Genomic DNA, 72089 nt, shown 5'->3' with positions numbered 1-72089 from the left:
TATAAGAAAGCATTTTCGGCACAGGGGAGAGGATGATGTCAACGGATAGGGGCCTCTCATGCTTCCTCTTCGAACAATTGGAGGAGCTTGACTACGAACCAAGGCACTTAAAATAACGAAAGGAAGGTGATGACCAAACGCTTGCTTGTGTGTGGCCAGAAGATGACCAAATAGCTTCTCTGCTAGCTCCTGCAACAATTTGCTCCTGTAAATGGAGGGGTTGTTGTGGTAAAAGTCAAAGCATAGCAGAATGTTAGTTAGGGCTTTACTGATAGAACTAAAACTACAGGGCTGGGGCCTCCCGAGTGGCACACCGGTCTAAGGCACTGCATCGCAGTGCTAGAGGCGTCACTACAGATCCGGGTTTGATCCCAGGCTGCGGCCATGACCGTTAGACCCATGAGACGGAGAACAATTGGCCCAGCATCGTTTGGGTTAGGGGAGGGTTTGGCCGGCTGGGATGTCCTTGTCCCATCGCGCTCTAGCGACTCTTTGTGGCGGACCGGGTGCATGCATGCCGACTTCGGTCACCAGTTGTACAGTGTTTCCTCTGACACATTGGAGCGGGTGGTTCCCGGGTTACTACAAACCCGGGCTCGATCCCAGGCTGCGGCCGTGACCGTTAGACCCATGAGGCGGAGCACAATTGGCCCAGCGTCGTCCGGGTTAGGGGAGGGTTTGGCCGGCCGGGATGTCCTTGTCCCATCGCGCTCTAGCAACTCCTTGTGGCGGACCGGGCGCACGCATGCTGACTTCAGTCACCAGTTGTACGTGTTTCCACTGACACATTGAAGCGGCTGGCTTCCGGGTTAAGCGGGCAGTGTTTTAAGAAGCAGTGCGGCTTGGCGGGGTCGTGTTTCAGAGGATGCATGGCTCTCAACCTTTGACTCTCCCGAGTCCGTAAGGGATGGGACAAGACTGTAACTACCAAATTGGATATCACAAAATTGGGGAGAGAAATGGATAAAAAGTACAAAAAAATACAAAATAAAACTACAGGGCTGCTGTCGGGACTGCTAAAAAACATCTGTTCAAAACATACCATGAGGAAGAAGGAATAGAGGAGTAAGAAACAAAAACAGCATCCTCCCTAGAGTGCCGGACTTAAAGAGGCAGTATAAGGGTTTTGATTGAGGTGGGACTCCCTTGACATCCTCCTTGTTGAAAACCATTTGTGCCATGCATTTAAGAGAGGAGCTCTAGCAGTACCGCAGGCTGGGGGAATGACATGGAGTGTGACATTAAAGAGCACTTTTGAATTAACAGTGACCTTGTGGTCTCAAAACTTTGAATGCATTGCCAATAGTTGACACCATGGTAATCACATACACATCAACCATAAAGAACAAAAGGTCTCATCAGCACTGAGTCTGAGCAATGTCTGGGCTAATGGGGAGGTCTGGGGAACCACACAATGAAAGCTTTGTTATTGGTTTTCTGTTGTAGCCGTGTAGTTACAATGCTGTTACTGTTGTATATTACTATTGTGTATTACACATGTATAAGTCTTACTAGATTAAGGAATGTGCTACAATTATTAAACCTATATGATTGCTCAACCCAGACGTAAAACAACCTCACATTTCCTACCTTGTGACAATAAATGTGCAACCCATTCCAACGTGAAGGGAGCAAGAACACAGAGGTGATGACAGCCACATTACATTACATGGAATCAGGTGAAAAGAACTGAGAGGAAGAGGGTAAAAAAAGAGAGCATAAGGTTCTAAAATCAGAATTAGGGAGATAATTATTCACACCTCTGATTGATGGTAATTGGACTTTAATGAAGGGGTTGATACAGAGATGACAGAATCAGGAGAAGTTGCCCAAGCTTATTGTGTTGTAATGCTTGTAATGGTGGTATCTGATGTGCACATGGCCTATTTGATGATTTGATGAGATTGACTCCTTTGAAATATTTTTGCATGTTTCTAATGATGTCACATCTGTGGCTAAGGTATTTCTTCAATAAGTAATCAAAAAGCTTGATATGCATTTTGAAATCGAAAAAAAAATGGTTTTGAGTTCAAAGAGGAAATGTGGTCTTTTTAAAATCAGGATAATGGAGGCTATATCTGCAATTGGCATAAAATCACATTGCATATCCAATCAGTGTAGAGCATCAGATTGTCAATCAGATTGAAGACAATTTTGCCTGATCTGATTTGAATAAAAGCATGCGTCTACAGTATCTCAATTCAGAGTGGAAAACAATGCACCCCCGGCAGCAACCATGTTTGCTGGAATTGAACTCTCCTAAAGATCCATCCACTAGAAGACCCATGCACCTACCACAACAACCTATGACTTTAGATTCCATGGTGACACCACTGAGTGACTTGCCTGCATGACTTCCTCACTCCTGTCACCCTGTCACTGTTCTCCTATTAGCCTCACATCTCCATACTCCCCACTGGGACCGACCTTGAAACAATTTCCTTTTGATAAACGTTTCAGCTAAATGTAAGCGTGGGCCATCTCAACAAGGACAAAGTTTACATAGATCCTTTGGAGGGTTAAGGTCAGGAGAGGAAAGGAGGCATATTCTGCATGCCGCTGCTCTTTTTTATCACATCCAAGAGTGACAGCAGCTCCTGACAAAAATAACTGTGTTGCCTTTGTCCTGACATCTGGGTATATGTACTGGGGGTTTAGAGGTTGACCTGGTGTGTCCTGGGGTCTACATGTTCCATGCAGAAATCGCTCCGCCATTTCCTGTTTGCTAAAATTCTAATTTCAGTTTGTGATAAAATAAGCAATTATAGTGTAGAGAATCATTGTCCAATCAAAATAATTTCCAACATCCAAAATATTGTATTTTCAGCTGTTTGAGGCCTGTGTACAAAAATGGAATGTAAAACGACCCACAAACAAAACTTAAGAATGGGAAGCATAGAAACAATGCACATAGAATGGATCTACCTCTTCTTAGACTTGTTTTCATTGAGAATGACAGATCTATAACCCACATTTCTATGTGAATTATGTCAGGTCGCCCAAAAAGTAACATATTGCGCCTTTAAACATCACCCACATCTTTATTCATTTGTGTTTTAGAACACATATTGATGCCCACAATCAGCTATATCATAGAATTTACCACACATAAATCATAGAATTTCCACACATACACTTAATAAATACCAGTCTTAAATACAACTCTACTCTTGTAGCTGAACATTGCTTTTGTTCAACCATCTATTTGATTGGTAAAACAGAAGCGACAAAAACCTATTGCAGTGGAACACTGACTGTCAGGAGTAATTGAGATGCTTGCTAGTCTGACCAAATCTATCATGTTCAATTGCATTTTTGTTCCCAAAGAGAATAGAAAATGTTTTGAAACACCATAATATGACTTTAAAAGGACAGGAAAGGCCTGTTAATAGCATTATAAAACAAGCAAAGAGGGAGCGGGGCTGGTTTAACCCAAAATGAGATGAACACACAGACACAATTTGAAGATATGTCCCTTAAAACCAAATAAGCTTATCAGTTACGCCATGGAACCAAGAGGGGGATCCATCAATAACAGGTTACAAATATGAGAAAGCTCTATTTCCGCCTAGCCACTTGATGATATCTAGGGACACCTGGCTTTTTAGATCAGAAATGACTTTCGGTGGATGATGCAACAACATTTTCATCATCTGCTTTCAGATGAGACATACCACTTTGGTTTAGGTGGGAAAAATCCTGCCGAATTTAATAAATGAATCAGAAACTGCAAACCAAGATGGCATTCTCAAGTACACTGAACAAAAATATAAATGCAACATGTAAAGTGTTGGTCCCATGTTTCATGAGCTGGAATAAAAGATCCCAGACATTTTCCATACACACAAAAATATTATTTCTCTAATGAGCATTTCTCCTTTGCCAAGATAATCCAGTGGAGTGGGATCTTCATGGATGAATCCCGGTTTCAACTGTACCGGGCAGATGGCAGACAGAGTGTGTGGTGTCATGTGGGCAAGCGGTTTGCTGATGTCAATGTTGCGAACTGTCACACCCTGATCTGTTTCACCTGTCCTTGTGCTTGTCTCCACCCCCTCCAAGTGTTGCCCATCTTCCCTATTATCACCTGCTTACTTATACCTGTGTTCTCCGTTTGTCCGGGGCCAGTTCGTCTTGTTTGTCAAGTCAACCAGCGTTTTGTTTCTCAGCTCCTGCTTTTCCCCAGTCTCTCTTTTCTCGCCCTACTTGGTTTTGACCATTGCCTGTCCTGACTCTGAGCCCGCCTGCCTGAGCACTCTGCCTGCCCCTGACCCTGAGCCTGCCTGCCATCCTGTGCCTTTGCCACTACTCTGAATTACCAACCCCTGCCTGCCTTGACCTGTCGTTTGTCTGCCCCTGTTGTTGTAATAAACATTGTTACTTCAACACAGCCTGTACTTGGGTCTTACCTGAAACGTGTTATGAACAGAGTGCCCCATAGTGGCAGTGAGGTTATGTTATGGGCAGCCATAAGCTACTGACAACGAATACAATTGCATTTTATTGATGCCAATTTGATTGCACAGAGATAACGTGACGAGATCCTGAAGCCATTGTTGTGCCATTCACCCGCCACCATCACCTCATGTTTCAGCATGATAATGTATGGCCCCATGTCGCAAGGATCTGAAAACAATTCCTGGAAGCTAAACATTTCCCTGTTCTTCGATGGCCAGACATGGCACCCATTGAGCAGGTTTGGGATGCTCTGTATCGACGTGTACGACAGCGTGTTCCATTTCCCGCCAATATCCAGCAACTTCGAGCAACCAATGAAGAGGAGTGGGACAACATCCCACAGGCCACAATCAACATCCTGATCAAGTTTATGTGAAGGAGATGTGTCGCGCTGCATGAGGCAAATGGTGGTCACACCAGATACGGACTGATTTTCTGATCCACGGTCCTACTTTTTTTTAAGGTATCTGCAATCAACACAATCACTGTATTCCCAGTCATGTGAAATCCATAGATTAGGTCCTAATTTATTTATTTAAATTGACTGATTTCCTTACTATAACTCAGTTAAATCTTTGAAAATGTTGCATGCTGCATTTACATTTTTGTTCAGTGTGTTTGTGAAAAGTTTTAAAAGCTTTGAAAAATCTAAGTTGATTATAAACAAATGAGTGAATATAAGATGACAAAGGCATGGGACAACACTGCCTATGTCTGTCCTTACCATCCTTATCACACACTCTGTAGGAAGAGATCATGGGGAAGAGATTATATTAATAGTCAGGTCACAATTCTGATATATCGTTTGAGCTCAATCGGAGTGTTCCTATCTGGTGGACACCAACTAGATAAATTATAACATAATATAGTGACTCCTGCTGAGTTCCAGTTTCTGAATGATTCCACCTGCAATATATATTTTTTCACAGTTCCAGTCCTTGAGTAGTAAAAACATGCTGTGCAATGATTTGTCCTTTTGCACATTACATTCCAGCTTTCTGAAGGATTCCACCTGCAACATACATTTAATTAGAACACTATGACCTGGTTTGATCACCCTTGGATCATCTGTGTAGGTCTGAAAATAACTTGTCGCCTTCTGATCTGAATGTTGTGTTGATGGGCACCACTGTGTGAGTGCTGCTGTGTGGACTTCATCAGAGGGAGTTGCCAGCATAAGCATGTCACATCTTTTCCCTTCGCCCTCTGATGGCTAGACCCACACTGTAGCCAGTGTTAAACATAGCCACCAGATAATACACATCCTTAATCTCAGCCTCTCCCCAATGTCAACATAAAGAACGAGCGTCTGATAAGTCACTGTCGAGGACTGACCCTCAATTCACTTCCCGACAGACGCTCGACGTATTCTCCCGGCCTATCTGACCATAGCAGACGTGCTCAGGAGCCGGGATAGAAGGCAGCAGTCGATTATCTCCAGTGAAAACCTATTTTTTTTGTCCCTGACTCTTTTATACACTACATTATACACATGCAGCATACTGTTGTCTGACACGGCCGGTGACAAAGGGAAATTGGATGGGTTTGCAGTCAATTGGATGGGTTTGCAGTCAACGACAAGGCTCTAAAGAAATGCACCTTTCGCTTTCATGAATAAATTCCTCCAACCAAATGAACAGTAATGTAGGGTTGACTTTGATTGCCTCATGTTGGATTCTGGTTCTGTCAAAATACTGGGGGTTTTCTCCTTGTTTTGTCAAGCAGTTAAGCTGCTTGATGTATACATTAAAACAGATTAAGGGATAGACCAGAAATGCTACATATTTACAGTACACGGCGGTACAGCCACCTACTCTCTCTCTCATGACATAGATTATTTTCTAAGAATAGATAAACAATCTTTCTTCAATCTGGTCTTTCTGGTCGTGACCCTGATTCATTGACTGACTGACTGGCAGCCAAGTCACTAATCTCGTAGTGTTGGCTGGAGTTTTAGAGCATGTCATTGCTTCTCTTCTTATGAGCCATATGGCACAGGTTTGAATCCCAAAGCCCCAGTATCTTCAGTCTGCCACTGAGGCCAAGGAGGCTGCTTAGACTGCTCTGAGTTAGGCAAAGGGCTACGGGCCTGAATGATTCTCTGTGTTTCACCCACTTTGGGTAACTGAATTTGTTCCCTTTGACCCCACAAGGGGACTAACTACACAGAGTGTATTCTGGCAATCTCACTCATACTGATTTGATTGTGAAGCAACATCACACATGAGTAAATAATGAGTCTGTAACGGCTGTCGTAGAGAGGGGACCAAAGCGCAGCGTGGTGAGTGTTCATGATTTTATTTCACTATGAAACACTCAAACAAAATAACAAAATGAAAACAAGCCAACAGTTCTGTCAGGTACAGAAAACAACTACCCACAAACACAGGTGGGAAAAGGCTGCCTAAGTATAATTCCTAATCAGAGACAAGGATAGACAGCTGCTTAGTCAGCTGATTAGGAACCATACTCGGCCCAAAACAAAGAAAAACAAAACATAGAATGCCCACCCCACACCCTGACCTAACAAAATAGAGAAATAAACTGTCTCTCTCAGGTCAGGGTGTGACAGTACCCCCCAAAGGTGCGGACTCCCGGCCGCAAACCTGAACCTATAGGGGAGGGTCCGGGTGGGCATCTATTCTTGGCGGCGGCTCTGGTTCGGGGCATAGCCCCCACTCCGCCCGCTGATTCCCCCGCTTCTGTGTCGCCGGAGGAACCAGACCGCGGATCATCGCCGGAGGCTCCGAACTGCCGACCGCCGCCGGAGGCTCCGAACTGCCGACCGCCGCCGGAGGCTCCGGGCTGCCGGACGTCTCAGGAGGCTCCGGGCTGCCGGACGTCTCAGGAGGCTCCGGGCTGCGGAGCGTCTCAGGAGGTTCCGGGCTGCGGTGCGTCGCTGGAGGCTCCGGACTGGGGAGCGTCGCTGGAGGCTCCGGACTGGGGAGCGTCGCTGGAGGCTCCGGACTGGAGGGCGTCGCTGATCGCTCCGGACTGGAGGGCGTCGCTGATCGCTCCGGACTGGAGGGCGTCGCTGATCGCTCCGGACTGGAGGGCGTCGCTGATCGCTCCGGACTGGAGGGCGTCGCTGATCGCTCCGGACTGGAGGGCATCCCTACAGGTTCCGCGCCATGGATCATCACTGGAGGCTCCGCGCCATGCATCATCACTGGAGGATTCGCGCCATGCATCATCACTGGAGGATTCGCGCCATGGATCATCACTGGAGGCTTCGTGCCATGGATCTTCACTGGAGGCTTCAGACCATAGATCATCACTGGAGGCTTCTTTCGTGGAGCTGGAACAGGTCTCACCTGACTGGGGAGACGCACTGGAGACCAGGTGCGCAGAGCTGGCACAGGGTATACTGGGCCGTGGAGGCGCACTGGAGGGAGAGTGCGAGGAGCAGGCACAGGACATACTGGGCTGTGGAGGCGCACTGGAGGGAGAGTGCGAGGAGCAGGCACATGCTCACCACGATAAGCACGGGGAGTTGGCTCAGGTCTCAACCCTGACTCCGCCAATCTACCAGTGTGCCCCCACCAACATTTTTGTTGGGGGGGCTGCCTCTCGTGCTTCCCCGGCAGGCTTCTGTATCTCTCCAATATTTTCCTCCCAAGTCCAGTCCATCCTCTCTCACAACTCTTCCAGAGACCAGGAATCCATCTCCTCCCGGGCACGCTGCTTGATCCAGTTGTGGTGGGTAGTTCTGTAATGGCTGTCGTAGAGAGGAGACCAAAGCGCAGCGTGGAGAGTGTTCATGATTTTATTTCACTATGAATCACTCGAACAAAATAACAAAACAAAAACAAGACAACAGTTCTGTCAGGTACAGAAAACTAAACAGAAAACAACTACCCACAAACACAGGTGGGAAAAGGCTGCCTAAGTATGATTCCCTATCAGAGACAACGATAGACAGCTGCCTCTGATTAGGAACCATACTCGGCCCAAAACAAAGAAATACAAAACATAGAATGCCCACCCCATACCCAACAAAATAGAGAAATTAACCGTCTTTCTCAGGTCAGGGCATGACAGAGTCCCAGTTATAGACCATGTTTTACAGAAAAAACATCCTTATGGGTCATTTTGTCCATGCCTAAAAGCATTGTACAAATGTAGCAAATTATATATTTTGCATGCTGAAGTTGTACAGTAATACCCAGCTTTCAATGATTGAAACAGGCTAAACATAACCCTTAACGACATGCCATTTGGAAACCCCCTGAATGTATCAAATTAACCAGATTCCCTCAACAATTGTTTCCCTTAAAAGAGATTCCAACGAATTGAAGAACCTATTCCGAAGGCAGATTAAACACCTGTTAGTTAGGGTGGAAAATCTGTTTTTACAAATCTGTTGTAAATCGTGTGTGCGTGATTTTCATTTTCCATTGGATTGCCATGTAGGCCTACTTACGGTCATGGCCTGTGCCAGAATGAATCAGTTGGACCTGCCTTTGATTTCCATAGGCGGGCATGTTTTTTCACTGGACCTCCTATGTGTGCGTGCGCTTGCGCATTCAATATATTTTTTGTTATGGGTGTTAAAGTAAAGACCATAGGCAGCTCTTGAGTTTCAAGTTTGGGGAAGCTTACAATTTATCTTACCATTTCTACCGATATGCGTAAAAAAAAACTGATATGCGCATTTTCGTGGAATATTTTAATTTCAATTATAGCGTTTTAGTTTCTCAAAATCATTGTCACGTGATTAATCATAAAAATCTGTCGTAAAACGATGAAAATCTAAAAGTTAAAACGCAAAGAACTCAGAGATAGCCTTTAGGTCAATGGAAAAGTAATCGTCAACTAAGTAAAACACGTAGACATTTTTTATATTTCACATTCATCACTCTACTCCGCCTGTCTGCCTCCCTTTCTCTGTCTTGACTTGAGCTGTTGCTATTGAAGTGGAACATTTGTATCAAATCATCAACTGGGTCGTCCCAAATCTGTCACTAGCGAACTTGCAGCATTGTATCAACTAGCCTATTCCGGGCCCTCAGAGTTTCCTGCGCCAGTGAGCTCAGGACAGACAGCTGTTTTTTTATGACGTTTCCACTGGAAATATGAAATCATCAGACCATGATATTTTGCTCTTGGAGTATTGGAAATATTTTTCAAATACTGAGGAACTATCATTCGCAATGGATGTTTAAAAAAACAGACTTCATTGACTTACTGTGTGAGGTGAAGAAAAAAATGACTGAGAAGCTCAGGTTATTAGTGGTGGGTTATGACGATCAGAAATCAGACATTGCCAAATGGGCAATCTCCTACTTTTTCTTGCAGCAGGCCAGGTAGGCATACCTCTGTGTGTGCTCAAGTGCACATGCTCCCTCAACGTATCAAGAAAGAGAAACCAGACACATCCTCATTGCTCACATGGAGCACTCCAAACAAAAGACATGGAAACAATTGACAAAACTGTAATGGTTATAAAATAAACCAAAACTTGTTTCGCACAAGTTGAGCAGGTTGTAAACTCTGTAAACAACCTTTAAAGTCTGAGAATGAGAACGGTAACTGACTGCAATTAATACATGCATGAACAGAAATGAATGTACCCAAATGTCGGGGGATTAACAGTACATTTACCAGGCCTACTGGTGACATGTAATGGTGAACGATAAAAAATAAACAATCAAAGGGCAAACAATTCACACAATGAAACAATTAATGCGCTTGAATTGGCGGGAGACAGCTGAGCACATTCTGGAGAGCTGAGTGCATGCATTTTGGAGAGAGACATGCCATATCTTTGCCACACACCCCTCCCTTAATTCTTGTTGCAACATTTTATGTTATTCTCAAGACATAGTATCTTCATACATATTTTAGATGCTCATCGTTGAAAGCCGCATCTCAATCAGCTATCCCTTTGCCACGCGCACTACCCAAATTGCAGTCTTCCCAAATAGGCATAGGCCTACACACTTGTGATTTGAAACAATCCACAGCTATTCTTTTTTTGAAGAAGCTAATGATCCTCTGTGGCTAAGTCACCTCACTGGTGGAGTATTTAGAATGTTTTTATGTAGACAGGAGTAATTACAGTCTACAATTTTGGCGAAACATACATTTCATTTAGGGGAAATCAGCATCCTAACAGTGCACCGCCAACTTTCCTTTCCAATTTCCTTTCCAAGAGGCTGAAATCAGACATCTGTATACAGTGCATTCGGAAAGTATTCAGACCCCTTGACTTTTTCCACCTTATTCTAAAGTTGATTAAATAGTTTTTTCCCCCTCATCAATCTACACACAATACCCCATTATGACAAAGCAAAACCATTTCTTTTTTTATGTTTGTAAATTATTATTATTTTTTGAAATATCACATTTACATAAGTATTCTGAGCCATTACTTAGTACTTTGTTGAAGAACCCTTGGCAGCGATTACAGCCTTAAATCTTTTTGGGTATGACGCTATAAGCTTGGCACACCTGAATTTGGGGAGTTTCTCCGATTCTTCTCTGCAGATCCTTTCAAGCTCTGTCAGGTTGAGGAGGGTCAATGCACAGCTATTTTCAGGTTTCTCCAGAGATGTTCAATCAATTCTGGCTTGGCCACTCAAGGACAATCAGAGACTTGTCCCAAAGCCACTCTTGCATTGTCTTGGCTGTGTGCATAGGGTCATTGTCTTGTTGAAAGGTGAACCTTCACCCACAGTCTGAGGTCCTGAGCGCTCTGGACCATCAAGGATCTTTCTGTACTTTGCTCTGTTCATCTTTCCCTCGATCCTGACTAGTCACTCAGTCCCTGCCGCTGAAAAACATCCCCACAGCATGATGCTGCCACCACCATGCTTCACCGTAGGGATGGTGCCAGGTTTCCTCCAGATGGACAAAGAGTTCAATCTTGGTTTCATCAGAGCAGAGAATCTTGTTTCTCATGGTCTGAGTCCTTTAGGTGCCTTTTTGTCATAGTCAAACTGGGCTGTCAAGAGCTTTTTACTGAGGAGTGGCTTCTGTCTGGCCACTCTACCATAAAGGCCTGATTGGTACAGTGCTGCAGAGATGGTTGTCCTTCTGGAAAGTTCTCCCATCTCTACCAGAGGAACTCTGGAGCTCTGTCAGAGTGACCATCGGGTTCTTGGTCACCTCCTTGACCGAGGCCCTTCTACCCTGATTGCTCAGTTTGGCCGTGTGGCCAGCTCTAGGAAGAGTCTTGGTGGTTCCAAACTTCTTCCATGTAATATTGATGGAGGCCACTGTTCTTGGGGACCTTCAATGCTGCAGACATTTTTTGGTGCCCTTCCCCAGATCTGTACCTCGACACAATCCTTTCTCGGAGCTCTACGCACAATTCCTCTGACCTTATGGCTTGGTTTTTGCTCTGACATGCACTGTCAACTGTGGGACCTTATATCATGTCCAATCAATTGAATTTACCACAGGTGGACTCCAATCAAGTTGTAGAAACATCTCAAGGATGATCAATGGAAATTGATCACGTAAATTTGCCTACATTTCTACAAATCTGTTTTCGCTTCGTCATTATTGGGTATTATGTGTAGATTGAGGAGGAAAACATTTTAATTTAATCCATGTTAGAATAAGGTTGTAACATAACAAAATGTGAAAAAAGTCAAGGGTTCTGAATACTTTCTGAATGCACTGTATAATGACGAGATGCTCTTGTCTCCACCCTAACAATGGGAGTCTTTGTCCCAAAGGTGGGAAGGCAGGAGACAAGCTTAGCTCTACATATTATGGCTATAGAAACTAATTTGGTTTATTCAGGATAGATTTTGGTGAGAGTGAGCCCTCTTGCTTCGCCTCTTCCTCTCTGCTGAAACTATCTCACTGGAGAAAGAATCTGAGGCAAGCCAACCAGCTCCCCTCTATATGTAGCCCATGTATCTGATTCTGTCTGGACAGAAATAGACCCTTTTCCAGTACAATACACACTGATGTCACGTACAGCATCTCAATCAGCTAGACCTATTGCCATGTGTGCTTCCCAAATAGGCATAGGCCTACACACTTGTGATTTGAAACAATCCACAGCTATTCTTTTTTTGAAGAAGTCATGCTCACTGGTTGAGCATTTAGAATAATTGTATTTAGTCGTTAGTAATTATAGTCTAACATTTTGGCAAAACAATCCAGCACCTTAACGTTCCTTTCCCATCTGTACACAGTGCATTCGGAAAGTATTCAGACACCTTGACTTTTTACATATTGTGTTACGTTATCGCCTTATTCTAAAATGGATAAAATAGTTTTTTCCCTCATCAATACCCATAATAACCAAGCAAAAACAGTAAAAAATAAATAAAATATAGGCACATTTACAAAAGATAAAAGTATTCAGTCCCTCAGTACTTTGTTGAAGCACCTTTGGCAGCGATTACTGCCTCACAGCCTTTTCCAGCACTTGACACACTGATGTCACGCACAGATGTGCACGACTCCTGGCGGCAGTAAGAAAGCCATCACCATCTGTGCCTATTCAACATAGCCTAGATTTACATTTGTATTACTTTTTCGGTTCTCATATGCTTACAATTATGTTTTGATTCTTCCTTGAACAGTCACTAAGATTATATTTGCTTGTGATCTATGCAAAATAACTATTTTGGTTGCTGCAGTTGTTAGCTAGAATGCTAATGCTCATTGATATACGCTGTAGCAAAAGCTAGCCAAAGAGCCATTTTACTGGTTGAAGTTGAAATGTTTTTTAAGTATAATGCAGTTGATTTGTGATGATGACACATTATATTAAGCAGGACATTCATGCGAGCCTTAAAATCCAATTATACTCCAAAAGTAGTGTGAAATGCGTTCATAAGCAACTGTAAATAGAGACTTTTTTTGCTGGCATTCTTTAAGAATTCCGGCTTGTTCCGCCACCAACTTGCGCGCATTACCCTTGTGCGGCAACGTTTGCAAACACAGAAAGGGGTGTATAGAATGACATGCCATTCTCTTTTTTGTCCAGACAGAATCAGATACATGGTCTATACATACTGAGACAGAGGGGCACTGTTTCGCTCGCCCGGATGGTTTAACTTCGATTGATGTGTTTTTCTGTAGGCACACGTCTCAGTCAAACAAATCAATATTTCAATATTTATTTGGACGGGCAAGGAGGAATGGTAGGGCGGGCCAGGCGCCCTAAGGCCCGCCCGGACCTGCTTAATGTATATGCATACAAATAATCTACTGATATTTTTCAGATGCCATTGCATTTCTCGAAAACAATTTCCGGTATATGCATCCTCTTAAAATGACTTATGTATTTGTATATACAGTTGATTTAATTATGTTTTATCTGTCTGCACGACTGGTTTAACCCAAACAGATGCAATTCATTCCAGGAAGCACTCAGAAATAGACAGGTGTTATCTCTGTCTGGAGCTTAAGGCCTGGCAACCCCTGCTTACAGAAAATTCTTCCCCTGAGCTCGCTGAACACATTTGCATTTGGCTGATACGAAAAACTCATAATCTCCAATGGTCCCAAAAAATGTAAGATGGAACTGAATGTTATTTTCAAACCATGGTTTGTGATCATGATTAGGGGCTGTAAACAGACTACACAATGTAATGTATTGATGTGTACTGAAATAACCAGTCCATGGCTAACAGGTTCCGTAGATAATTCAACAAACGTTGAATATGCAAAATGCAGTAACAGTTCATCCATAATCATTGAACTACTGTAAAGCCTCTGTGTTATCCTGATAATCTGACGACTGGAATCCTCTAACCTGTCTCTGTAGGCCCTCTGGTTTAGATTGCTGGAGGACATGCTGCTTCGATCAGCAGATGTCTGTGGATGGATGACAGGGCACAGGGTTCTCAGGGGTGTGTTTTGTCAAGCACTCACCAGGGCAACACTCAATTGTATGTGCTAATTTAAGTCATTGGAGAAAGATTGCTGAGTGTATATAAGGAGGCATTTTGTCAAACAAGTCCCAATGCTGGTTGGAGGTGTCTTTATTTGTTGCATTTGAAATATTAATTTCCCTTAGTCGTCTCTGAGTCGTCCTCCGTCTTCCTGTTTCAGGTGCTGGATGTCCATAATGATTGCCAGCTGTAAGTAAGCCTGAATATTTAATTAGCAATGTTACACAACTGACTGCAGGTTTATACACAACTTGGGACAATTTATCTGAAAAGTTGTACTTTTATCAGACAAGTAGACTTCAATAGCAGAGAATTGGGTATACAAATACTGCTTTCACATAGGATTTACAGTATTTTGTCTCTAAATTTTTTTTATAATTGGGTAATGTTTATATTACCCTCTTACAAACAGGCCCATTATTATAACATTATTGTTTGTGTAACCTTTTATACCTCTCGTGTGCATGTCGACATGCTGGGGAAAAGTGGTAGTAGTGGTGTGCCGATGTGGGCGGGCGTCTATTTTACAAAATCCTTTTGAGAATATACACCATCAAAACTAAATCCATTATTCATTGTTTAGGCAGGTCCTAAGAAACATAAGAATAATAAAATGTCTTTTCAAAAGAACAGAATAGCATACAGTGCATTTGGACAGTATTCAGACCCCTTTTCCACATTTGGTTACGTTACAGCGTTATTCTAAAATTGATTAAAAGTAAAATCAATCTACACACAATACCCCATAATGACAAAGCAAAAGCTTTTTTTTTTGCACATTTATTAAAAATAATGTATTCAGACCCTTTACTCAGTACTTTGTTGAAGCCCTTTTGGCAGCGATTACAGCCTTGAGTCTTCTTGGGTATTACGCTACAAACTTCGCACACCTGAACTTGTGGAGTTTCTCCCATTCCTCTCTGCAGATCCTCTCTACCTATGTCAGGTTGGATGGGGAGCGTCACTGCACAGCTATTTCGAAGTCTTTCCAGAGATGTTCGATCGGGTTCTTGTCCGGGCTCTGGCTGGGCCACTTAAGGACATTCAGAAACTTGTCTGAAGCCAGTCCCGTATTGTCTTCGCTGTGTGCTTAGTGAACCTTCGCCCCAGTCTGAGGTATTGAGTGCTCTGGAGCAGGTTTTCATCAAGGATCTTTCAGTACTTTGCTCTGCTCATCTTTCCCTCATTCCTGACTAGTTTCCCAGTTCCTGCCAATGAAAAACATCCCCACAGCATGATGCTGCCACCACCATTCTTCACCGTAGCGATGGTGCCAGATTTCCTCCAGATGTGACGCTTGGCATTCAGGCCAAAATGTTCAATCTTGGTTTCATCAGACTAGAGAATCTTGCTTCTCTTGGTCTGAGTCCTCTAGGTTCCTTTTGGCAAACTCCTACCGGGCTGGCATGTGCCTTTTACTGAGGAGTGGCTTCCATCTGGCCACTCTAACATAAACACGTAATTGGTGGAGTGCTGCAGAGATGGTTGTCCTTCTGGAAGGTTCTCTCATCTCCACAGAGGAACTCTGGAGCTCTGTCAGAGTGACCATCGGATTCTTTGTCACCTCTCTGACCAAGGCCCTTCATCCCCTATTGTTCAGTCTGACATGCACTGTCAACTGTGGGACCTTACATAGACAGGTGTGTGCCTTTCCAAATCATGTCCAATCAATTGAATTTACCACAGGTGGACTCCAATCAAGTTGTAGAAACTCCTCAAGGATGATCAATGGAAACAGGATGCACCTGAGCTGAATTTCAAGTCTCATATCAAAGGGTCTGAATATTTATGTAAATAAATATTTTTATTTTGAATACATTTGCAAACATTCCTTAAACCTGTTTTTGCTTTGTTATTATGGGGTATTGTGTGTACATTGATGAGAAGTATTATTATTTTTTAAATCCATTTTAGAATAAAGCTTTAACATAACAAAATGTGGAAAAAATTTCAAGGGGTCTGAAAACTTTCCGAATGCACTGTATTTTCAGCTTTATTAGGCCTACGTTATGGGTCTGTACAACCATGACTGCACCATCCAAATGAAATCAATAGCTTGTTATTTTTTTTCATTAAACAGACAAACACCTACCCAATCACAGTCAACACACAGTATATTTTATAATAAGAATATCATGGAATTTAACAGAATAAAATACAACAAATATTTTTCCCACACAACTTGTGTTACGGGAAGGTGTGGAACCGCTGTCATATAAAAACGTTATATTTTTTAACAGAGCCCAAGCCCATGCTTCCTTATCAAATCAAATCAAATCAAATGTATTTATATAGCCCTTCGTACATCAGCTGATATCTCAAAGTGCTGTACAGAAACCCAGCCTAAAACCCCAAACAGCAAGCAATGCATGTGAAAGAAGCACGGTGGCTAGGAAAAACTCCCTAGGAAAAACTCCCTAGAAAGGCCAAAAACCTAGGAAGAAACCTAGAGAGGAACCAGGCTATGAGGGGTGGCCAGTCCTCTTCTGGCTGTGCAGGGTGGATATAATAATAGAACATGGTCAAGATGTTAAAATGTTCATAAATGACCAGCATGGTCAAATAATAATAATCATAGTAGTTGTCGAGGGTGCAACAAGCACGTCCGGTGAACATCTATGTTTCATCTCTTTCCTATGCTCATTCTGCTTTGTTTCAGAGCAGGCTTAGAGTCTTACCTTCATGATACTGATAGAAAATAATAGCAATCCTATTTTCAGAAGCATGTGAATGTCGTTCATATTTCACAACCTCCGCGGGCTTTTGGAATTGACTATATGCGATCTGTGATAGATGAGCTGAACCACCTTCAGTTATTTGTCCAGCCAAGAACCAATTCATCTAATAGCCTATACAGATGGAGATTCAGTAAAAAAAAATCACATGGATTGATTATCAGACAAGTCAGTGAAGACAGGCTTTTGGTCGGGAATAGGCCTAGGCTACTACGCGACTGCGAGTGAATAATCCACTTGTTAAACTATATAACATGGCAGAATGTTGCAATAAATGAGGCAGCTAGGCAAGATGAGCATGGGCAGCACTCACCTTAACTTAGAAAAAAAATTCCAGCCTAAATGTAGCCTAACCAATATCCAAATGAAGACTCAGTGAAAACAAAAATCTGACATGTATTGATTTGTTCCAATCAAAACTGCTGAAATGATCATCTAGCTGACCACACGCAGGTAGGCTATTGCTTCAAATCTATTACAAGAATAAGATAACTTTGGAAGTTTCAGTAAGCAACAATTTGAAACATGCCTTCAATTGCATTAGCCTACTTTATTGAACATTTTCGTAATTCAGTATTTATTCACACAGTAATTCTTTATGGATTCATCCAGTTGTGGTTTAAAAAAAAACAGTGCATGCGTAGTGGTGGGCTATGCAAAAAGATGGGTGTAGTGACATGCCTTGCAAAATTTAGAACTGTCAGGAGGATGGATAACAGATAATTGGCATGTTATGTTTCATACTAAGTTTTGAGTTTGATACCGTTAATACCTTTCAGATATAAAGGAAAGGCTGAAAAAAGTTGGCGGTATGATAAAGTTGGAGGAAAAACGTTTTACTATGAAAGTGATATCCTTTTTTTTGCCTTCAACTACCACTGAACAAAAATATAAACACAATATGTAAACTGTTGGTCCAACTGGCCTCACAACCGTAGACCACGTTTAACCACACCAGCCCAGGACCTCCATATCCTGCTTCTTTACCTGCAGGATCATCTGAGACTAGATGATGAAACTGTGGGTTTGCATAACCAAAGAATTTCTGCACAAACTGTCAGAAACCGTCTCAGGGAAGCTCATCTGCGTGCTCGTCATCCTCACCAGGGTCTTGACCTGACTGCAGTTCGGCGTCATAACCGACTTCAGTTGGCAAATGCTTACCTTCGATGACCACTGGTACACTGGAGAAGTGTGCTCTTCATGGATGAATCCCGGTTTCAACCATCCCGGGCAGATGGCAGACACCGTGTATGGTGTTGTGTGGGCGAGCAGTTTGCTGATGTCAACATTGTGAACAGAGAGCCCCATGGTGGTTGTGGGGCTATGGTATGGGCAAGCATAAGCTACAGACAACTACCACAACTGCATTTTATCGATGGCAATTTGAATGATCCTGAGGCCCATTGTTGTGCCATTCATCCGACACCATCACCTCATGTTTCAGCATGATAATGCATGACCCTATGTTGCAAGGATCTGCACATAATTCCTGGAAGCTGAACATGTCCCAGTTCATCCATGGCCTGCATACTCACCAGACATATCTCTCATTGAGCGTGTTTGGGATGTTCTGGATTGACGTGTACGACAGCGTGTTTCAGTTCTCGCCAATATCCATCAACTTAGCACAGACATTGAAGAGGAAAGGGACAACATTACACAGGCCACAATCAACAGCCTGATCAACTCTATGTGAAGGTGATGTGTCATGCTGCATGAGGCAAATGGTGGTCACACCAGATGCTGACTGGTTTTCTGATCCACATCCCCTACTTTTTTAAAGGTATATGTGACCAACATCTGTGACCAATTTACTTGATTTGACTGGTTTCCTTATATGAACTGTAACTCTGTAAAATCGTTGAAATTATTGCACGTTGCATTTCAATTTTTTTTCAGTGTATTTTCATCCAACTTATGACATGAAAGGATTTGAACAGATAGCAGATGATGGAAAAAGGACCATTCTACTCGGCATAAATAATATATATTGAGAGCTATGCATTTCACAGAAAGAGTGAGCACCTCTGTCTCGCATCACATCAACTTTCATTCCAACAAGTCCAACACCTATCAGTTGATAACACTGTAATCCTAGAACACATATAACCTCAATCTCAAACCCAACCTCGGCTAGAGGATGAACTAAATCCCTCATATATCCACTGTATGATTGTCTAACCAAGAAGATGAAGATAAAACATGAGAAGGATAGAGAGAAAGGCACTAGAGGGAGGGATGTGGTGTGCCCATTCGCTGGCAGCTGCTTTGAGGCAAGGTTCACTCAGCTGACACAGCAGCTCATATCACAGTGACTGAGACTGAACCCAGATACGGACAGAGACAAATAGACAGACAGAGATGGAGAAGGAGGAGGAGAGAAAAATTTGAGTAGAGAGACAGAACATGAGAAGAGTTAGAATCTGAGAGAGAGAAAGGGAAACAGAGGAGTCAAACTGACTAAAATGAGGGTCAGAGGCGAGGATTTAGACAGAGTCGGATGGAGAGAAAGTCAGAGAAAGCGCTCTGAATCAGACATGGCTGGGCTTGGCTGATTCTTTATGTGGCCTGCTGTCCCCTGGTCATGGTCCTGGCCGTCCCAACGTGAGCCTCTGTCAACTGCCTGTCAGTCCCCCTTCCCCGTGTAGGCCTAATGGTCTCCCCAACGGTGTCTCGACCTGTCAGGCCTCACAGAACCCGGGCTGACTCACACAGACACTGTCCCTTCAGCCTGCCACCACAGAGAGATATCATTAGAGTACCAAGGAAAACAGGCAAGCCACAAATACAACTTTACTATAGTGTGGTAAATCTATGACCACTGTGCCTGACCTGTATGTAGCTAAGCCTACATGTACAGCAGATTGATTGAAGTTAATGTTTTCTCCATGCTATATAATGTAGATGGCAATTATTAACTAGCACAGAGAAAACACAGCCAGCTGAATGAAGGCACCCAGCAGCGGTTCATTACAGTAAATCGCAACATCACCCAAACATGAAATACAACACACATCTAAAGAAGTCATCCAATCCAAGAACAACATGACTGCTGTCTTCACTTATTGTTTTACAGTAGAAGAAGCTGGAATTCCGAGATATCATCTAGGGCCAGGACAATACCAGTATTGTGATACTCGTTAGTATGGTGGCAAGGAAACAAAACACAAAGCGGATTTAACTTCTTTATGAAAACGGCCCTAATGTTGGTAACAAACATCATTATGTTGTCATCTAGAGTTACACTTGTTTATTTCCCAAGCTAAAGCACACAATGTTTTACATACAGCGGGATTTTAAAGGACCAAAGAGTTTGGTCTGCTTCGTGTTTTTGCCATGGAAAAATATATATATCGTCCTGGCCCTAATAGCATCACTGCTTTCATTTAGATTCTGCCATTTCAAATAGATGAAAAGTAAGAGTTCCTCTTCATAAGATATCAAAGAACACAGTACAAAAGTGACAAATCATAGAAAGTTTTCTTGGAATCTGAGACATACTATTTGTGAAATGGAAATGAAACTACAATAGAATTCCTGAAAATTATATAATCTCTCCCTTTGACAGAGTCGTTTGAGATTGTTGCCATACTATGTTGACAACATCCAGAGAGCTGTACTGTGTGCGTGCATGAATTTTAGTTTTTCTGTTTGTTTGAAGGGGTGAAAGATAAGAGTAACAGGTTCAGTTATTCTGCCCTGCTTGGCTGACCTTACTGCCTGGTGAAGCATGGGAGTGGAAAGGTACCCTGGCCTGTCCAGTTACAGAGAGAGCACCAGAGAACCCCAAAAATAACGGCAGAGGTGCCCGTCTGTCACTGTTGCTCTGCAGCCTCTCTGTGTCTTCTGGAGCAAAAAGAAAACGCATTATCTACTCCAGTCTCCCCTCTCTGATCCCCGGCTACCTTAGCCAACCACATCCCAGCCTGTGGAGCTTCTTATACAGCAATTAGGGAAGGAGAGGAGAGCAGTGGAGCTTAGCAGTGGACCTGTCCTAAGTGTGTGTGTGTGCGTGCGTGTGTGCGTGCGTACGTGCGATGAGGTTTACGGAGTCTGGATTAGGTGTGTGTGTGTGCGAGAGAGAGAGAGAACTCCATGTGAGTTATTCACTCTGCGGTATACAGTCGCATGAAATTGCTTGTGGTTCGAGTTGCTGCAGCTTGAAGTCTCTCGCAGTAGCCCCAGATCTAATTACTGGCCAGCAGTACTGCTCTCTCCCTTTGCACAACAATGCTCCCAGAAAACAGAGGACAGCTCCATGTACACAAAAAGATAACACCACTGGAGAGGCAGAGAGAGGCAACTTGGACATGACTCATCTGGTAGATAAGGATGCTCAAAGTCTTGTTATTACAAAGCACACAACATGTTGTGCAAAAAATACAATATCATGTAATGATTCAGATAAAGTAATGTGTTTATTATCCAACTGCAGCATCTACCTGACATGGAAAAGCAAGCAAAAAAATCCTCTTTCCCATAAAACGCAATCTAGTTCAATCACAATGAATGAATTCCAATTCCAAAAGAGGAGACAGACTTGTGCGTTATCATGTACAGGTGTTCTCTGAGCAGGTGGAGGTGTCGGATCACATAGTGGCATTATATACAGATATCTGGGCCTCAGCCGTTGTTGATTGGGTGGCCAGCTTCTTGAATGACTGTGTGTTGGTGACCTCCGTAAGTAGGATGCCCTGCGGCATCAGACGTCCATGAGGTGCAGAAAGCTGCAGAAATTATGCAAAAGTTTGGCTAGAAAAAGCTAATCCCACACTTTCCGCCGAGCGTCCTCTTTAAGGTGATCTTTTTCGGTCCTTTATTATGAGCATCATTTGTTCTTTGTAACAGTAATCCCTTGAGAATGCTCTTTGGGGGACATGTTTGTTTGTTTCTCCAGCTATTAAAAAGATGTCAAACCTGCTCCATAATCATCCACTGACTGGGAGATAATTTCCTCCGGATGCGGCAGGTAGCCCAGCGGTAAAGGGCGTTGGTCCAGTAACTGAAAGGTTGCTGGTTTGCATCCCAGAGCCAACTAGGTGAAACATCTGTTGATGTGCCCTTGAGCAAGGCACTTAACCCTCGTTTCTCCGTGTAAGAGCATCTGTTAAATCTAACATTAGTAACCATCTGGGAACTTTTCTGCTTACGCGTTTCAACGATTACAGCAAAGTGAGGCCATGGTCCAGTGCACAAGGCAACATCTGCGTATATTATATAGACTAATTATCTTGTCATTGTTAACTACTGTTGTAGTGGAAATTCTAATCAAAAGGGAGAGAGACTATAGATTATTCAAACAACTTTATTATAAGATTTGCAAATCGGGAGCAGATAACAATCCCCTCAACAGTGCAGGGTTAAGAGCCCAATGAAAAGTTGGCTCTCCGCTTTTATCGAAAGTACAACCTCTTTGTCTTCATGAAAGTTTAGCATAAGGGTTGAAACAAGGGCGGAAAGTAATGTGCACAAGGCAATTGGTTTGTCTGTGCAGATTTAAGATAGCCCAAGGTTGATAGCACAAGGGCTCAAACGTATAACTGTCTTGTCACAGTTCACACTATAATGTGCTCCTTCCTGCAAGTTTCCATACAACTGACTTCCTGCAGTTAGTATCTCACACGCTGCGGTCGCACCCAAACGTCTCTTATCTGTACGCCTAGACTTATGACTAAGTCACACAAGACAAGTCTGCATCAGCAAAAATAAACACTAACATATAATAAAGGACAATTCTCCAAGTAAAAACAGCATAGTATGTCTAAATAAATGTTTCACCATACTGTAACATAATAATGTTTGCCTGTTCTTTTGATGGAAGCCCTAGCCAGTGTTTTGACCAGGCCAAACAGCAGTGGTAGACAGGGTCTGGAAAATAACTGGTAGACGGAGAGTAGGCAGACGCCTGGTGATGAGGAGAGGGAGGTGGGGACAGAGTGGGAGGCTTAGCTACAAAATCACATTGCGTTGACATGGAACCCTCTCATCCACCACAGCTTCTGTTCATGCATTATCATTGTCTAAAACACTGGCATGGTGCTGTTTGAGAATGTTCATAGCTTGAGTGAGGTCATCGGAGGGAGGAGGTGATCAAAGGGGAGAGCCAGGAGCAGGCAGATTGCACGGTGTCATCACGCCGTCCACGCCGTCTGTGGCTTCATAGCAGGAATCAGTCAGATGAAGTTAGAGTTCTGTACTAGCCACTGGAATTGTAGCTAGCTGCCAAAATCAAGCACCAGAAAGCCAACCACACTTCAATAGCAATTCAGGAGTAGCATTATAACATAGTCCTTCATATGTTCATGGTCATCTGTCATCTCTGTGCACCTCTGTATTCAGGCTTTTCTCCATCATCCAGACAGCTGGCATAATCGAATCAAAACATTGCATGCTAGCTACCTAACATTAGCTAGCTAGCCAAAAAAACAACACAAATTTCAGTCTTAAAAATGTGCTTGATTCAAACTAGTCAGACTATAATAATAAGCTAAATCAATATCGCTAGTTCATTAATAAAACAAACTTTGTATGGAAAAATGCAATAAAAACAGATAGGAAAGGAGTTCTCTTCCTCATGTCATAGCCATAATATAGGACATATATCATGCCACAGAAACAGACAAACACAGACACATATGAAGCACAAATTCAAGGAACGTATATAAAGGCTATCAGTGTGCTCTATCATCACCCCCCATGATCCTTGAGAATGTGTCTTGCACAGAAATCTTAAAAAGAATATACCAGACCATGATTGCTAGTTTGATTGAGCATGCTTTCTTCAGCAGTGTTTATGGAACACATTGACTGAGCTGATTGCTTTCAGTAATTAAAATGAATATTACTCCGTGACAATGTGACTGAATTAAGTGACATTATTCCTTTTGTCCGCACCACAAGTGTGCGTGACCAAATTGAAATGGATGTTTTTCCTCCTCTGGCATTCTTTTAAGAAAATAGAACATTCCTAATTGACTCTAGATTCATCTCACATAACTTACTGTCCCTAAACAATCAATCCCATGTATTTATAAAGCCCTTCTTACATCAGCTGATGTCACAAAGTGCTGTACAGAAACCCAGCCTAAAACCCCAAACAGCAAGCAATGCAGGTGTAGAAGCACGATGGCTAGGAAAAACTCCCTAGAAAGGCCAGAACCTAGGAAGAAACCTAGAGAGGAACCAGGCTATGAGGGGTGGCCAGTCCTCTTCTGGCTGTGCCGGGTTGAGATTATAACAGAACATGGCCAAGATGTTCAAATGTTCGTAGATGACCAGCAGGGTCAAATAATAATAATAATCACAGTGGTTGTAGAGGGTGCAACAGGTCCGTACCTCAGTAGTAAATGTCGGTTGGCTTTTCATAGTCGATCATTCAGAGTATCTCTACCGCACCTGCTGTTTCTAGAGAGTTGAAAACAACAGGTCTGGGACAGGTAGCACGTCCGGTGAACAGGTCAGGGTTCCATAGCCACAGGCCGAACAGCTGAAACTGGAGCAGCAGCGCAACCAGGTCAACTGGGGACAGCAAGTAGTCATCAGGCCAGGTAGTCCTGAGGCATGGTCCTAGGGCTTAGGTCCTCCGAGAGAGAGAAAGAAAGAAAGAAAGAAAGAAAGAAAGAAAGAAAGAAAGAAAGAAAGAAAGAGAGAAAGAGAGAAAGAAAGAGAAAAAGAGCGAGAAAAAGAGCGAGAGAATTAGAGAGCATACTTAAATTCAAACAGGACACCGGATATGACAGGAGAAATACTCCAGATATAACAGACTGACCCCCGACATATAAACTATTGCAGCATAAATACTGGAGGCTGACCAACATATAGAATAGTGTTTGCATTTCAATAATGCATAAAATGGAAGATGATAGATTGCATAATGTACCATGGGGTTATGCTGAGACCTCTACATGACGTGATGTAATAAATGGGCAAATACTGTAAGTGTAAACTTTACACAGCTGTGTAATATCTGCATACATTACATGTTTCAGCAAGAGTATGTTGACAGAGCCTGTTCCATTACAATAACTAATTATTCACGTCACTTGGAATGTGACCTATTCCGTCTTTTACGTCATTATTGTCTTTACTCATTGTTCAGTTGCTAAGAGACACAAATTCCTGTCGCCCCAAGACAAAATCGTTTATTTTCTCCCAAGTTTGGTCTTCGAAGGGTAGCAAGCACTCTCTCTTCTCTTGACTTCAATATGGATTTTTGGGAATGTACTTGTCGTGACTTGGAAGGAAGAATTTTTCTGAATCTGACTAAGACAATACTTCCTGACTGCTGCGATATTGACTCCCAACTCTTAGAACTTATGAAACTCCGGCCTTCATCTCTTTCATAGCCTATTGATCAAAGGAGATAACTGTCTCTGTCATGATGTGCTGAGCTTCTTCCTATGAGGACATTTGAGTGAAACATCTTGCTTTGTATTCAAGCTACGCAGTGAATGTCCATCACTGACAGGAGACTAGATACAGTATATCAAATTTCTGTGGATTATCATTACTTTTATTGTACAGCCGGATGGTACAGCTGCAACACACTCCGACCTTTACCTGTATCCTGGAAGGGACAGAGGTTTGAACATTGCCGAAGACGGAACACTCATGTGAACTCGATCGACAAACGCTCGTCCACAGAGTACAGTCAGAGTTGATGTCAGCCCAGAGCAGCTGATGGGGGAGGACAGACGGCATAGTCCTCAGGGGTTAGAGGTTAAATAGAGAGCTCGGGAAGGAGAAGGCCCTCATTTCCCTCTCAAGCACATTGGCCAATCCTGACAGCAGACACAAGCAAGCTTGACAGCCTCTAAACAGGGCCCTGCCATCCACATGCCTGCTAATCCCTCTATACTTCATCTGGTGGGGGGGAAGTTTCCCCGGGGACAGGCACGGTACAGCAAATTTTCACCAATGTTCTCTAAGCGTTTTACAAGCATATCCTCAAATGACCAACCAGAGCCAGGGGCGGTTAATGTGTTTCGGTTGCTTTTTTTCTCCTCCCTCCACTGCCACACACAATCTTGAGTGGAGTCTAGATTTTACATAGCTATTTGCAATGTACCTGCTAAACCTGTTGCCAGTAGCACTGTGATGAACTTTTCAGCGAATGCTTGCCATTTGTAGGTGGTAGATTAGTGTCGCAGATCTTAAACCTGATCAGTGGATTGTTATATTTATCAACCCTATGTGTGTGTGGTAATCACTGAATGTTGCATGCAAACCAAATCCTACATACTGTATCTGTCAAATACAGACAATGATGTAACGTGCTTGATTATGTGCATAATGTTGAGGTAGTCAAATAGATTTCCATATGAATGAAGTGTGTTTTGTAACACCAAACGATGGCAACTGAGCTGCCACCAACTTGAAGGAGATGAAACCTTAACTTTGCTGGAGTACTGAAACATAAGATACTGAGGTGACTTGAAACATTACATGGTGTGTTGTAACAGGGACTGGGAGCACTAACAGAAAAGGTTGAAAACACTATTTTGGTGTTTCGACGTCCTCTTCAGTGCAGAATTAGATACCGTCTCTTTTGGTGTTGTTTCCTCTCTAGAGCTTCTAAATGCTAACGATGTGCAGTTCGTGAATGATTCATTCGTTTTGAACAACTCTTTTACTGACTTGAGTGTCATGATTTGTATTTTGGAGTAACTCGTTCATTTTAGTAATTTGGCTTGCTAGTGCTGGCCGCAATGAATCCTACAGCAGGATTAACCTGTTGGGGATAGGGGGCAGTATTTGCACGGCTGGACAAAAAACGTACCCGATTTAATCTGGTTACTACACCTGCCCAGTAACTAGAATATGCATATAATTATTGGCTTTGGATAGAAAACACCCTAAAGTTTCTAAAACTGTTTGAATGGTGTCTGTGAGCATAACAGAACTCCTATGGCAAGCCAAAACCTGAGAGGATTTCAAGCTGGAAGTGGCCTGTCTGAGAAGTAGTGTTTCATCTTGGCTCTTTTTATTGAAGACTCAGGATCTGTGCAATAACGTGACACTTCCTACATCTTCCATAGGGTCTCAGAGCCCGGGAAAACGTTGAACGATATCGAGGCAGGCTCTGGCTGAAACACTTTATCGCTTTTGGAAAGTGGCCACTCAGAGTACTATGGGCTTAGGTGCGTGCCCGCTTCGACCGAATGGTTTCTTTTCCTTTGTCTGTTTATCTAAACGCAGATTCCCGGTCGGAATATTATCGCTTTTTTATGAGAAAAATGGCATAAAAATTGATTTTAAACAGCGGTTGACATGCTTCGAAGTACGGTAATGGAATATTTAGAATTCTTTTGTCACGAATTGCGCCATGCTCGTAACCCTTATTTAGCCTTTAGGATAGTGTCTAGAACGCACGAACAAAACGCCGCTGTTTGGATATAACGATGGATTATTTTGGACCAAACCAACATTTGTTATTGAAGTAGAAGCCCTGGGAGTGCATTCTGACGAAGACAACAAAGGTAATAACATTTTTCTTATAGTAAATCTGACTTTGATGAGTGCTAAACCTGCTGGGTGTCTAAATAGCTAGCCCTGTGATGCCGGGCTATCTACTGAGAATATTGCAAAATGTGCTTTCACCGAAAAGCTATTTTAAAATCGGACATATCGAGTGCATAGAGGAGTTCTGTATCTATAATTCTTAAAATAATTGTTATGCTTTTTGATATAAATATGAACTTGATTGAACAAAACATGCATGTATTGTATAACATAATGTCCTAGGGTTGTCATCTGATGAAGATCATCAAAGGTTAGTGCTACATTTAGCTGTGGTTTGGGTTTATGTGACATTATATGCTAGCTTGAATAATGGGTGTCTGATTATTTCTGGCTGGGTACTCTGCTGACATAATCTAATGTTTTGCTTTCGTTGTAAAGCCTTTTTGAAATCGGACAGTGTGGTTAGATTAACGAGAGTCTTATCTTTAAAATGGTGTAAAATAGTCATATTTTTGAAAAATTGAAGTAATAGCATATCTAAGGATTTGAATAACACGCCACAGGATTCAACTGGCTGTTGAGTAGGTGGCAAGCGTCCCACCTAGCCCATAGAGGTTAATACACGCTCCTCCGGCTCAGCGGCTCCAGAGACCTGCTCCGACCACCAACTGTCTGTCATATGCACGCAGGAAATCAGATCATGAGCATAGAGAAGAAAAATGCATGTTTAGAACAGATAATTGATCGCATTGTGCTAGAATGACTAAATTTAATTCATTATTGAATGTTGTGATGGACACAGCTTCGTAAAACCAAAACATCCAAAGCCTTTGCTCAACAAACTCAAACTCGAGAATTAATCGTTTGGGCGGCTGTAGTTCGCAAATGACTGTGTTTATCACCTTGCCTGGCTACCCTGATGCCTGTCTACCCTGACACCTGGCTACCCTGACGCCTGGCTACCCTGACAACTGGCTACCCTGACGCCTGGCTACCCTGACGCCTGGCTACCCTGACGCCTGTCTACCCTGACACCTGGCTACCCTGACGCCTGGCTACCCTGACACCTGTCTACCCTGACGCCAGGCTACCCTGACGCCCGGCTACCCTGACGCCCGGCTACCCTGACCCCTGGCTACCCTGACGACTGGCTACCCTGACTCCTTGCTCTGACCAAACGCTACGCCACGCCCTCTGACGCCCGGCTACCCTGACGCCCGGCTACCCTGACCCCTGGCTACCCTGACGACTGGCTACCCTGACTCCTTGCTCTGACCAAACGCTACGCCACGCCCTCGGACATTAGTTTCTTCTATGAAATGAAGTATGCAGCGAATGACAGAGCAGAGGAAGAATTAAGTGTGAGTCGTCAGGCTACTTATCACCCTCACGGCAGTCAAGCAATGCATTCCACCAAGAGTCGTTCACAATCTAGTCCGGTTGCGGCCACAATTAGACCTCGTTTCAAATGTATCAAGAAATAATCGTATTTGTATGCCTAGCATTCAACAAATGTCACTTGTTTAAAGCACGTTTGCAAGTCTCAGTCACAAATGACAGCTCCAATTAGCCCCCTATGGTGATCCACATGTAAACGAGAGGATTGTAGAATCATGACTCTTTCAAGTTTTCAGTTCATCGTTCGCCGGTATTGGGTTCTGCGTGCTCTGGGCATTACTGACTCAAATGAATAAAATTAGTCGAAAGATTAATTATTTTGACAGAACAAGTCGAAAAGATCGGAGTCCGTAAAGGGAGCCAAACTTCCCATCACTACTGAACACCATTATGATGTTTTCAATCCTGTTTGGTGCAAAATTCGATCCCTTTTTCTAAAGTGTCTTAATGTTTAATATTGTTTTCTATATTTTATAATTTTCCATTTTATACAGTTTTGGCAGGTATTGTCATGTACAGTGTTCAAACCACCAGCACTAACTGGAGGTTGAACTGCATGAATTGAGGATTTGGCACTTCCTCTTCCATTGACGTTCATGAATGTGGGAATGGGTGCTGTCCTCATTGAAAGTCAATTTGCCTGATCATTTTTCCATTACACCTCATGGCACAACAAGCTTAACCTCCCTGGGCAAGGTGGGATGAAATACAAATACCTTATACATGCTATAACTTCAATTTCTCAAACATATGACTATTTTACACCATTTTAAAGACAAGACTCGTTAATCTAACCACATTGTCCGATTTCAAAAAGGCTTTACAGCGAAAGCAAAACATTAGATTATGTCAGGAGAGTACCCTGCCAAAAATAATCACACAGCCATTTTCAAAGCAAGCATATATGTCACAAAAAAAGACACTGTGGCCCCATCCGATGATACCCCCGGACAGGGCCAAACAGGCAGGATATAACCCCACCCACTTTGCCAAAGCACAGCCCCCACACCACTAGAGGGATGTCTCCAACCACCAACTTACCGTCCTAAGACAAGGCCGAGTATAGCCCACAAAGATCTCCGCCACGGCACAACCCAAGGGGGGGGGCACCAACCCAGACAGGAAGACCACGTCAGTGACTCAACCCACTCAAGTGACGCACCCCTCCCATGGACGGCATGGAAGAACACCAGTAAGCCAGTGACTCAGCCCCTGTAATAGGGTTAGAGAGAGAGAGGGGAACCGGCAAGCTAGCGACAGCAAGGGCGGTTCGTTGCTCCAGCCTTTCCGTTCACCTTCACACTCCTGGGCCAGACTATACTTAATCATAGGACCTACTGAAGAGATGTGTCTTCAGTAAAGACTTAACCTCTATGGGCTAGGTGGGACGCTTGCGTCCCACCAACTCAACAGCCAGTGTAATCCCATGGCGCGATATTCAAATACCTCAAAAATGCAAAAACTTCAATTTTTCAAACATATGACTATTTTACACCATTTTAAAGACAAGACTCTCGTTCATCTAACCACACTGTCCGATTTCAAAAAGGCTTTACAACGAAAGCAAAACATTAGATTATGTCAGCAGAGTACCCAGCCAGAAATAATCAGACACCCATTTTTTAAGCTGGCATATAATGTCACATAAACCCAAACCACAGCTAAATGCAGCACTAACCTTTGATGATCTTCATCAGATGACAACCCTAGGACATTATGTTATACAATACATGCATGTTTTGTTCAATCAAGTTCATATTTATATCAAATACCAGCTTTTTACATTAGCATGTGACTAGCATGTGACTAGCATTCCCACCGAACACTGCCGGTGAATTTACTAAATTACTCACGATAAACGTTCACAAAAAGCATAACAATTATTTTAAGAATTATAGATGCAGAACTCCTCTATGCACTCGATATGTCCGATTTTAAAATAGCTTTTCGGTGAAAGCAGATTTTGCAATATTCTCAGTAGATAGCCCGGCATCACAGGGCTAGCTATTTAGACACCCAGCAAGTTTAGCACTCACCAAAGTCAGATTTACTATAAGAAAAATGTTATTACCTTTGCTGTTCTTCGTCAGAATGCACTCCCAGGACTTCTATTTCAATAACAAATGTTGGTTTGGTCCCAAATAAAGCGATAATGTGTTTCAGCCAGAGGCTGCCTCGATATCATTCAGCTTTTTCCCGGGCTCTGAGAGCCTATGGAAGCCGTAGGAAGTGTCACGTTACAGCAAAGATCCTCAGTCTTCAATAAAAAGAGCCAAGATGAACAACAACTTGTCAAACAGGTCACTTCCTGCCATATGAGTTCTGTTATACTCACAGACACCATTCAAACAGTTTTAGAAACTTTAGGGTGTTTTCTATCCAAAGCCAATAATTATATGCATATTCTAGTTCCTGGGCAGGAGTAGTAACCAGATTAAATCGGGTACGTTTTTTATCCGGCCGTGTCAATACTGCCCCCTAGCCCTAACAGGTTAAAGGTTGAGACTGAGTCTGCGTCTCTCACATGGGTAGGCAGACCATTCCATAAAAATTGAGCTCTATAGGAGAAAGCCCTACCTCCAGCCGTTTGCTTAGAAATTCTAGGGACAATTATTTTAAGAATTATAGATACAGAACTCCTTTATGCAATCGCGGTGTCAGATTTTAAAATAGCTTTTCGGCTAAAGCACATTTTGTAATATTCTGAGTAGATAGCCCGGCCATCACAGCTAGCTAATTTGACACCCACCAAGTTTGGCCCTCACCAAACTCAGATTTACTATAACAAAAATTGGATTACCTTTGCTGTTCTTCGTCAGAATGCACTCCCAGGACTTCTACTTCAACAACAAATGTTGTTTTGGTGCCAAATAATCCATAGTTATATTGAAATAGCTCCGTTTTGTTCGTGCGTTCAGGTCACAATCCGAAGGGTGATGCGCGAGCACATTTCGTGACAAAAAAATTGTAAATATTCCATTAACGTACTTCGAAGCATGTCAAACGCTGTTTAAAATCAATTTTTATGCTATTTTTCTCGTAAAATAGCGATAATATTCCAACCGGGCGACGTTGTATTCATTCAAAGACTGAAAGAAAAACATGGAGTCGTCTCGTGGACGCGCATCTCCAGTGTCATTGTTCCCTGCCTGACCACTCACAAAAACTCCTGCTGTTTTTCGCCCAGAGACGTCATTCCACTTTCTGGCACCTTCTGAGAGGCAATGGAAGCCTTAGAAAATGTCACGTTACAGCAGAGATGCTGTATTTTTGATAGAGATGCCACAGAAGGAGAACAAATTGTCAGACAGGGCCTTCCTGTATGGAATCTTCTCAGGTTTTGGCCTGCCATATGAGTTCTGTTATACTCACAGACACCATTCAAACAGTTTTAGAAACTTTAGAGTGTTTTCTATCCAAATCGACGAATTATATGCATATTCTCGTTTTTGGCCAAGAGTAGTAACCAGTTTAAATCGGGTACGTTTTTTATCCGGCCGTGCAAATACTGCCCCCTAGCCCCAACAGGTTTAACACTAATATAAAAGTATACTTTTCTTTCTTCAAACATGCATACAACATTGTGTAAAAGAATCATGTAGAGGAGCTCTCTTCACTGGCCAGAGAACAAAGGAAGAGGGGGGAGACTCACAGCAAGCTTACAGCAGGAGTAGTCCTTCTCCTCTTTTTCTCATCTTACACCTTTAGTCTACTGTACATCAAAGATCCTCCTATCAGCTCAAGGGTGGCCAGTTTAACCAAATAGTGCTCAGACGGTCTGCCGGAGACATGGAAACAGCAGGGTCTCAATGAATACTGAGGATGACTACGGCTCGGTCAAGGAATTCCTCCCTTGGAGAACAGTAAACTGCACGCAAAAGTGCCTCAAACACTCTTATTTCCTCAAGCAAACAGTGTAAATGGACTGAAAATGACATGGTTGAAAGTGTTGAGATGTACAGTATCAGTGAGAAGGTTGGACACACCTACTCATTCAAGGGTTTTTCTTCATTTTTGTTATTTTTTTCTACATTGTAGAATAGTAGTGAAGACATCAGAACTATGAAATAACACATATGGAATCATTTAGTAACCAAAAATGTCTTCAACAAGTCAAAATATATGTTATATTTGAGATTCTTCAAAGTTGCCACCCTTTGCCTTGATGACAGCATTGCACACTTGGCATTCTCTCAAACAGCTTCATGGAATGCATTTCAATTTTAAAGTCGTGATGGACTGTCGTTTCTCTTTGTTTATTTGAGCTGTTCTTGCCATTTTATGGACTTGGTCTTTTACCAAACAGGGCTATCTTCTGTATACCACCCTTACCTTGTCACAACACAACTGATTGGCTCAAAGGAAAGAAATTCCACAAATGAACTTTTAAGACATGAAGGTCAGTCAATACGGAGAACTTTGAAAGTTTCTTCAAGTATATCCGCAAAAACCATCAAGCACTATGATGAAACTGGCTCTTGTGAGGACCGCCACAGGAAAAGAAGACCCAGAGTTACCTCTGCTGCAGAGAATAAGTTCATTACAGTTAACTGCACATCAGATTGCAGCACAAATAAATGTTTCATAGAGTTCAAGTAACAAACTCATCTCCACATCAACTCTTCAGTGGAGACTGCGTGAATCAGGCCTTCATGCCTTGCTGCAAAGAAACAAAACTAAAGGACACCAATAAAAAGAAGATACTTGCTTGGGCCAAGAAACACGAGCAATGGACATTAGACCAGTGGAAATCTGTCTTTTGGTCTGATGAGTCCAAATTTGAGATTTTTGTTTCCAACCGCCTTGTCTTTGTGAGACGCAGAGAACGTGAATGGATGATCTCCATACGTGTGGTTCACACCGTGAAGCATGGAGGAGGAGGTGTGATGGTGTGGGGGTGCTTTGCTGGTGACACTGTCTGTGATTTATTTAGAATTCAAGGCACACTTAACCAGCATGGCTACCACAGCATTATGCAGCAATACGACATCTCATCTGGTTTGTGCTTAGCGGGACTATCATTTGTTTTTTAACAGGACAATGACCCAACACACCTCCAGGCTGTGTAAGGGCTATTTGATGAAGAAAGAGAGTGATGGAGTGCTGCATCAGATGACTTGGCCTCCACAATCACCCGACCTCAACCCAATTGAGATGGTTTGGGATGAGTTGGTCTACAGAGTGAAGGAATAGCAGCCAACAACTGCTCCTTCAAGACTGTTGGAAAAGCATTCCAAGTGAAGCTGGTTGAGAGAATGCCAAGAATGTGCAAAGCTGTCATCAAGGCAAAGGGTGGCTACTTTGAAGAATATCAAATACAAAATATATTTTGATTTGTTTAACACTTTTTTGGTTAATAATTGATTCCATATGCTTTATTTTATAGTTTTGATGTCTTCACTATTATTCTACAATGTAGAAAATATTAAAATTAAGAAAACCCTTGAATGAGTAGGTGTCCAAACGTTTGACTAGTACTGTATGTGTAATAAGATGGTGTATTTAGGATGTGTGTGATATTTTTACCCAACAATTAACAGGTTTTACCCTCACATGTCCAAGGAGGAGTATGTTGTTTGGTATCTGTGCGACCACACAGTCTTCACACGAACATTGGCATACATTATGAGATTATACGATGTCGTGTCTTTGGCTATGCCGGATTAAGTGATATGACATGCTAACTTATAAAATGATTTCTCTGTAATTAATATTACCTGATTAAGCTAATCATGTAAATGTAATTAACTAGAAAGTCGGGGCACCACGGAAGAACGTTTATAGAGCCGTTATCTTCCGAATAAACTCTTAAAATACTTTGTAATATTTTACATCGATAGCAGTCAATATTAAACATTGTTTTATTTTCAGTCTCATAATGAAAGTTGTAAATTCTTGGTTATCTTCACGAACCCTGGCTAACAAGTTGAATCAGCAATACAAAATTGGGTTTAATTATTTATTTACTAAATACCTAACTAATCACACAGAATTACAAATACACAGAATACAATGATGTCATACAGAAAACGTCCTGGTGGACGGAACCTGTATGAAAGCTAGTTACACAAAGGAAAGGGGGTTGGGCTTGAATGAAAGAGCGGGAAGATTTAGGAACACAGAAACAGCAGCTATGCTATCGTAAATACATTATCTTATGCATTCTAAATTACCGCCCATTTGGAAAAGGAAAATGCAATAAATATTTACTCTGAGCTGCGCTTCGGTAGATTGGTCGTAGATGCTGGCCGGGTTGGCCAACAGATCTCCCTGTTTTCGGAAGAATGTCAATGGTGGTCCATTGGATACGTGGTGGTATCTTCGTCTGGTTGTTAGACTGGATCCGTCGTCCGTCCTTTCCTAACCCACTAACTCAACAGCTAGGAAGTAGCACTTCTGTAGTGAATAAGCTCAAAGTTCATACCAGTTCATACCAGAGCTCACGCCGAGGTTGGCTTAGTTCTGTACTTGACATGTGTGTCCTTCTAACGTAGAGGCTGCAGACCTCCCGTACTGGAACTACCTGGTTATCTTTTCGTCAAAGGATTATATAGTGGAGAGGGGGAGAGAGGTGTTTCATCGTTTATAACCCCTGTCTCTTCACAGGGTTGGGCCACTGATCGAGCAGGGCACTTTCCTTATGAAAACCCAAATCTCTCATTCGGAAGCTAAAATTACATTTCATCTCCTAACAAACATTTTCACTATCAAACATTTCAATTGCATAACAATTCCATGTGACTCTGATAACTAGAGGGCGTATACTTTCTCAGATACAGTTTATGTCGTCCTGTCATCAGTCATAATGTCTCAGATGACAACCGAACAGACATACATACTCATTACGTTCCCAAGCATATTTCCAACTGTTTTTATTAACAAAATATGTGGTACCTTTCCCCATTTGTTTGATGTTCCCAGACTCTCTATATTTAACACAGGCTATTCAAGTCCTTCAGTAGATTCAGAGAGGGGAAGTGGTAAAAGGTATTTATGGGGGGGGGGTCATAAACCTTACCCACAGGCCAACGTCATGACAACGAATTACCCATCTTTTTTGTGGACAATTTATAGACATTGCAGGTCACAGAACAATGCAGCCGATGACTGGGGCGGAACTTTTCCCTCGCCTGAGCCAATCACAGCTCTCCTGACTCGAGGCCTCGCCTCTATGGTTCGAGAACTATAAACTGAACGTGTGAACACCGCTCCTTGTGTTCTGATGGCAACCAGCCATACGGTTGCTGTCATTTATGAACGGCAAAACCATTCAAGGACTACCCCCATTGGGAACCGCGAGAAACTGGACTTCTGACCTTTGGTTCCAGACAGGATAAACTGTACATAAGAGGTATCCAATGCGATTTCAACTATCTTTTCCCTATTTTTAATGTGAGCATTATCTTACTTTTATTATTACTATCTATATTACTCCTATAATCCCTGCCTTTATTTCGTTCTGAAATATCCAGAATAACTGTTTGTTCTATTTTAGGTCCTTTAATCCCTATTCTCTGTTTTTGACTGATTCTATAGCCTATCATATTAGTGTGTCATTTTTCCATCATAATCTCCATTATTCATTCATCCTGTACATTCATTGCTTTACTCTGGTTATTTCTAAATAAATCTTCTTTCTTTTTGTAAAATATCTACTGTCTCCAAGAATGCATTGCCATATCATTTTAAGAACTTAATTGCTTTCGGAATTTTAACTATTTATAGTTTCTTGCTGACTTATAGCAAGTGGTGCCCCGTTAATGATTTCATAGTAATAAGTGTACACACTCCCTTACAGTCATAAAGACTGAACATTTTACATTTCCCACAATCCTTCATAAACAGTCACGTGGTAAGATTGGAAATACAAGATGATTTAATAAACCAAAGACTTCCAATGAGTTATCTCTCTTTGGTTATCATCATGAACAATGCTATATTTTGGTAAAATGAAATTAACAAATCATTGAAAGAACATTTCCAATCCCCCATATATATTTTTGTAAATATGGGTTTTCTATGTTTTTACTGTTTACTACATTATACATAGTGAACACATCAAAACTATGAAATAACACATATGAAATCATGTAGTAACAAAAAAAGTATTAAACAAATGATAATATATTTTAGATTCTTAAAAGTAGCCACCCTTTGCCTTGATGACAGCTTTGTACAATCTTGGCATTCTCTCAACCAGCTTCATGAGGAATGCTTTTCCAACAGTCTTAAAGGAGTTCCCACATATGCTGAGCAGGTCATCTGATGCAGCACTCCATCACTCTCTTTCTTTGTCAAATAGCACTTACACAGCCTGTCCTGTTGAAAAACAAATGATAGTCCCACTAAGCGCAAGCCACATGGGATGGCGTATCGCTGCATAATGCTGTGTGTAGACATGCTGGTTAAGTGTGCCTTGAATTCTAAATAAATCACAGACAGTGTCACCAGCAATGCACCCCCATACCATCACACCTCCTCCTCCATGCTTTATGGTGGGAACCACACATGCGGAGATCATCCGTCCCCTATTCTGTGTCTCACAAAGACACGGCGGTTGGAACCAAAAATCTCAAATTTGGACTCATCAGACTAAAGGACAGATTTCCACTGGTCTAATGTCCATTGCTCGTGTTTCTTGGCCCAAGCAAGTCTCTTCTTCTTATTGGTCTGCTTCAGTAGTGCGCCCAAACTTATGACTCGTACTGTATATTTTGGGGGTATTTAAAACACTTTATGAAATGACACAGATTGAGAGGAAAACAGATTGAATGGTTGGAGCGGAAAATGTATCCCCGATCTTCGGTGGGGAGAGGGGTGACGTGTCTAAGCCAGGTACGTTTACCGCTAGACCATCTTACATTTATTTTTATTAAGATTGTGTTGGTTGTTTTTTCTGTATCAATTTCAATTCACCCCAGAATTATTTATTGCGGTGTGGTTGAGTGCGTAAAATGTCAATTAAATGTATCATCTTTCTGCCCCTCTTGTTTCTAATCTGTCTAAATAAAGCATTGTAAAAACAATTAGACCAAAAATATTGATCAATCAATATTCATTCTATAGCTCAATCAATATTAAGGCTACAAACCATTTCTATACCATTCATTGTATGAGAAACACAGTTTTTGTGTTTGATGCTGCCTTTTACATGCACTGAAACCCCCAAAAGTGTTTTCATAACATTCTCTTATAAACACCAATAGTCAGGTTAAAGAACTACTTTGCCAGCAGCATACCACCCTGCATCCCACTGCTGGCTTGCTCCTGAAGCTAAGCAGCGTTGGTCCTGGTCAGCAGCATACCACCCTGCATCCCACTGCTGGCTTGCTCCTGAAGCTAAGCAGCGTTGGTCCTGGTTAGCAGCATACCACCCTGCATCCCACTGCTGGCTTGCTCCTGAAGCTAAGCAGCGTCCTGGTTGGTCCCTTGATGGGAGACCAGATGCTGTTGGAAGTGGTGTAGGAGGGCCAGTAGGAGGCACCCTTTCCACTGGTCAAAAAAAAGAGAAAATGTCCCCAATTGTTCCCCTGTGCAGTGATTGGGGACATTGCCCTGTGTAGGTTGCTGTTTTTTGGATGGAACGTTAAACGGGTGTCCTGACTCTCTGTGGTTGCTAAAGATCCCATGGCACTTATTGTAAGAGTAGGGGTGTTAACCCCGGCATCCTGGCTAAATTCCCAAACTTTCCCTCATACCATTACGGTCACCTAATCATCCCTAGCTTACAATTGGCTCATTCATCCCCCTCCTCTCCCCTGTAACTATTCCCCAGGTTGTTGCTGTAAATGAGAATGTGTTCTCAGTCAACTTACCTGAAAAAATAAATATACATTTTTTGGAGTGTTTCAGAGTACTTTATTTCTGTTTAAAAACCCATTCTGTGTATCAGAACACTGACATTGGGTTTACATTCAAACACCCTCCAAACACCGATCTCAGCTTAGGTGCACTACTTTTCATGGTTTCATTACACAATCATGATGTTTTGAGACTTTCTTGTTTTTACAGTGTTAATAGGAACCTACCTACCAACCTACTGGTTGGGGTTTTGGGCTGTGTTATCCCATCCAGAGTAGGGAAGCAGCACTGTAGACTGAGTGTCAGAGGGAGAATCTATAGTTCACTGACCTTTGACCCCATCTGCTAAGGATGCAGAGCCTGTGCATACCAATAAATTACTGATATTGTGGACCCCTGCCACTGCACACATTGATTTAAATGAAGGTAATTATATGGTAAATCACAAATGTTCCACTTCAGTTTTAATGATTCTGAAAACCTTTGAGCAGTTTTGAGTTAATGATGGTGATAATTAACTCATTACCTTCAAAGGCTGGAAAAAAAACCCACATAAAACTCAGCACACACAAAGCGCTCCAGGAAATGTAAAAGTCTCTACGACACTTGCTCAAAATGAAGGCGATTTAGTGTCACTTGTGCTGAGTCATTCAACACCGTCAGTATAAACATTGAATAGTAGGTAGTGGAATGGCACTAAAAATGGAATGACTTTCCTTCACCATTTCAAATGAATGTACCATCTTCATAACTGCTGCTTTATCTACAGTATATCAAAAGGTGATCTCTACTTGAGATCATTTCTTCATTTCAAAAGGAACCAGGTTGGACCCTATTTGTGTGTTTTCATTGAAACAGACACGATATCCATCTTCAAGTGACAGTCTTCTATCGTTTAATCTGTAATCATTTTGGTGATCTAACCTCAGCCCTCAGTCTCTCTCACGCTCCATCTTCCCTCTACCCCTTTCTGCTATCCCCTGCCCTCCTCCCCTTCACGCATGCAAGATGTTTGCTTCCCTGCACCGCAGTCTCCTCTATTTTGCTTTGCTTGATGGCACTTTTGATTTCTCTTCAACTTGTGGAGTCTCACCGTGGTGTAGCTTTGTGTAGTCGGGGGAGAGTGAGAAAAATAGATTTTCATACCCCATCCTCTCCTTGGGAAGCCAGGGCTTTATTAGCAGTGCTATACACATAATTGAATTCCTTATTATTTGATCCCTCTCTAGCATAATGTTTACATACTGCTTTACTCATTTCATATGTATACACTGTATTCTACTGTATTTTAGTCAATGCCACTCCGATATTGCTCGTCCTAATATTTCTATATTTCTTTATTCCATTATTTTACATTTGAGTGAATTGTTGTGAATTGTTAGATATCACTGCACTGTTGGGGCACTTCGCAAAACCCAAAATAACATCTGCTAAATATGTGTACAGTTGAAGTTTACATACACTTAGGTTGGAGTCATTAAAACTTGCTTTTCAACCACTCCACAAATTTCTTTTAACAAACTATAGTTTTGGCAAGTCGGTTAGGACATCTACTTTGTGCATGACACAAGTCATTTTTCCAACAATTGTTTACAGACAGATTATTTCACTTATAATTCACTTGATCATAATTCCAGTGGGTCAGAAGTTTACATACACTAAGTTGACAGTGCCTTTAAACAGCTTGGAAAATTACAGAAAATTATGTCATGGCTTTAGAAGCTTCTGATAGGCTAAATTACATAATTTGAGTCAATTGGAGGTGTACCTGTGGATGTATTTCAAGGCCTATCTTCAAACTCAGTTTCTCTTTGCTTGACATCATGGGAAAATCAAAAGAAATCAGCCAAGACCTCAGAAAAAACTTGTAGACCTCCACAAGTCTGGTTTATCATTGGCAGCAATTTCCAAACGCCTGAAGGTACCACGTTCATCTGTACAAACAATAGTATGCAAGTATAAACACCATGGGACCACGCAGCCGTCATAACGCTCAGGAAGGAGACGCATTCTGTCTCCTAGAGATGAACGTACTTTGGTGCGAAAAGTGCAAATCAATACCAGAACAACAGCAAAGGACCTTGTGAAGATGCTGGAGGAAACGGGTACAAAAGTATCTATATCCATAGTAAAACGAGTCCTATATGGACATAACCTGAAAGGCCGCTCAGCAAGGAAGAAGCCACTGCTCCAAAACCGCCATTAAAAAAGCCAGACTACGGTTTGCAACTGCACATCGGGACAAAGATCGTACTTTTTGAAGAAATGTCCTCTGGTCTGATGAAACAAAAATAGAACTGTTTGAAAAGCGTGTGCGAGCATGGAGGCCGACAAACCTGACTCAGTTACACCAGCTCTGTCAGGAGGAATGGGCCATAATTCACCCAACTTATTGTGGGAAGCTTCTGAAAGGCTGTTTGACCCAAGTTAAACAATTACTAATTGAGTGTATGGAAACTTATGACACACTGGGAATGTGATGAAAGAAATAAAAGCTGAAATAAATCATTCTCTCTACTATTATTCTAACATTTCACATTCTTAAAATAAAGTGGTGATCCTAACTGACCTAAGACAGGGAATTTTTGCTAGGATTAAATGTCAGGAATTGTGAAAAACTGAGTTTCAATCTATTTGGCTAAGGTGTACGTAAACTTCAGACTTCAACTGTATGTGACCAATGCAATGTGATTTGATGTTCAAATGCAATCTTTGGTGTATTTGCTTTGTTCAAGCAGTCCTTATCTAGAGTATGTCCTGCAGGTTGCTAGAGAATGTGTCAGGTGGTGGCTGTACAAAGCTCCGGTCCTTGGCTAGTGTGTGGCCTAGTGCAGCACTGAATGATACCTCCTCATACCACCCATATTCCTTCTCTGGGACACCAGAGGTCAACAGAGGGACAACAGGGGTTCTCCGGGACAACAGAGGTCATGTTACAATTCTCTTTTATAGCTTCCAATCTATGTCTGCTGTCCTTCATAACCAATTGTCTAGAAGGACCTGATCGCTTGCAGAGGTACTGCCACAAACCATCCCTCATTGCGTCCCTCATTGCGTCCCTTCATTCTAGCAGTCAAGTCATATCAGTTAAGGTGATCTAGGAACTAGGAATCAGGACATAGCTAAATAAGTTGAGAATGTGGACATAGCCAGGGGTTTGGTGATTATTACATGTGACTCATCATTGTACTGATGAGACTAAAGCCTCCTGTAACTATTTATTACTTACCGTGGGGAGGGAGGGCATCAGGGCCAGATCTCACCCATCTGTAATAAAGACAGACTGGAATGCAGACAGAGGCCTGCTGCAGAGCCTCTATGGTAGTTAGATGAGGATGAATCTGGTGTAATTAAAGATAAGATCTCTGTGATGTCTCCCAACTAACCAACTCCACTTTTGATTGCTTCAGAGAAAATTAGAGCTTTGAAGCCCGTACCGCCACCAAGAATGGTCTGGCATCCCAAGGAATGGATTTGTTTGGAGTGTTATGATGAATGTATTTGTTTTAATGGAAAATGAACTATTATTGGAACCTAGCTATTTATCTCAGCTTGTTGTTATGTTTGACATTATTTCTGACCTTACTATACAGTGTTGAAGTAATGGAGCTTCATCACAGAACTTAACATTCAAGTTTCACACTATAAATATTATGTGGCCATTTGTACAATCACAATCCACAAGACCATGTATGAATGTCACATTACAAATGCTGTAGAGTAATCCTTGATGTTTTCAGAGGACTGAACACATTAATACTAGCTAGCTAACATTTAACCTGGTTGGTTAGCTACCTGCAGATTCATGCAGGGTAGTAACGTTATGAGTTGGGATTATGGTTAATTGTTTAACTAGCTAGCTACATGTCTAAACAAATGTCTCCAACATGTAAGTAACCCTTTCAAAAGAATGTTCATGATGTCACTGTGACAACTATTGATAGACGTAGCTGGTAAATTCGACTCTGGCTATCTACTCTGATTTCAGTGCACTCGTCTGAGAGTGCCAGAGAGCAGAAAACTGACAAATTTATGAATGCTCAACACCTGTTGAATATGGCCGGTGTCAGTAAATGTTGGCAAAAAGCGTAATTACATTTTGTAGCCAGCAGCATAGTTGCAGTCACCAATGTTTTGGATAACATAAAAACAGCTTAACCAGCTCTGCTAGGGTGAGTAAAATGGTCAGAGTGAGCTGTTTCCTCATTTGTGTCTGGAAGTAGCTTGCAAGCTAGCCAACGTTAGCCAGTTAGTTTGGGTTATTGACTGCCGTTGTGAGGTCAGAACATTCGGATCAACCCTACTCCCTACCCTAATCAAATCTTTGATTGTTTAGTACATAGCCTCACATGTGAATCCTTAAAGAGCTGGGTGGGGCTGAAGCTAAAGAGGGTGTGAACGATGCGGAATGAGTGTAGACAAAAAAGAGCTCTCCAGTAGGTGTACCAAAACATTCAAGGGCCATTTTTTCAAAAGTGAGGTTAAAAGTTTATCAACTTTCAAAGCAGAATTACTTTCCCATTGTTTCTCAACTGTAGTGTTTGATATACCATTTTCTTGAGTCTTTTATCCAATGTAAAAAATACCATTTCAAATTTTGGTACATGGGACCGAATCGAGCCTGTTGGTCACAAATTATACAAAACGTGGGTATTCTGGAGCGGGTGCAGAGTTCAGTCTCCATGGTGACACAGACCTATCTAATTAATCTCGACTTGTTTACAACAACCCAATTAACGAGATGGTCATTTATCAAGGGGAGGTGAACTAACTCTTAACAGACAAATATGTATGCATCTTTATGCTTGCATGGTCTATTCATTTGTACATGAATTGACTGCACACATCAGTTGAAATGCAACAACCATGGCAACAACAATCTACTTCAATGGGGTTACTGTAAATTTATTTTGTTAATTGCCTGGCATGGTATGTGCAGACAAGCTTAAAAAAAGTATTGCAGTGTATAATAATAATAAACCTGGTTTATTATTAATGGAAAATTGTCACCAAATACAATTACACACTAATCCATTTCTCCGAAGCGTGATGCATATTTCTTAGTGTTTTTGTTTTTCTTCAGTTTTGAAATATACATTTGTAAGAGGTCAAGTTGTAAAACAAACCTGTTTTTGTTTATATAAAAATCCCTCTGGTGATCTGACATTCTGTTGTTTACTCTAGCCCATATTGTCCGAGCTGAAGAGCCTAGGAACTCACTATGTAAGTCTATGGTAGTGGTAGATACAAATGCCAATAAAACCGTCTGAACATGACTGCTAGACCGAGGTGTTACCTGATCCTCTCAGATGTGTCTCCAACAAGGGAGAGTGACGGTGAGGACGATATCTTGGCTGAAAGCTGAGTCCATAAAAGGCTAATCATCTCACAGGAAAGGTCACTGTCATTTTCCTTCAGCCCAAAAGTCTGAATGAGTGTCAGGGGCCGGAGATGAAAGCCTGGACTGATTACTTCATTAAGACCTTTACTGAGGGTAGGAATAAGGGCACACGGACATTGTCTGTAATTAACTGGCCCCACGCATAACGAAGCAACAAATGAACCACGGAAGCCCTGCTTCCCTCTCTGGATCTACAGAGGATGTACTGTATATGGGAAAATGACATGTTAAATTGATTTGGCAGTCCTCAACATTATACAGCTGTTAGGTTACTAAATGAAAGACCAAAATTAAGGATTTGATTTTGTGTTTTTGCTGTCATATTTACATTCAATGCAATATGAGACATATCCATTGTAATAACATTGATGAAAACAAAAATGCAGCATGTGTCACTGTATCAACTGTGTCCTCTGTACAAGAGAGCTTGTTGTTATGGCTATTTTGTTCCCCTTTGATCCGTGTGGACACTCTCCTGCGCTCCACCACTAATGGTGTAGCCTTTCAGGAGAGCTGGGGAGATACTGTAGCTTAGTTGCAGAGTGAAGAGCAAATTATTAAGTGAATGCTACAACTCTGTAGATTCAGACTAATGGGGTGGTTGAGGAGAAAGGTGGCGAAAGCATGAACCACACACACAGAGACACAAACACTCATCCATTAAGACTCACCATGTGATATCAAAGCCTTTCCAACCTGCCTACACTGATTTTATTCCTCAAATTCTGGCACTGATAGTTTCTTGCAACAAAACAACAATACAACAAAGAAACCTCCTGCAACATCGTTATCTTCTCGTTACAAAAGGTGAAGAAGGGGGCAATAATGATCCTCTGTGAGCCTGCCTATGACATTATGCAGTACTTTAAACATGGGAAGATTATTCACATTCACATTTACAGGACTAAGATATTGGGCAATTTCACTCTGAGATATGCCGGCAGTATAATGTTGTTTAATGTCACTGTTGCTGAGGCATATAATGTGATCAAGCCATCGACTCTTTTGATGTTCAGATACAAAACAATAAAACAGAACTGTACTCAAGAAGCTTGACTTCATCCTGGAATTGAAATGGAATTAAAAAGCTATTTCCTTCCACGCGAGACAATTCTCTAAATGAATCAATATCCCCGTTAAACATTTTTTTTTTTTGCTGAAGCATCACCAACTCTGATTAGGAGGAATCCTTTCAGGGAGTCGTCTTGTGTTGTCATCTCAAACAAATGGAAATAATGACTGCTAAAGGAAACTTTAGTGTTGAGTCTTGATGAAATATCCTCTCCCGCCTAAGACAGTGTGTCATTACTAGCTAGAGCTTTGCTGTCTTCGGGAAATTGCTCGGCACACTTTATGCAGAAGGTTTTCAAGGAGAGGCCAGCAACTCTAACCCAACCTCTGGAGGAGTGACTGAGTGGGTGATTTTTAATTCCTCTGCTCTCCTCCCTCCTCCTCTCCGCTTTTAACACACGGTCCCAAGCGTGGCCGACGCATTCTCACACATAATTGTAACGGGGGAGTCATATCATCAGTAAAGGACATAGCGAGCGGCTCGCCTGGACACACATCTCAATGTTGCCCTGTTACATAATGGAGAGCTCTGAAATGGAGGTCTCTAGCCTTAGACACATTACAAAGCTACTTGCACGGTTTTAGCGGGTTCACGGCAAGATCTTTACAGGCGGATTAAATATATATTTCTGCCCACTTTTCATACAGAGTTGCCGTCCGGCTCCGGCTCTCACCTGAACTGGCTGCCTCTCAAAACTGCACTAAAAGCAATCTGAACAGATTGTTTCACAGACGGGGCAAGATCAGAGAACCACTTATAGCATATCGGAGAGCTTCACTTTTTGTCTGGTGGAGTTGACAGAATTGTGAATGGGACATAAGGTTAGAGTTCCTCCACCTACTCTGTTCACCCTGAGTGTAATACTTTTGGGATTTTTATAGATTTAAATGGGATGTTGTGGCTGCGCTCCACAGACATGGGGGCTAACATGGTTCAACTAGCAGTGTTTTCTCTCATATCTAGCTTTGTGGATTGAGAGAGGGTTGGAGGTGATGGTTGGACCGGAATAGTAGACTCTGCGTAAGGATATTGTATGCACCTACTCTCCGACTGGCCAGATAGAGGAGACAAATGTGTTTCTATGTTCATATATCATCCAACAATAGAGGGGCAAACTGTGGTATGTTTTTTAATTATTCCTAGATAAATCATCAATAAAGTAAGGTACTGGGGGCCTTTATGAGAAAGTGAATACACCGAAAGTTGGAGAGACAATATAACATCCTCTATGTTTATATTTTCTTATCATGTAGTGCAAACCCGTCAGAGCCAAAAACATTGATCAAACTCTTTCTTCTGCATTCTTTGTCCACACAGGCCTACATCGATCTTGTGTTTAAAAGGAATCTTCTGTCCAAAAAAACGAACCCAACATCCACTGGAGCCCGTAGTAATGATTTATAGTACTTCTAACATTAACTATATTTTGCAAAAAACTAAGCATATTTGTTCACTTTCTTTATTCACCGTCTTAAAAATAGATATTCAACCTTGAATGACTATGGTAATTAAATGTTGGATTTGTGTCAGTGGTCTTAGGCGCTAATATCTTTATTTCACCTTGGTTAATGCTTCCTCTTCTAGAAGCTTCCTCTTCTATTAGCTGACGTGTTTGGCTATTCTGCTTCAATGATAGTACGCTGTAGGAACTCAAATTAACACGCCTACATGTAACAGTCTTTGTCGTCTGAAGAAGATGAATCATCGGACCAAAACGCAGCGTGGTAAGTGTTCATGCTTATTTTAATAACTGAACACTAAAACAAAAATAACAAAGGAAATACTGAAACAGTTCCATAAGGTGCAAACACTAAACAGAAATTAACTACCCACAAAAACCCTGTGGGAAAAGGCTACCTAAGTATGGTTCCCAATCAGAGACAACGATAGACAGCTGTCCCTGATTGAGAACCATACCTGGCCAAAACAAAGAAATACACAAAACATAGAAAAGGGCACATTGAATGCCCACCCTAGTCACACCCTGGCCTAACCAAAATAGAGATCCAAACCCTCTCTATGGCCAGGGCGTGACACTACATTACTTGACGGAGACACAGTGGGGCTTTTTATAATAGGGGCATGACTTTAAAACTAGATTTAGCATCCTGAAGCTTAATTATGTTTCCTGAGAAGCCGTCATTGTGTGACAAGTTGTACATTTAACACATTTGTCGGTATTGCATTTTTATAGTGTTATTCGTTGTTGATTTCGCCATATCACTGTTCATCATGTATTCAGTGTTCTCCTCATTTTTACAATGTCTTCCTCAGTAATTAGCTATAAATGTTTCAGGGACTCTGTCACACACTGATCAGTTTCACCTGTCCTCGTTATTGTCTCCACCCCCTCCCGGTGTCACTTGTTTTCCCCAGTGTATTTATCCCTGTGTTTCCTGTCTCTCTGTGCAAGTTTGTATGTTTCCAAGTCAACCAGCGGTTTTCACGTTCTCCTGCTTTTTTGCATTCTCCTTTTTCTAGTCCTCCTGGTTTTGACCCTTGCCTGTTTCTGGACTTTGTACCTGCCTGCTTGACCATTCTGCCTGCCTTGACCACGAGCCTGTCTGCCACTCTGTACCTCCTGGACTCTGATCTGGTTTTGACCTTTTTGCCTATCCACGACCATTATCTTGTCTACTCCTTTGGATTAATAAACATTGTAAGACTCCAACCATCTGCCTCCTGTGTCTGCATTTGGGTCTCGCCTTGTGCCTTGATAGACTCGGGTAGCCTGGGGCTCAGACACCCATTCTATCACCACAGAGTTCAAACACACTGGTGCAGCCACATACCCTAAGCAGAGCAGACACACATTCTCCATTCAGCGGGTGCACAGCATTCTGTTTAAATCTACTGGAACTAATAAGTAATTAAAAGGACACTGACATTTTGGCTACAGGCAGTAAGACTGTGAAGAAGGTTACAACAGTTCAGCACCAAATATAAACCAATCAATTCTTAACATAGATTATTCCAGAGAAGACTTCAGTGAACTCAACTCCAGTCTACTCCCCTGATGCTCTCCTTCATTTCACATGAAATCAACATTAAAAATGTTGTTTATAGAGTTCAAACAAGGTGAGAAAAAATACAACAAAGTCACCTAGGAGGCTAAAACATTGGCAGAGACTGTAAAAGATGAAGCATCGTCTATGGCAGTGAGGAACTCTCAGGTGTGCCGTGAAACTTTTCCTAATCTCTATTATTTTTGGGAAAACTCACTTATAAACGTGGAATGCACATGAAATTTTGACTTGGTAGCACCAGTGTCGCTCAGATAATACATTGAATGGCACGTGGTTACTTAAGTATCACTGTTCCAAGTCTGGTGCGCTCAGGCTGTTGTTATAGTTGTCATTTGAGGGACACGCATCACGAGCAAAGTCAGTTATATCATTATACTTCTCCTGTGGCCGAAGTACTGTATAATAGCTAATAATGTACACTTAGTATACAAAACATTAAGAATACCTGCTCTTTCCATGACAGACTGACCAGGTGAAATCTATGACCCCTTATTGATGTCCCTTTTATATCCGTTGAATCAGTGTAGATGAAGGGGAGGAGACAGGTTAAAGAAGGATTTTTAAGCCTTGAGACAATTGAGACATGGATTGTGTGTGTGCCATTCAGAGGGTGAATGGGCAAGACTAAAAATATAAGTGCCTTTGAAAGGGGTATGGTAGTAGGTGCCAGGCACACCGGTTTGTGTCAAGAACTGTAGCGCTGCTGGATTTTTTTCCACTCAACAGTGTCCCATGTGTATCAAGAATGGTCCACCAGCCAAAGGACATCCAGCCAATTTTACACAACTGTGGGAAACATTGGAGTCAACATGGGCCAGCATCCCTGTGGAACACTTTTGACACCTTGTAGAGTCCATGCCCCAATGAATTGAGGCTGTTCTGAGGGCAAAAGGGCAACTCAATATTAGGAAGGTATACTCAGTGTATATACTGTAATATATAATAATAGTTAGCACAGGCAAGAGAAGTCTAATTAGGCTTAGCTGTACCAAAGCCTTTGCCATATAAACAAATTAGTTGTGCATTTACAATGCAGAAAACCGCTCATCTTTTTGCCCAAACCGTTTGAAACTAAATACCTGTTTGTCGTAGGATGAAGCGGACCAAAGTGCAGCGTGATTATCGTTGCACATATTTTATTGAACGGTGAAACTATGCAATACATACAAAATACCCCCCCCCCGCAAAGGTGCTGACTCCGAACGCACCTCAAAAAAACGAGAAAAAAAAATGAGAAAAAAAAGGGAGGGTGACTAATCTCTATGGCGGCTCTGGTGCAGTACGCAGAACCCTCTCATCCCGCGGATCCTCCAGCAGAGGCGGTGGCGGCTCGGGGCATAACCCCCACTACGCCGCTGATCCCTCCACTTTTGTGTCACCGGACCCTGGTTCATCGCCGAAGGACCGGGACCGCGGATCATCACCGGAGGTTCCGGACTGCGTACCGCCGCTGGAGGTTCCGGACTGCGGGCCGCCGCTGGAGGTTCCGGACTGCGGGCCGTCTCAGGAGGTTCCGGACTGGGGAACTGTCGCCGGAAGCTCTGGACTGGGAACTGTCGCCGGAAGCTCTGGACTGGGAATGCGCACTGGAGGCCTGATGCGTGGGGGCTGGCACAGGTGGCGCCAGACTGGTAACATGCACCTCAGGGCGAGTGCGGGAAGCAGGAACAGGACACCCCGGACTGGGCACAACCCGTCCTGGCTGGATGCTTACTTTCGCTCGGCAAACACGGGGCGCTGGCACAGGACGCACTGGGCTGTGAATACGCACTGGCGACACAGTGCGCAGAGCCGGCACAGGATATCCTGGACCGAGAGGGCGAACTGGAGCCCAAGAGCGCTGAGCTGGCACCACCCTTCCTGGCTGAATGCTCAACCAAGCTCGACAAATGCGGGGCGCGGGCAAATGCAGGGCGCGGGCACTGGCGACACAGTGCGCATCACCGCATAACACGGTGCTTGTGTCGTCACTCGCTCCCCACGATAAGCATGGGGAGTTGGCTCAGGTCTCCACCCTGACTCTGCCAATCTCCCGGTGTGCCCCCCCCGAAAGTTTGGGGAGCTGCTTCTCGCACTTGCCTCGTGGTTGGTGTAGTGCCTCGTAATATCGCCGCTCCGCTTTCGCTACCTCAATCTCCTCTTTAGGACGGCGATACTCCCCAGCCTGACTGCAGGGACTTTCCTGTCCAGAATTTCCTCCCAGGTCCATTCCTGTTTCTCCTGGGCACGCTGCTTGGTCCTTTGGTGGTGGGAGATTCTGTCACGTTTGTCGTAGGATGAAGCGGACCAAAGTGCAGCGTGATTATCGTTCCACATATTTTATTGAACGGTGAAACTATGCAATACATACAAAATAAACTGAGTGAACAAAAACAACAAACCGTGATGAAGAGTTAACATACACGTACTCAAAATCAATCTCCCACAAATCCAGGTGGGAAAAACACCTACTTAAGTATGATCTCCAATTAGAGACAACGATGACCAGCTGTCTCTAATTGGAGATCATCCCAAACAAAGAAAGACAAAACTAGAACATACAACATAGAAAATCTAAACTAGAAAAAAAACCTGTCAAGCCCTGACCTACTCTACCATAGAAAATAACAGCTTTCTATGTGTCATGATTCTCTAAGACAGAACCCAGAAGCAGACCAGGACAAGGTGAGTAAAATGAAGGTGAGTATTTATTGGTAGTCTTGATGTGTAATTTGAGTGATCCAGGAGACGGAGCGGCAGCGGAGGTGAGTTGATCCAATGAAGTCACTGTATCCACCGACGGCCAGGCAAGGGAGTTGAATGTTCCGGGAGAATGACTGTAGACAGAGTAAACGGGAGTGAGTAACCAGTAACAAGCACAAAACTATCTCAGGAAACATGAGGCTGATAACGCTGGCACAACATACTGTTCGTTGCTAATGATCCGGCAGGGAATGGATGTCAGCTCAGGGTTTAAGAAGAGGTGAAGATCAGGACCAGGTGTGCAGAAGGTTGATGAGATGCAGGTGCGGGTAATAAATAGATCTCCCGCCTAACCTCGTTGCCTGGCAACCAGACAGGGTGCGTACAGGAACCTTAGACAACACTTAAACCAAAACAGTCATCTCAGGCAGAAACAGGAAGCGGAATTCCTGACAGTACCCCCCCCTCCGACGAACGCCACTGGGCAGACAACTCGGAGCGCCAGGATGGAGGCGGTAGAAGTCAGTAAGGAGGGTATTGTCCAGGATTTGACGCAGAGGAATCCAACTCCTCTCCTCAGGACCATACCCCTCCCAGTCCACGAGATACTGAAAACCCTGACCCCGCCGTCTGGCATCCATAATGCGGCGCACCGTGTAGACTGGACCACCTCCGATCATCCGAGGCGGAGGAGGAGGAGGCGGAGGGGGTAGCAGAGGACTGAGGTGCACAGGCTTGAGAAAGGAGACATGAAAAGTGGGGTGGACTCAGAGTTCTCGGCAACTTAAGTCGAACCACAACGGGATTAATCACCCTCTCCACCACAAACGGACCAATGAACTTAGGTGACAGTTTCCTTGATTCCGTCCGCAGAGGAGGATCCCGTGTAGCCAACCATACCTTATCTGGAGCTGGAATCCGGAGACGATTCGCCTGGAGCTGATAACGGTCAGAAACTCTAAGGAGAGCCTTTCTGGCCCTATGCCAGGGCCGGTGGCAACGACGAATGTGGGCCTGGACCGAGGGTACCGCGAGATCCTTCTCCTGAGAAGGAAACAAGGGAGGTTGGTAACCGTACAGGCACTGGAAGGGAGACATCCCAGTAGCAGATGTAGGGAGAGTATTATGGGCATACTCGACCCACGGCAACTGAGAGGCCCAAGAGGCGGGGTTGGAGTAGACAAGGCAGCGCAGCGTGGATTCCATCTTCTGGTTGGCTCTCTCCGCCTGACCATTAGATTGGGGGTGAAATCCAGATGTTAGGCTAACTGTAGCTCCAATGGCCAAACAGAAGGATTTCCAGACAGCAGAGGTAACCTGAGGACCACGGTCGGAAACAATGTCACTGGGCAACCCGTGGACCCTGAAAACCTCCCTAACCAGGATCTCGGACGTCTCGGAGGCAGAGGGAAGCTTGGAGATGGGTACAAAGTGGGCGAACTTGCTGAATCTGTCCACAATAGTCAGAATGACCGTGTTCCCTTCAGAAGAGGGCAATCCCGTAACAAAGTCCAGAGCCAGATGCGACCATGGTCGCCGGGGAATCGGTAGGGGGTGAAGAAGTCCAGAACTGGCCCGATTGGCACTCTTATTTTGTGCACATACTGGGCATGCAGCAACAAACATCCGGGTATCTTCTCCCATGGCAGGCCACCAAAATCGTCTGCGTAGTAACGCCATCATCCGAGCCACGCCAGGGTGAGAAGCCATCTTACTGGCGTGGGACCATTGGAGGACAGCAGACCAGACAGACTCAGGCACAAACAACCGACCGGGTGGACCGTTACCGGGCTGCGTCTGAAGGGCTGCCAGAACCTCCTCCTCAATCCTCCAAGTGACAGCTCCCACGAAGAAGTTCTGGGGAAGAATCGTCTCGGTCTTGGCTCCACTCTCCTCCGTCTTGGAGAACATCCAGGACAAGGCGTCCGCCTTGCCGTTCTTAGATCCAGGTCGGAATGTCAGGGAAAAATTAAAACGTCCAAAAAACAAAACGCCCACCTGGCCTGACGCGAGTTGAGACGTCTAGCCGATTGCACGTACGCTAGATTTTTGTGGTCAGTCCAGACAATAAACGGTTGCTCCGCTCCCTCCAACCAGTGGCGCCACTCCTCCAATGCCAGTTTCACTGCAAGAAGCTCCCGGTTACCCACATCGTAATTCCTCTCCGCCGACGACGAGAGTAGAAAGCGCAGGGATGAAGTTTGCCGTCAGTGGAGCTTCGCTGGGACAGGATGGCGCCAACCCCCACATCAGATGCATCCACTTCCACGACAAACTGTCGGGCAGCGTCAGGTTGAGAGAGAATCGGGGCATTGGTGAATCGACTCTTCAGTTCCAGAAATGCACGATCTGCCTCCGGATTCCAACTGAAGGTCCTGGTGCTAGAAGTCAGAGCAGTTAATGGAGCGGCCACACGGCTGTAGTCTCGGATAAACCGACGTTAGAAATTCGCAAACCCCAGAAACCTCTGGAGCTGCAATCTCGTATCAGGCTGGGCCCAATCCAGAACTGCCCTAACTTTCTCTTGGTCCATCTTTATCTCTCCCCGGGAGATGATGTACCCGAGGAAGGATGTAGTGTGGGCGTGAAAGTCACACTTCTTGGCCTTCACAAACAGGCGGTTCTCTCGCTGCAGAACCTGCTTGACATGCTGGACATGGCTGGCATGCTCCTTGGAAAAAATCTAAATGTCATCCAGGTAAACGAACATGAACAGACTGATCATATCTCTCAATACGTAATTAACCATGCTCTGGAACACTGCAGGAGCATTGGTCAATCCAAACGGCATCACCAGATATTCGAAATGACCCATCGGTGTATTGAAACCAGTCAACCACTCGTCCCCCTCTCTGATCCGGACCAGATGATACGCATTGCGTAGGTCAAGTTTAGTAAACACCGTAACACCCTGTAAAGAATCGAAAGCAGAGTTCATCAAAGGCAGGGGATACTTGTTCTTAACTGTAATATCATTCAACCCCCGGTAATCAATACACGGTTGAAGAGAACCATCCTTCTTACTCACAAAAAATAATCCTGCCCCCAGTGGTGAAGACGAGGGATGAATGAGACCAGCAGCTAGAGACTCCTTTATGTAGGTCTCCAAAGCCTCCCGTTCAGGTCGAGAGATGTTGTATAATCGTCCCTTGGGATAGACAGCTCCAGGAAACAGGTTAACCTCTCTAGGGTATGTGGGAGGAAATCGTCCCACCTACTCAACAGCCAGTGGAATCCCGTGGTGCGATATTCAAATACTTCAATTTCTCAAACATATGACTATTTTACACCATTTTAAAGACAAGACTCTCGTTAATCTAACCACACTGTCCGATTTCAAAAAGGCTTTACAACGAAAGCAAAACATTAGATTATGTCAGCAGAGTACCCTGCCAGAAATAATCAGACACCCATTTTTCAAGCTAGCATATAATGTCACATAAACCCAAACCACAGCTAAATGCAGCACTAACCTTTGATGATCTTCATCAGATGACACTCCTAGGACATTATGTTATACAATACATGCATGTTTTGTTCAATCAAGTTCATATTTATATTAAAAACCAGCTTTTTACATTAGCATGTGACGTTCAGAACTAGCATACCCACCTCAAACTTCCGGTGAATTTACTAAATTACTCACAATAAACGTTCACAAAAAAACATATCAATTATTTTAAGAATTATAGATACAGAACTGCTTTATGCAATCGCTATGTCCAATTTTAAAATAGCTTTTCGGCAAAAGCACATTTTGCAATATTCTGAGTAGATAGCTCGCCATCACGGGCTAGCTATTTTGACACCCACCAAGTTTGGCACTCACCAAACTCAGATTTACTATAAGAAAAATTGGATTACCTTTGCTGTTCTTCGTCAGAATGCACTCCCAGGACTTCTACTTCAATAACAAATGTTGGTTTGGTTCAAAATAATCCATAGTTATGTTCAAATATCCTCTGTTTTGTTCGTGCATTCAAGACACTATCAACGGTAACGAATGGTGACGCGCCGGCGCGTATCGTGACAAAAAATGTCTAAATATTCCATTACCGCACTTCGAAGCATGTCAAACGCTGTTTAAAAATCTATTTTTATGCGATTTTTCTCGTAAAAAAGCGATAATATTCCGACCGGGAAACCCTGTTTTCGTTCAAAGACTACAAATCTAAAATGGACTCTTATCGTGCACGCGCGCACCAGTCTCATTGTTCTCTGATCGACCACTTACCAAATGCGCTACTGTTTTTCAGCAATGGGCTGCAAAGTCATCATTTAACGTTCTGCCGCCTTCTGAGAGCCTATGGGAGCCGTAGGAAGTGTCACGTTACAGCAGAGATCCTCAGTTTTCAATAAAGAGAGTGTAGAAGGCCAAGAAATGGTCAGAGAGGGCACTTCCTGTTTGGAATCTTCTTAGGTTTTTGCCTGCCATATGAGTTCTGTTATACTCACAGACACCATTCAAACAGTTTTAGAAACTTTAGGGTGTTTCCTATCCAAATCAAACAATTATATGCATATTCTAGTTTCTGGGCAGTAGTAATAACCAGATTAATTCGGGTACGTTTTTTGTCCGGCCGTGCAAATACTGCCCCCTACCCTAGAGAGGTTAATGGCACAATCATACGGTCGGTGGGGAGGAAGTGACAGTGCCTTCTGCTTACTGAACACCTCACCCAATTCGTGATACGTTTCAGGAACCAGGGACAATTCAGGGGAGTTAGAATCACTGACCTTACTGGGAACCGAATGGGAACAGGCCGTCCTCAAACAGTTAGCATGGCATTCAGTGCTCCAACTAGTTACCTTGCCGGTCACCCAATCGAATGTGGGATTGTGTTTTCTCAGCCAGGGGTATCCAAGAACCAGAGGAACATGGGAAGAAGGCAAAATGAAGAAGGATATAACCTCTGAATGATTCCCTGACAACCACATCTTAACCGGTTCAGTCCTCATAGTGATACGTGCCAGACTGCCGTTCAGAGTGGTAGCTTCAATGGCTTCCGGTAGCTTCTCCTTAGAATGCCCCAGCTGTTCCACTAAGTCGGCATCTATAAAGCTGCCATCTGCACCTGAGTCGATAAATGTGTTAATCGCTAAACTCTGAGTCTTGTTCATGAGGGTAGCAGGTAAAAGAGGTCTAACAGGACTATTGAGAGGTTGAAACTGGCTCGCTAAAAGACCTCCCACCTTTAGCGAGCCGAGCCGTTTAACGGGTGCTGAGGATTGGACGTGCCCCATTGCTTCTCCCTCCGTCTCTCTCGGACTCTATTATCCACCCGAATAGCTAATGCTACCAGACTGTCCAGGTCCCTAGACTCAGGATAGGAGATCAACTCATCCTTGAGTTGCTCCGACAAGCCATGGTAAAAAACCGCTTGTAGTGATTCCTCATTCCACCCACTCTCCACAGCCAATGTCCTGAATTCAATAACAAAAATCGGCCACACTGCGAGCTCCTTGGCAAAGTGAGAACAACCGCTTAGCTGCGTCCTTACCTCGGACAGGGTGGTCAAAAAGTTTCCTCATCTCTGCCGTGAACTCCTGGTATGACCCCATGCAGGTGTCCTGTTGTTCCCATATGGCTGATGCCCACTCCAGAGCTCTTCCACGCAGCAGTTCAATAACAAAGGGCATCCTAGCCTTGTCTGTGGCGTAAGAGTAGGGCTGTAGATCAAAAACTAATCCACACTGCATAAGAAACGAACGGCACTTTCCCAAATCCCCTTCGTACTTATCTGGTGTCGGAACCTTGGGCTCACGGAAGGAAACCCCTCCAGAAGCGACAGGTGAGAGGGGTGAAGCAGGTGGTGGATGATCCGCCGGCAAACTGAACTGAGCCTGGATATTCATCAGAATATTAGAAAAATTCTGAAGCGAGAACGCGATCTCCTGTAGCGCCGTGTTGTGTTGTCCCAACATCTGACCCTGATGGGTAATGGCATGGCGAACGGAGTCCAGTTCCGCTGGGTTCATTTTTGGCCGGATCGTTCTGTCTCGATTCTCTAAGACAGAACCCAGAAGCAGACCAGGACAAGGTGAGTAAAATGAAGGTGAGTATTTATTGTTAGTCTTGATGTGTAATTTGAGTGATCCAGGAGACGGAGCGGCAGCGGAGGTGAGTTGATCCAATGAAGTCACTGTATCCACCGACGGCCAGGCAAGGGAGTTGAATGTTCCGGGAGAATGACTGTAGACAGAGTAAACGGGAGTGAGTAACCAGTAACAAGCACAAAACAACAAAACTATCTCAGGAAACATGAGGCTGATACGCTGGCACAACATACTGTTTGTTGCTAACGATCCGGCAGGGAATGGATGTCAGCTCAGGGTTTAAGAAGAGGTGAAGATCAGGACCAGGTGTGCAGAAGGTTGATGAGATGCAGGTGCGGGTAATAAATAGATCTCCCGCCTAACCTCGTTGCCTGGCAACCAGACAGGGTGCGTACAGGAACCTTAGACAACACTTAAACCAAAACAGTCATCTCAGGCAGAAACAGACTCAGGAAGCGGAATTCCTGACACTATGGTCAGGACGTGAGAATTTTACCTAAGCTCAGCTCGATTCACAGGATGCTCTTAAAGGGGCACACACAAATGAATCATGATGAGTAAAAGGAACTATAAAAATAGTTCAAATAATCTATTTTAAAAAATGTCACAGAAAATAGATGATTTTCAGTAGGATCTGATGACATGTGGGTCATTAACACAAAATGTATGAATTGGGACATTTTAGGTGTGCCACAGAATGCCTTATCCCATCAAGGTGTGCCACGGTTAAAAAAGAAAAGGTTGGGAGGTATGGCTGCCATACATGAAAGCACTCATAAGACTATACAGGCTATGGTCCGTTGCACTTTCAGATGTTCCCCATTGGCTTCATTACAATACATGTCAATGATACATATAACAAGAGACTTAGGCAATAGCTGCCTACCATAAATTCCTCCATATTTCAGTCATTTGTAAGAAATAAATGTAGAAGCACATCTTTCACCCACCCCCACACTATCCTGCCACTGTCCTGGTCCTAGCCGAGTTTCTCTGTTACAGCACCTCTCCTGTCTATACTCCCATCCAAATACATCTGACCTGTTGAGGTAATCCAGAAGCCTGTTGTCTGGAGCAGGCAGATCTACTCTCTCCTCACATTCACCTGGGGGCGACCGGTCTCCCGTTCCGCCACTGCTGCCGAGTGACAGAGCTGTAATGTTGCAACCAGAGGGCAGTTGGATTATATCCTAAAGCAATGGTATTCAACTCTTACCCTATGAGGTAAGGAGATACGTTTGAGGGTCCTAGAGGATATATCCCTCATACATACCCCATCTACCTCCTTGTCCCAATAAAGTTCCACTTAGCAATCATTCACCGGCTAGCGTTCCAAACCTATTCAGCCCTGTGGGCACACTGTCTGTATGCAGTTTGAAATAGATGAATGTGCTGCTCAGTTGGATCATTACATTGTCACCTTCTGCTAAAACTACCACTGGAGTGTTTGTTTAAGATGTTATCCTTGTTTTGTAGCAATGTATTTTGTTTGTGAGAATAAAATGCCAATTACATTCCAACACGTTTTTGTTGTTGTTGATGAGAAAATGTTTTGTTTGTTTCATTGGTACACAATAGATACCTGGGTAATTCAAAATGGAAATATTTGTGTTTAATGAAACAATTAGCTGTGATAGACTGTAACAAGGCTCCACAACATATTAGTATTATAATTGTAATTAGTCAAAATCAGTCAAAATCTTGTTCAAACAATAATACTGATCACACTATACACACAGCAATAATTGTGCATATTGAGAAGCTACTTGTTAAATCATGCAACATAATTTAGCTCTTCCATTCATACTGATTGTTTGTCGGTGAAAATCATGAATACGAGTAATTCTATTACATAGTTCTGTAGGCATAATAATCACACATTGCAGCATTTCCTTCAACCCCAAAGAGCAATGGCAATATTATCTATGAGCGAGTGCTTAACAGACACCGTCTAATATGTGCCTGTACGTTATGAATAGGAAGTGATTATATCTCAGCTGGCTTCTCCTGTGGGAACCTTCAGGGCGACTGAACACAATTCACCACAATTTACATTTATATGACGGTTTGGGCAGAGGGCACCTGGAAAGAAGCAGCGTCAAAACAAAATGCTGTTGTGGATGTGTTACATTTTGGCAACGGGACCAGTAGGAATGACAGGCACACTAGATGAATGCTTGACATGTGAACTTTGTAGCACTGCCATTCTGAACAGGTTTGGATGAGCAATGCCAGGTTGGAGTGGGAATGCATGACACTAGTCAATCTTCGACATAGAACCTCTTCAGATTCCACATTCATTGCTTCCCTTAAGGATTACACTAAGTTAATGATGTTTTAAACTTCTAAGTGAATGTACCTTTTGCAATAGTGCTTTATCTGGGTGTATCCATACCCTAGTCCCGAAAGACCTGCAAGCATCCAAATAAACAATTTCATAACTATACTGCTATTTGTGAAATTGGACTATTATCTAGGCCTACCTGCAATCAAGTAATTATGTGCTTCTTGGATATACGGGAAAACTGAGCACGTCTGTGCAATATATCCTCTTGAGTACGAGTGCATGTATGTGTGAGTGTCTCAGTATGTGTTGTGTGTTCAGTGAGGGAAAAAAGTATTTGATCCCCTGCTGATTTTGTACGTTTGCCCACTGGCAAAGAAATGATCAGTCTATAATTTTAATGGTAGGTTTATTTGAACAGTGAGAGACAGAATAACAACAAAAAAATCCAGAAAAGCGCATGTCAAAAATGTTATAAATTGATTTGCATTTTAATGAGGGAAATAAGTATTTGTTGTTATTCTGTCTCTCACTGTTAATAAATAAACCTACCATTAAAATTATAGACCGATAATTTTTTTGTCAGTGGGCAAACGTACAAAATCAGTAGGGAATCAAATACTTTTTTCCCTCACTGTATCTTAGCTCATGTGCATGTGCCTCATCATCAATGTTATTGGCCTGAGGCCCACAGAAAAACACAATTAAGGTGTCCAATAATAAGTGGTCCAACTCTTCTAGGTCACATGGGATAGTGAAGGTATTTCATAAACAAACATGAGATGGTCTTTAAAGTCAGACATTGTGTAATAAACATATTTGGAACATGGCAACAACAAACTCCTGTATCACATCCCAGAGTCACGTTATAAAATAGGCCTACTCATTTTAGAGTCACTGACAATGTAGTGTTTTTCACTTGTCATGTTGCATCTTTGGTACGGTGTGTTCTCCTTAAAGGAGCAGTGCAGTCAAAGTGATTTTGGAAAAATACTGACATTTTGAAAATTATGACGATCCACTTTTAGTGTAAGAGCTGTTTGGGATGGTGGGGCTTTTTGTCACCAGGTGGTATAAGTTAATAGACCAATAACAAAAAGAGTTTGCCCTCCTCTCTGGCAATAACAGCTAGTTTTCAGGTTACACATCACTCCAATTAAGCTCCTCCAATTAGGCCCCTCTCTCAGACCACTCCCAGACAGTGCGAGCAATATTCATGCTTGAGCAATTACATTAAGCTAAGAAGCTTTTTTTTTCTTTTTTGACAATTTTAATTGACAATCACAACAATCACAATAAGGTACTTCATTGTTGCCCAGAAATTGAGATAAAAATGGCTGCATTGGACCTTTTAAGATAAATCATAAGGCAGTGTTGTGATTATTTCTGGAGGTATGCTTTCAGAGTTGGTGTGTAGGAGCTTATCTCATTTGCATAGAATATTAATCTTGATAAGTAACTGCAAATGAGAAACAGCTTGAGTATTCTGCCGACCCAAACGGCAGCACATTTTTCTACTCTTCTCCAAGCTGTAATCGACTTAATAGAATGAGAATCTGTATAATTAATGTTGCGCATTAGGTGGTAAGCTTCTAAAGCTGGGGTGAGGAGCTACCCAGAATAGAGACAAACTATATTTATTTACTCTCAGGCTACTAAGTCGGAAAGCACCAAATAGACCAACAAATCTTATTTTCTACAATAAGTTTCTTCATGCTCAGTTAGAGAACTAAAGGGAAAAAGTATATCTGGTCCCTGGAGATGTTGCAAGTTGAGTCACCTTCTTCAGCTGGCGTGGGGAGTCGCTGAATCTCTCAGGTGCAGTGTGGGTAGAGTGAGCAGCTGGACGGGATTCACACAACCTGCCTAACGTCAACTCACGTCCAATATGCATCTCCCAACAACACAGGACAAAGCCTACTGTCCTGCTATTGGTTGAGCCAACAGAGTGAGTGGCTTAAAGAGATAAGGAACTTAGTTCCCAAGCAGTGAATTGTGTGGCTCTTATAGTAATTCCTTAGTTTGGTCTACACATCTGCATTTTGATAATAAAGACTTCACGAAGAGACTATTATTTGCTCGTGATAAACCATATCATCTCAGTCACCAATCCCTTTCATTATCCGGTGAGCAGAGTGTCTCTGTACATCTTTTAAGGACAATACCGCCTCTGCTTGGCACTACAGATATACTGTACATTTTCGATCCACAGATGATTGTGTTATTCCCTTTCATTGGGGTTGATAAGACGTTGTATCTCTCCACGCTGGCGCCAGAGGTGGCTCATCTGTCATAGCACTAGCCCTAATCTCATTCAGCGAGGACGAAGATCACACCCTCACTCCTGGCAATAGACTGGGGGACTCTGTGGGCGGTTCAATGCACTGGATTAATTTAGCAATTGTTAATCTCTGACAAGCATAAACATACCTAATATGTGATTCCAAGCTGCTCCATTGTGAATGGGATTCATTAAGAGGGACTAGAACACATCATCCATGGGAAGATGCGACCGACACATCTCAATGTATGACACTTTATTGTACTGTCATAGAACAACATTGTGGGTGGGTAAGAGTTGGCAAGGAGGTGGTGGTGGTGGTGGGGGGGGGGGGGGGGGCAGGGAGGGGGGGGGGGATTTGGAGAAGGGCGCTTAAATGTAATTGTATCTATTTTTGTGACTTGCAAACCTGCTGTAAAATGGAGAGGACGTCAAGTCATTAACCTCTTACATTTAGACGTTCCGCTAGCGGAACACCACTCCAATATCCAATGATAAGGCGTGGCGCGAAAATCCTCAAAAATCCTCAAAAATCGGAAAACTTCAATTTTTCAAACATATGACTATTTTACACCATTTTAAAGACAAGACTCTCCTTTATCTAACCACACTGTCCGATTTCGAAAAGGCTTTACAACGAAAGCAAAACATTAGATTATGTCAGCAGAGTACCCAGCCAGAAATAATCAGACACCCATTTTTCAAGCTAGCATATAATGTCATAAAATCAAAACCACAGCTAAATGCAGCACTAACCGTTGATGATCTTCATGAGATGACACTCCTAGGACATTATGTTATGCAATACATGCATGTTTTGTTCAATCAAGTACATATTTATATCAAAAACCAGCTTTTTACATTAGCATGTGACGTTCAGAACTAGCATTCCCACCGAACACTTCCGGTGAATTTACTAAATTACTCACGATAAACGTTCACAAAAAGCATAACAATTATTTTATGAATTATAGATACAGAACTCCTTTATGCAATCGCGGTGTCCGATTTTAAAATAGCTTTTCGGTGAAAGCACATTTTGCAATATTCTGAGTAGATAGCTCGCCATCACGGGCTAGCTAATTTGACACCCACCAAGTTTGGTACTCACCAAACTCAGATTTACTATAAGAAAAATTGGATTACCTTTGCTGTTCTTCGTCAGAATGCACTCCCAGGACTTCTACTTCAACAACAAATGTTGGTTTGGTTCCAAATAATCCATAGTTATATCCAAATAGCGGCGTTTTGTTCGTGCGTTCAAGGCACTATCCGAAGGGTAACGAAGGGTGACGCGCGGACGCGTATTGTGACAAAAAAATTCAAAATATTCCATTACCGTACTTCGAAGCATGTCAAACGCTGTTTAAAATCAATTTTTATGCGATTTTTCTCGTAAAATAGCGATAATATTCCGACCGGGAGTAATTGTTTTCGTTCAAAGTCTGAAAAAGTAAAATGGACTCTTCACGTGCACACGCGCACCCGTCTCATTGTTCTCAGATCGACCACTTACCAAATGCGGTACTGTTTTTCAGCCAGTAACTGCAGAGTCATCATTCAACGTTCTGGCGCCTTCTGAGAGCCTATGGGAGCCTTAGAACGTGTCACGTTACAGCAGAGATCCTTTGTTTTGGATAGAGATGACAAAGAAGGCCAAGAAATGGTCAGACAGGGTACTTCCTGTACAGAATCTTCTCAGGTTTTGGCCTGCCATTTGAGTTCTGTTATACTCACAGACACCATTCAAACAGTTTTAGAAACTTTGGAGTATTTTCTATCCAAAGCTACTAATTATATGCATATTCTAGTTTCTGGGCAGGAGTAATAACCAGATTAAATCGGGTACGTTTTTTATCCGGCCGTGAAAATACTGCCCCCTATCCATAACAACCTAAGTGTATGTAAACTTCCGACTTCAACTGTAGCTGCTAACCTTGTGCGACAGCATTCCTTTTTCTTTTGGACAAAAATTATAAGAATATTCAGAGTTATAAAGTTGTGAAAACTGGTTGTTTTGCAAATGTTGAACTTAAAAATATGGCTACTAATATTGGAAAAGCTAAATCAAAGTCCAAGTATACAGATTTGACGATATTCTTGCAGAAATATGTAATATGAATGCGAATGTCTCCTTCATGATTTGCCCAAATTTACCTGGGTGACTTCAAAATAAATGTCATGTAGTTCATTCATACTTCATGTTATCCATCTGAGACTTTGCACATACACTGCTGCTCTTGTGGACACCATCGGAATTACATCCAGAGTGATGGCTAGAACTGGGACCTTTCTGTTGCATTTAAAAGATGGTGGTAGAAAAAAAACAGTTTTTTTTCTTTGTATTTTCTTCTACCAGATATATTGTGTTATATTCTCCTACATTCAATTCACATTTCCACAAACTTCAAAGTGTTCCCTTTCAAATGGTACCAAGAATATGCATATCCTTGCTTCAGGGCCTGATTTACAGGCAGTTAGATTTGGGAATGTCATTTTAGGCAAAAAATTGAAAAAAAGGGGGCTATCCCTAAGAAGTTTTAAAAACATGATCCAAAGCTGGTTTTAGCATTAATGCAGTTCATTATGGCATGAACTTTGATAGGGGAAAATGCAGCTTATGCAGCCTTGACGCACACTGCCCATATGCTCATAGCCTCCCGTCCACTGAAAGCTGTTTTCTTTTTGTCCTGCCCAATGCAATCAAGTAGGCTAGTCAAGACCATAGATGAAGTGCTTGGCACGTGAGACCGCTTGGAAATGAATCACGTTTAACTCCCGAGTGGTGCAGCGGTCTAAGGCACTGCATCGCAGTGCTTGAGGTGTCACTACAGACCCGGGGTCGATCCCAGGCTGTGTCGCAGCCAGCCACGACCGGGAGACCCATGAGGCGGCGCATAATTGGCCCAGCGTCGTCCGGGTTAGAGGAGGGTTTGGCCAGCCATGATGTTCTTGTCCCATCGCACTCTAGTGATTCCTTGTGGTGGGACTGACGCATGCACAGTGACTTCAGTCGCCAGTTGTACGGTGTTTCCTCCGACACATTGGTGCGGCTGACTTCTGGGTTAAGCGAGCAGTGTGTCAAGAAGCAGTGCGGCTTGGCAGGGTCATGTTTCAGAGGACGCATGGCTCTCGACCTTCGCCTCTCCCGTACGGGAGTTGCAGCGATGGGACAAGACTGTAACTACCAATTGGATATCATGAAAAAGAGGTTAAAAAAAATTATATATATATATACATTAGAATGATTCACTCTCCTGATTTTATGGCGAGAACGTCCGTGGCGTGCATCCAATGCAACTTCTGGAGATGTGTGAAAATGATGGTTCCAATATGTACAGCATATAAAATATTATATTTGGGAGCAGTATAACAGTAAGTGAACATTCTCCATTTCTCTTTATATTGGATATTTGTCCAGCTACTGTGAAACATTTTGATGTGTGTAAAACTCTCCATACTCTCCATAGTTTTTATTTTGTATTTGTATTTATTATGGATCGCCATTAGCTGCCGCCAAAGCAGCAGCTACTCTTCCTGGGGTCCAGCAAAATGAAGGCAGTTTATACAATTAAAAAAAAATTACAATACATTCACAGATTTCACAACACACTGTGTGCCCCTACTCCACCACTACCGCAAAAGTACAGTACTAAATACATGTGTATGTACAGTATAGTGTGTACGTTATCGTGTGTGTGTGTGTGTGTGTGTGTGTGTGTGTGTGTGTGTGTGTGTGTGTGTGTGTGTGTGTATATGCATGTGTCTGTGCCAATGTTTGTGTTGCTTCACAGTCCCTGCTCTTCCATAAGGTGTTTTTTTATCTTAAAAAAAAAAAATCTAATTTTACTGCTTGCGTCAGTTACTTGATGTGGAATAGAGTTCAATGTAGTCATGGCTCTATGTAGTACTGTGTGCCTCCAGTAGTCTGTTCTGGACTTGGGGACTGTGAAGAAACCTCTTGTGGCATGTTTGTTAGGTATGCATGGGTGTCCGAGCTATGTGCCTGTAGTTTAGACAGACAGCTTGTGCATTCAACATGTCAATACTTCTCATTTTAATATTATATGCCCATGGAAAGCAATTATGGTGCCTGTAAGTATTTAAAACAAATTGTTGTTTAGTTTTGTTTAGAATTTTATTATAATTATTTTCTCACTTTTTAGGCCTTATCAATAATTAATTGAATCTTGCTTATTGACAACATTTGGTGTTTCTATATTGCAATTTACAGTAGATCTAGCCCCTTCAGTGTAAATTCTATGTACTGAACAAAATATAAATTCAACATGTAACAATTTCGAAGATTATACAGAGTTAGAACTCATATAAGGAAATCAGTCAAATGAAATAAATTAATTAGGCCCTAATCTATTGATTTCACATGACTGAGCAGGGGTGCAGCCATGGGTGAGCCAGACCCAGCCAATCAAATGAGTTTTTCCCCACAAAAGGGCTTTATTACAGACATAAATTATCCTCCATGCTGCTTAACCAGCGTCTTGATATGACACACCTGTCAGGTAGATGGATTATCTTGGCAAAGGATAAACGCTCTCTACCAGGGATGTAAACAAATGTTTTTTTGAGACATGCTAGTGACATGTTAATGTTTGATCTTGGGCGTTCAGAAGAGTTTACGTGGTTCAGTAAAATACATTCAGTAAGGGAAGCAATTATATCGGTCAAGGAATTAGCTGATGGATTTGATAAAAATTAATTTAGTTTAATCTTGATTTTATCATGGTTATCAAATGGCCTATAAGAACACTATAGGTTGTCCCATTACTTTCCTTTATTGAAAGCTTATCTTAAATTTGATATCCATTTGGCAACAAGTTTCACATTTCCTTCAGTCATCCATGTGTCCTTCCAATAATTACATGAAACCTGGACCGCCCACACATTCACCACATTACCTTGATTCCCTCACCGCCAACACAGTCACCACATTACCTTGCTTTTATCTTATTTGTATTGTTTGTGAGAGAATTTGTCATTCCTCAAAGGAAATGTGCTGTGTCTTACTACATGAAAGGAACGTGTTAGCACTTTTCTTTTAATCTTGTCTGTTAGATGCTTCCCATGCTCTATGTAGGCCTATAGAACATGCATAATGCTCTTGTATTGTATAGTTACAATATCAACCTAATCATAGCATGAATTTATGATGATCCTTATGGTACTGTGCGTCATGATATTTACCATGATGATATTCAAAATATACGGTATGGTCCGAAATTATTGACACCCTTGTTAAAGATGAGCAAAAATGACTGTATAAAATAAATAATTCAAATACTGGGCTCCAAAAAATGTGGGGAATTATCTTCTTTTATACTAATAAAGGGGAAATACATTTTGTCTAGTAAGTGATGTTTTTTTTTTCAAAATGACTGACACCCCAGTTTATAAATACCCTTCAATACCTCACCTTGCGAGCATAATGGCACTGAGCCTTATTCTCAAATGTTTTATGAGTTGAAGAACACATTGGAAGGGATCTTATATCTTATTGAGAGAAGTTAACTTGAGCCAAAGAACGTATTTTGATATGGAATGACTGGTACAGACTGGTACTGTATGTTACTGTTGTCTTAGGTCTACAAAACCTAGCGTTCAAACCGGGAAATGGTTCCAAACTTTTGACTGGTACTGTACATTTAACCAAAATTTTCGCATCAAAAACAATACAAAAAATTTATGAAAAGGGAAAGAAAAGCAGTAAAGTGTAATGCAATAGTGAAATGACATGTCTTTTGAGTCTGATAGCGTATGTGTTACGTTGTCAATATCAAAATGTGACAATCCTCTCCAATCTGACATTTCTTAATTTGTATACCAGACTAACATTTAGAGGTAATAACTGGAATAATAATGAAGTGTAATGGTAATAGTGAAGTTGCAGAGAAAAGCCATGCGTTTCTTTTTATTCTGATATGTGTCAATCCTCCCTTTATGCGGCCACGTTTTCCCAAAACTACAGAATGGGGTGTCAGCTATGACATGACACCTTGAGTATGAAAACATCTATTTTGGGTATTGAACTACAGTAAGAATTACAGAACTATGGAATTACATCATGGGTCCCTGATTTGTACTATATATAAATGCATAATTATGGATATGAATGTCATTCTTTTCATGGTGATGTATCCTGAATAGGTACATGATTAGAAAAATGCAATATCATCCTTTGCATGTATGGGTGTTGTTCTACACACTGGCTATTATTCTGCTCTGGCACCCCAATGGTGGAACAAGCTCCCTCACGACGCCAGGACAGCGGAGTCAATCACCACCTTCCGGAGACACCTGAAACCCCACCTCTTTAAGGAATACCTAGGATAGGATAAAGTAATCCTTCTAACCCCCCCCCCCTTAAAAGATTTAGACGCACTATTGTAAAGTGGTTGTTCCACTGGATATCATAAGGTGAATGCACCAATTTGTAAGTCGCTCTGGATAAGAGCGTCTGCTAAATGACTTAAATGTAAATGTAAATGTAAATCTTAGAACAGAAAAGCCCCCTGGTCTTTGTGGTTGAATCTGTGCTTGAAATTCACTACTCAGCTGAAGGACCTTCCCTATGTCCAAAAGGTCCTGCAGAAAGCATAGAACCTCAGATACACACCATTAGTAAGGAATTGATAAGGAATAATCTGTTTTTGGTCACACCACTTTTCAAAAACGTACCACAAATTTCTACACAATGAGTGTGTAGAAGGGGCCCTAGTACTAGAGATCTCTCCTTACAAGCACAATTTAATACGCATCTAGATACATGGGCTCCGATACGATGCAGGAACAATACTTTAGTTTGAAACGATTTGGTGTTATTCGCTTTTATTAGTGGAACGATTCGATGCAGTAACAATTGTTGCATGACCACATTCATTTTCCATTCTAAATGATTATCTGATGCTGATGGAGCTCAGCAGCTGAGCTGGATCTGACTGAGCTGACATAACTGAGCTGTGTGTGTGTGTGTGTGTGTGTGTGTGTGTGTGTGTGTGTGTGGGCGCATGCATGCAAATGATGTAGTGTGTGATCTGAGCCATAGGGCAGACTGAGCATCTACCACTATCAGATTAGGGGATATGTTTTTATCCCCCCCTCCCAGTTTTTATCTGAAATCCTTACCACCCACTGATCAACTTGTCATATTGCAGATTAAAATTTTTTGAGCTGGTAATAATGTAAATATTTATCTTTAGAATTTAGCTATGACATACATAGGCAGTTAATATAACAGTTTTGTATTTCACCCGTCTCAAAAGCGAATGGTTTGGAACTTTACCATTCTGACCAGTGTGGCTCGCAAAAATGATTGCTGTCCTTGTTCTGAATTTACATCTTCACCCTGTTCATGTAAAAATGACCAAATGCACTGACTGTTTAAAGCAGAATTACCAAAGATGTGCATTTTACATTTACTGTACTTTTTGCCGCATTTGTTGATAACAATCTGAAAATACTTTGGATACATTCAGTAACATGATAACAATATTCCTTGAAAATGTGGAGTAGGTGCCACAGGTGTGCAGTTGCTGAGACGGGGGCCGGGGCCTTGCTCACTTCCCCTTGGGCTGAGCTACCCAGGTTCAATGGCTCTAAAAAACAGCTCTTCCGAGAACAAAGTGAAACGTAACTAGCGTTCACCACTTGGGCTAGTAGCCTAGCTGCTTAGCACAGTGCTTGCCTGAGAAGCTAATCCTTTAACAATGTGAACATAGCTAGCATTGGTCACCACATGGGATAGTAGCTTAGCTAATTAGCACAAATTTTGGCAAAGGAAGCGAGCGTTATGTTGGTCTTGTGACAAACAAAAGCGTTGCTCTCGACTGAAAAGCAGTGACACTAGGATGGTCGGTATAGTCAATGCGGGTAGTGCTTTGAATTAAATGAGGGTAGGACAGATAGCCTTGCTAAGCTAGCCAAGTCTCTGCAGCTAGCTGTGTAAAGCTAATTCTTTCCCGAAGTGAAAACTTTCCTTTCGGTAATGTCACCCAACTCAAAATATGAAGGCTGATAACCCTTCAAACTGCTGCTTAACCCTGATGGCACACCTGTGAAAAGTTAAACAGGAAAACAGGTCAAGCCGTGCTGAGGAGAACTACGTAGATGGATCTCTTCTGTGAGTAAGAGAGGTGAGAAAGATCAGAGGGCATGTGAGTGGCTCTTTAGTATGAGGGGAGGGCCTCCCTCAGTCATCACTCGACCTGTCTGTCCCTGGCAGATGTGTATGATTAGGGCAACACTTATTATCCACGGTCATAACCATGTTATAACAGCTGACATAACTTGTCATAATATGGTCATAACACTGTCATGACCAATATATTTAGACCCGTTGTGACATATATTGCATTTGTTTTTGGCTGGATATGAAAGAGTGTAAAAACCCTGAAAAACTACCACACAAGGTAAAACATTCCATTACACAATAGCCTAGTTGTCAACAGTATTTTTATGTTATATAACATTTTCTGAAATTGACCTTATTAAATTGTACTTGTATTTGTGCACACATTGATGTCAGACATGCACCTACCCCAGTGCTCTGTTGCTGATGACTGGGACGAATGCAGGAGCAGATTTCAGGAGCAGGACAAGACACCCTCTTTTGACTGATGACTGTTAGAAAATGTTATTTGTCACATGCGCTGAATACAACAGGTGTAGACCTTACAGTGAAATGCTTACTTACAAGCCGTTAACCAACAATGCAGTTTTAAGAAAATACGTTTAAAAAAGTAAGAATAACACATAATTAAAGAGCAGCAGTAAATAACAATAGCGGGGCAATATACAGGGGGTACCGGTACAGAGTCAATGTGTCAATGTGCGGAAGCACTGGTGTCGAGGTAATTGAGGTAATATGTACATGTAGGTAGAGTTATTAAAGAGGCTATGCATAGATAAAAACAGAGAGTAGCATTTTTATTAGCTGTTCACGAGTCTTATGTGGGTAGAAGCTATTTAGGAGCCTCTTGGACCTAGACTTGGCGCTCCGGTACTGCTTGACCTGCGGTAGCGGAGAGAACAGTCTATGACTAGGGTGGCTGGAGTCTTTGACAATTTTTAGGGCCTTCCTCGGACACCGCCTGGTATAGAGGTCAATGATGGCAGGAAGCTTGGCCCCGGTGATGTACTGGGCCGTACGCACTACCCTCTGTAGTGCCTTGCGGTCGGAGGCCGAGCAGTTGCCATACCAGGCAAGGTGATGCAACCTGTAAAATCTTTTGAGGATCTGAGGACCCATGCCAAATCTTTTCAGTCTCCTGACAGGGAATATTTTTTCGTGCCCTCTTCACGACTGTCTTGGTGTGCTTGGCCATGTTAGCTTGTTGGTAATGTGGATGCCAAGGAACTTGAATCTCTCAACCTTCTCCACTACAGCCCCATCGATGAGAATGGGGGCGTGCTCGGTCCTCCTTTTCCTGTAGTCCACAGTCATCTCCTTTGTCTTGATCACCTTGAGGGAGAGGTTGTTGTCCTTGCACCACACGGTCAGGTCTCTGACCTCCTCTCTATATGCTGTCTCATCGTTATCGGTGACACTGTTGTGTCATCAGCAAACTTAATGATGGTGTTGGAGTCGTGCCTGGTTGTGCAGACATGAGTGAACAGGGAGTACAGGAGGGGACTGAGCACGCACCCCTGAGGGGCCCCCATGTTGAGGATCAGTGTGGCGGATGTGTTGTTACCAACCCTTACCACCAGGGGGCAGCCCGTCAGGAAATCCAGCATCCAGTTGCAGAGGGAGGTGTTTAGTCCCAGGGATCTTAGCTTATTTATGAGCTTTGAGAGCACTATGGTGTTGAATACTGCTCTGTAGTCAATGAACAGCATTCTCACATAGGTGTTCATTTTGTCCAGGTGGGAATGGGCAGTGTGGAGTTCAATAGTGATTGCATCATCTGTGGATCTGTTGGTGCGGAATGCAAATTGGAGTGGGTCTAGGGTTTCTGGGATAATGGGGTTGATGTGAGCCATGACCAGTCTTTAAAAGCATTTCATGGCTACAGACGTGAGTCCTACGGGTCAGTAGTCATTTAGGCAGGTTACCCTAGTGTTCTTGGGAACAGGGACTATGGTGGTCTGCTTGAAACATTTTGGTATTACAGGCTCAGACAGGGAGAGGTTGAAAATGTCAGTGAAGACACTTACCAGCTGGTCAGCGCATGCTCGGAGTACACGTCCTGGTAATCCGTCTGGCCCAGCGGCCTTGTGAATCTTGACTTGTTTAAAGGTCTTACTCACAACGTCTGCGGAGAGCGTTATCACACATTCGTCCGGAACAGCTGATGCTCTCATGCATGTTTCAGCTTTAATTACCTCGAAGTGAGAATAGAAGTTATTTAGCTTGTCTGGTAGGCTTGTGTCATTGGGGAGCTCTTGGCTGTGCTTCTCTTTGTAATCTGTAATTGTTTGCAAGCCCTGCCACATCCAACAAGCGTCAGAGCCGGTGTTGTACGATTCGATCTTAGTCCTATATTGACACTTTGCCTGATTCATCAGAGGACATAGCGGGATTTCTCATAAGCTTCCGGGTTAGAGTACC

Source organism: Salmo salar, chromosome 09 (assembly GCF_965601325.2).
Source record: "Salmo salar chromosome 09, fSalSal1, whole genome shotgun sequence".
In the NCBI taxonomy this organism is placed as follows: Eukaryota; Metazoa; Chordata; class Actinopteri; order Salmoniformes; family Salmonidae; genus Salmo; species Salmo salar.
Note: the sequence above shows the minus strand (reverse complement) of the source record.